Below are 72,089 nucleotides of genomic sequence, written 5' to 3' on the forward strand. Positions count from 1 at the left end.
ATTAAGTTTCAGCGGTTGCTTTCAACTTGTAACATGTATATCTCATGGATATTGTCAACATAGAGTAATATAATAAGTGCAATAAGCAAGTATGTAGGAATCAATGCACAGTTCACACAAGTGTTTGCTTCTTGAGGTGGAGAGAAATAGGTGAACTGACTCAACATTGAAAGTAAAAGAATGGTCCTCCATAGAGGAAAAGCATCGATTGCTATATTTGTGCTAGAGCTTTGATTTTGAAAACATGAAACAATTTTGTCAACGGTAGTAATAAAGCATATGTATCATGTAAATTATATCTTACAAGTTGCAAGCCTCATGCATAGTGTACTAATAGTGCCCGCACCTTGTCCTAATTAGCTTGGACTACCGGATCATCACAATGCACATGTTTTGACCAAGTGTCACAAAGGGGTACCTCTATGCCGCCTGTACAAAGGTCTAAGGAGAAAGCTCGCATTTGGATTTCTCGCTATTGATTATTCTTCAACTTAGACATCCATACCGGGACAACATAGACAACAGATAATGGACTCCTCTTTTATGCATAAGCATGTAACAACAATTAATAATTTTCTCATTTGAGATTGAGGATATATGTCCAAAACTGAAACTTCCACCATGGATCATGGCTTTAGTTAGCGGCCCAATGTTCTTCTCTAACAATATGCATGCTTAACCATAGGGTGGTAGATCTCTCTTACTTCAGACAAGACGGACATGCATAGCAACTCACATGAAATTCAACAATGAATAGTTGATGGCGTCCCCAGTGAACATGGTTATCGCACAACAAGCAACTTATTAAGAGATAAAGTGCATAATTACATATTCAATACCACAATAGTTTTAAGCTATTTGTCCCATGAGCTATATATTGCAAAGGTGAATGATGGAATTTTAAAGGTAGCACTCAAGCAATTTACTTTGGAATGGCGGAAAATACCATGTAGTAGGTAGGTATAGTGGACACAAATGGCATAGTGGTTGGCTCAAGTATTTTGGATGCATGAGAAGTATTCCCTCTCGATACAAGGTTTAGGCTAGCAAGGCTTATTTGAAACAAACACAAGGATGAACCGGTGCAGCAAAACTCACATAAAAGACATATTGAAAACATTATAAGACTCTACACCGTCTTCCTTGTTATTCAAACTCAATACTAGAAATTATCTAGACCTTAGAGAAACCAAATATGCAAACCAAATTTTAGCATGCTCTATGTATTTCTTCATTAATGGGTGCAAAGTATATGATGCAAGAGCTTAATCATGAGCACAACAATTGCCAAGTATCACATTACCCAAGACATTAATAGCAATTACTACATGTATCATTTTCCAATTCCAACCATATAACAATTTAACGAAGAAGAAACTTCGCCATGAATACTATGAGTAGAAACCAAGGACATATTTGTCCATATGCTACAGCGGAGCGTGTCTCTCTCCCATAAAGTGAATGCTAGGATCCATTTTATTCAAACAAAACAAAAAACAAAAACAAACCGACGCTCCAAGAAAAGCACATAAGATGTGATGGAATAAAAATATAGTTTCAGGGGAGGAACCTGATAATGTTGTCGATGAAGAAGGGGATGCCTTGGGCATCCCCAAGCTTAGACGCTTGAGTCTTCTTAATATATGCAGGGGTGAACCACCGGGCATCCCCAAGCTTAGAGCTTTCACTCTCCTTGATCATGTTGCATCATACTCCTCTCTTGATCCTTGAAAACTTCCTCCACACCAAACTCGAAACAACTCATTAGAGGGTTAGTGCACAATAAAAATTAACATATTCAGAGGTGACACAATCATTCTTAACACTTCTGGACATTGCATAATGCTACTGGACATTAATGGATCAAAGAAATTCATCCAACATAGCAAAAGAGGCAATGCGAAATAAAAGGCAGAATCTGTCAAAACAGAACAGTTCGTATTGACGAATTTTAAAATGGCACCAGACTTGCTCAAATGAAAATGCCCAAATTGAATGAAAGTTGCGTACATATCTGAGGATCATGCACGTAAATTGGCTTAATTTTCTGAGCTACCTACAGGGAGGTGGACCCAGATTCGTGACAGCAAAGAAATCTGGAACTGCGCAGTAATCCAAATCTAGTACTTACTTTTCTATCAACGGCTTTACTTGGCACAACAAAACACAAAACTAAGATAAGGAGAGGTTGCTACAGTAGTAAACAACTTCCAAGACACAAAATAAAAACAAAGTACTGTAGGTAAAAACATGGGTTGTCTCCCATAAGCGCTTTTCTTTAACGCCTTTCAGCTAGGCGCAGAAAGTGTATATCAAGTATTATCAAAGGGTGGTGCATCGTTATTATGAGCTCCCCCATCCGCAGTGGTACTAAGGGCTTTGTCAATTTTAGGCCTATAATAATACTTCTTTGTTTTAGGCACTTTAGAGACATACATAAACTTTTGCTCCTTACCCACATAAGCTTTCTCCTTATATTTAAGAGAAGAAAATGTTGAACCCAAGGTTCCCATAGCCTTTTCAAGTTCATCAATCCTATTGATTTGATCATCATGGACATCACAAGTTCCTAGGACACTAATTCTTTCATCAACTCCTCCTAAGGATTTATCAAGTTCATCAGTTTTATCAAGTAACATTTCCAATTTAGCTTCAATACTTGGAAAAATTTTCTCTATGGTTTCCAATTTTTTCATAACATCTTCAAGAGAGATTTCAGTTTTAACTTTATCAACAGGGGGTATTCCAAATAAACTCTCAATAATGCAACTAGCTTCTAATGCAGGAGTACTTAGGAAGTCACCTTTTGCGAGACTATCAAGAACATATCTATTCCAGCTAGAGATACCAACATAAAAAATCCTGAGTAAAATAATGGTGGAGTGTTTCTTAGTGCATCTATTATGGGCATCACTAATTCTATACCAAGCATCTCTCAAACATTCTCCCCCTCGTTGCTTAAACGTACGAACTTCAACTTCAGGATTACTCATTTTAGTAGTAGTAAATAAAGCAAACTAGATAAAGTAAATGCAAGTAACTAATTTTTTGTGTTTTTGATATAGCAAACAAGATAGCAAATAAAGTAAAACTAGCAACTAATTTTTTTTGTATTTTGATTTAGTGCAGCAAACAAAGTAGTAAATAAAACTAAGCAAGACAAAAACAAAGTAAAGAGATTGAGAAGTGGAGACTCCCCTTGCAGCGTGTCTTGATCTCCCCGGCAACGGCGCCAGAAATCTAGCTTGATGGCGTGTAACTCACATGTTCGTTGGGAACCCCAAGAGGAAGGTATGATGAGCACAGCAGCAAGTTTTCCCTCAGAAAGAAACCAAGGTTTATCGAACCAGGAGGAGCCAAGAAGCACGTTGAAGGTTGATGGCGGCGGGATGTAGTGCGGCGCAACACCAGGGATTCCGGTGCCAACGTGGAACCTGCACAACACAACCAAAGTACTTTGTCCCAACGAAACAGTGAGGTTGTCAATCTCACCGGCTTGCTGTAACAAAGGATTAACCGTATTGTGTGGAAGATGATTGTTTGCAGAAAACAAGAGAACAAAGATGGCAAAGAGATTGAATTTCAAGAAAGAGAATTGGACCGGGGTCCACAGTTCACTCGAGGTGTCTCTCCCATAAGATAAACAAGATGTTGGGTGAACAAATTACAGTTGGGCAATTGACAAATAAAGAGAGCATGACCATGCACATACATATCATGATGAGTATAGTGAGATTTAATTGGGCATTACGACAAAGTACATAGACCGCCATCCAGCATGCATCTATGCCTAAAAAGTCCACCTTCAGGTTATCATCCGAACCCCTTCCAGTATTAAGTTGCAAAGCAACAGACAATTGCATTAAGTATGGTGCGTAATGTAATCAACAACTACATCCTTAGACATAGCATCAATGTTTTATCCCTAGTGGCAACAGCACAACACAACCTTAGAACTTTCTCGTCATCGTCCTGTGTCAATGCAGGCATGAACCCACTATCGAGCATAAATACTCCCTCTTGGAGTTACAAGCATCTACTTGGCCAGAGCATCTACTAGTAACGGAGAGCATGCAAGATCATAAACAACACATAGATATAACTTTGATAATCAACATAACAAGTATTCTCTATTCATCGGATCCCAACAAACGCAACATATAGAATTACAGATAGATGATCTTGATCATGTTAGGCAGCTCACAAGATCCGACAATGATAGCACAATGGGGAGAAGACAACCATCTAGCTACTGCTATGGACCCATAGTCCAGGGGTAGACTACTCACACATCACACCGAAGGCGACCATGGCGGCGTAGAGTCCTCCGGGAGATGATTCCCCTCTCCGGCAGGGTGCCGGAGGCGATCTCCTGGATCCCCCGAGATGGGATCGGCATTGGCGGCGTCTCTGGAAGGTTTTCCGTATCGTGGCTCTCGGTACTGGGGGTTTCGTCATGGAGGCTTTAAGTAGGCGGAATGGCAAGTCAGGAGGGGGCACAGGGGCCCCACACCATAGGCCAGCGCGGCCAGGGGGTGGGCCGCGCCGCCCTAGGGTTTGGGCACCCTGTGGCCCCACTTCGTTTCGTCTTCGGACTTCTGGAAGCTTCGTGGAAAAATAGGCCCCTGGGCGTTGATTTCGTCCAATTCCGAGAATATTTCTTTACTAGGATTTCTGAAACCAAAAACAGCAGAAAAACAAAGAATCGGCACTTCGGCATCTTGTTAATAGGTTAGTTCCAGAAAATGCACGAATATGACATAAAGTGTGCATAAAACATGTAGATAACATCAATAATGTGGCATGGAACATAAGAAATTATCGATACGTCGGAGACGTATCACCGCTCTTCAGATCGGCCAAGTATTTGGAGCAATTGCGCTTCCAGTGCCCCTTCCCCTGGCAGTAATAGCACACAGTCTCTGGCTTAGGACCAGCCTTACGCTTCTCAGGAGGCGCCGCAACTTTCTTGCCGCCCTTCTTGAAGTTTCCCTTGTTAGGCTTGCCCTGTTTCTTGAAACTGATGGTCTTGTTGACCATCAACACTTGGTTCTCCTTCTGTATCTCTACTTCAGCAGACTTCAGCATGGAAAGAGTTCAGGTAAATCTTTGTTCATGTTCTGCATGTTGTAGTTCATCACGAAGTTCTTGTAACTTGGTGGCAGTGATTGAAGGACACGATAAATACCCAGCTGGTTAGGGATCATCATCCCCAAGTCACTGAGCTTCTTCGCGTGTCCGGACATCGCGAACACGTGCTCACTAACGGAGCTGCCCTCTTCCATCATATAACTAAAGAACTGTTTCGAGGCCTCATAGCTCTCCACGGCCGCATGAGTTTCAAAGATAATCTTGAGCTCACGCATCATCTCACAAGGGTCGTGGTGCTCAAAATGCTTTTGGAGCCCTGCCTCTAGGCTGCACAAGATGGCACACTGAACTTCGGAGTACCGAGTTGCCCGAGTCTCGTAAACATTCTTTACGTCCTCGGATACTGCAGGAGGTGGTGGGGGACCTAGCGGTGCATCGAGCACATATTGTAGGCTTCCACCAGTGAGGAAAATCCTCACATGACGGAACCAGTCAGTGAAGTTGCTACCATTGCTCTTAAGCTTTTCTTTCTCTAGGAACTGGTTAAAATTGATGGAGGGGGGCGCCATGATCTACAACATATTTGCAAAGAGTTTAGACTAAGTTTATGATAAAATGAGTTCAATTTTAATTCTTAAATTAACTACGTGAATTCCCACTCAAAACAACATCCCTCGCATTGTCTTAGTGATTACACGAACCAAATCCACTACACCAAGTCTGATCTTCACGAGAAAAGATGTAGCTTCAAAGGCGAACACTCAAAGTGTTCATCATATCATTCATATGACTCATGCTCTACCTTTCGGTATCCCGTGTTCCGAGACCATGTCTGTACATGCTAGGCTCGTCAAGGCAACCTTAGTATCCGCATGTGCAAAACTGGCTTGCACCCGTTGTATGCACATGTAGAGTCTATCACACCCGATCATCACGAGATGCTTCGAAACGACAAGTCTTAGCAACGGTGCATACTGAGGATGAACACTTTATTATCTTGATATTTAGTGAGAGGGATCATCTAATGCTACCGTCGCGATCTAAGCAAAATAAGATGCATAAAAGGATTAACATCACATGCAATTCATAATGTGTGATATGATATGGCCTTTCTTCTTGTGCTTTTGATCTCCATCTCCAAAGCACGGACATGATCTCCATCATCACCAGCATGGCGTCAAGGTCAGTGGCGCCACTTCATGGTTGTCCATCACTTATAGCTACTATAACAACTACTTGAAATAAAGCTATTACGTGATGAATAGACACGCAGGTCTTTAACAAGAATTAAAGACAACCATTAGGCTCCTGCCAGTTACCATAATACAACAATGAAGATCTCATACATCAAATATAATCATCATCACATTATGGCCATATCACATCACCAAACCCTGCAAAAACAAGTTAGACGCCTCTAATTTGGTTTGCATATTTTACGTGGTTTAGGGTTTTCGAGTAAGATCCAATCTACCTACGAACATGAACCACAACGGTGATACTAGTGTTGACAATAGAAGTGCAAATTGTAATCTTCACTATGGTGGGAGAGACAGACACCCGCAAAGCCACTTATGCAATACAAGTTGCATGTCAAGCGTGGAGCAAGTCTCATGAGACGCGGTCATGTAAAGTTAGCCCGGGCCGCTTCATCCCACCATCCCGCAAGATGCAAAGTACACAAACTAAAGCAACAAAAGCATCACCGCCCACAAAACCATTGTGTTCTACTCGTGCAACAGATCTATGCATAGTCATGGCTCTGATACCACTGATGGGGTTCGTTGCATAGAAAACAAAAAAATTCCTACCGCAAAGATGAATAAATCCAAGATCTAATCTATGGAACACCCAAGATCTAATCTACAAGATCGAAGCAACGAGATGGAGATGAGACTAACCCTCGAAGATTCCAAAGCTTACGAGATTAATCTCGTTGTTGGTGTAGACGATCGTCCCCGGTGCTGCAATCCGGCAGCACTTCCGTACTCGGTCACGCATACGGTGTCGATGAAGCCCTTCCTCTCCCCATTCCAGCGGGCAGCGGAGGTGTGGTAGATCTCCTCCAAGTTCCAGCAGCACGACAGCGTGGTGGTGGTGGTGGAGGAAGAAAAGCTGCAGGGCTTCGCCTAAGCCAGAGCAGCGTATGGTGGAGGAGAGAGGCGGCTAGAGGAGGGGACAATGATGGGATGGGTGGCCGGCCACGCCCTCCCGTCTTTATATAGGGGGCCAGGTCGGTGGGGTGGCCCCCTTTCCCATCTAGGGTTAGGGGGGCGGCGGCCAAGTGGGGGGGAGAGAGATTTCCTCCCCCCCAAGTTGATCCCCCTAGGAAAACCCTAGGGGTTGGCCGGCTGGGCCTTGAGGGGCATGTGCCCCTGGTCCATTAGGCTAGGGAGCACCCCCTCGGCCCATGCTAGGCTTCCTAGGGTCGTGGGTCCACTGGTGGGACCCCCGGAACCTTCTAGAACCTTCCCGGTCATCCACCGGAAAAATCCCGAACTTTTCTGAAACCTAGAAATCAACTTCCCTTATATGAATCTTATTCTCCGGACTATTCCGGACCTCCTCGTGACGTCATGGATCCCATCCGAGACTCCGAACAAACTTCGTCTCCACCATATTCAAATCTACTTATGCGACATCGAACCTTAAGCGTGTCACCCTACGGTTCGTGAACTATGCAGACATGGTCGAGACTCCTCTCCGAGCAATAACCAATAGCGGGATCTGGAGATCCATAATGGCTCCCACATATTCAACGATGACTTAGTGATCGATTGAACCATTTACATACGATGTCGATTCCCTTTGTCTCGCGATATTTTACTTGTCCGAGGTTCGATCATCGGTATCTCCATACCTTGTTCAACCTCGTTACCGACAAGTACTCTTTACTCGTACCGTGATATGTCATATCTTATGATCCAATCATATGCTTGCAAGCTAATCAGACGACATTCCACCGAGAGGGCCCAGAGTATATATATCCGTCATTAGGATGGACAAATCCCACTATTGATCCATATGCCTCAACTCACACTTTCCAAATACTTAATCCCATCTTTATAACCACCCATTTACGCAATGGCGTTTGATGTAATCAAAGTACCCTTCCGGTGTAAGTGATTTACATGATCTCATGGTCGAAGGACTAAGGCAACTATGTATCGAAAGCTTATAGAAAATTGAACTTAATGACTTGATCTTATGCTACGCTCATTTGGGTGTGTGTCCATTATATCATTCCACCAATGACATAACCTTGTTATTAATAACATCCAATGTTCATGATCACGAAACCATGATCATCCATTAATCAACAAGCTAGTTATACAAGAGGCTTACTAGGGACTCCTTGTTGTTTACATAACACACATGTATCAATGTTTCGGTTAATACAATTATAGCATGGTATGCAAACATTTATCATAAACACAAAGATATTGTAATAACCACTTTATTATTGCCTCTTGGGCATATCTCCAACAAAAAGAACATTCAGTGGAGGCATGCTTTAGTCTCTACCCGAAGTATCTTCGGCTAGACACTCGGGGGCTATTGACGTCGGCATTACCCTTCGAGTAACTGTTATTGCCCTATCATGTACATCCCAACTGGAGGCCCATGAAGATACCCGATGGCAAGGTGGGCCACTACGACGGTGCCGAAGAAGATTCCTTGAAGAACAAGACGAAGAGGAACCGAACAAGGAAAGTTTAGAGCTAGGGTCTTATGTAACCTAGTCGTACCCGGACAGATCTCTTGAGACCTGGCCCCCTATATAAGGTCCAGGAGAGGGGCTGCCGGGGGACACAATCAATCTTAGCAACTTTAGCCACCATAAGTCTAGAGCTAGGTCCATGTAGCACTTAGCCTCTCGACGAGATCACAGCCGAAACCTTCGGCACCCCATTGTAACCCGATATTTTCATAATCAAGATCAGACAGGTAGGACGTAAGGGTTTTACCTCATCGAGGGACCCGAACCTGGGTAAATCGCTCTCCCCGCTTGTCTGTTAACCAATGTCTCGTGTCAGCCTACATGATTCCATCAACCCTAAGCCCCAATCGGAGGGCATTGCCGAGGAGTACCCTCGACAGGCCGGTTTGGCTTTCTCCAAGCCCGGGTCACTCTTCACATATGACTACTCCAAGGACTACTCCACGTAAAATGATGTCGGGTCTTCCTTCATGGCAAGAACGACTCAAGATGATGACTCCAATGATTCTCCCTCCTCTACGATCGTTGGCTCTTGTCTAATGGCAAGAGAAACCAAGGTAATGGAATCTCCACCTTCTCTATCTAGTGTTCTTGATGATGAAACTGAAAATCAAGAAGAATTAGTTGTGCTTAAGGAACTTTACAAAGTTAGATGCACCCTTCGTGGTGAAGCTCTTGTCAAATTTGATTTCTTGATGGACTCCCTCAAAGAAAAGGATGAGTCCATTGAGGAATTAGAATATCATTTGAATGATAAAGAACGGAGATTCAATCTCCTAAGACAAGAGCTAAAAAACAAAAGGTGCATATCTCAAGGCCTTAAGCAAAAAATTGAAACCTTTGAACATGATAAAGTTAAGGACCTAGAAACTATTGAAAGGGCTCAATTATTAGCCCAAGAGCTCGATGCTTCAAAGAAGGAGCTTGAAGTTGCTCATGCTTCGGTCACTAGGGATCTTGACCACCTTGAAAGAGCTAACAATCTTGTCAAGGATGAGCTCAAGAAACTTGGAGAGAACCATGACATACTTCAAGAAACCTACAAGAAGGCTCTTGGATCAATGAATGATCCCATTGTTGTTGAAAAGATTGCTAGTTCCTCCACCTCCTTTACTAGTGAGCATGCTAAGCTTGTTGCGGAACATGTTCGTTTACAAATACATATCTTGAATCTTTGGTGACCAAATATGGTCTCAACTATCATCCTAATGAATCGGCTTGTGAGCAAGCAACTATTCTTGAGGAAAATGCTAGGTTGACAAAGGAACTACCCAAGTTCACCACCGCCAAGAATAAGATGGGATTGGATGACCTCTTGAGTAAGCAAAGGTCAAACAATCAAAAGCATGGACTTGGGTATATTCCCAGGACCAACAAGAAGAACTTCTACAAGAAGGAGAAGCCCGCTCAAGAGAAGAACAAGAAGGTCACTAGTGTTGGCAAAGCCTCAAAGGGCAAAGCCGCTAGTGGTGACCGCACGGGACCTAACAATCACTATGAACTATTTGTTGATTACTATGGTGATGTTTACGCTAACTATGTTGGCCCTCGTAATGGCTATGCTTATAGAGGGTACTAAATTTGGGTACCAAAAGATATTGTTGCCATTGCAAAGGAACCCATTAATCAATGGGTTCCTAAATCCTCTACTTGATTTTGTAGGGGTATTCCTCTGGTGGTCCAAAATGGGTGTTTGATAGTGGATGCACCAATCATATGACCGGAGGAAGAGGTGTGCTTGATCAATTCATTGAGGATATCAACAAGAAGTCAAGCATCACCTTTGGTGATAACTCAAAGGGAAAGGTACTTGGGTACAGCAAGGTGGCAATCTCTAAGGACTTGTGCCTTGAGACGGTCATGCTTGTTGAATCCCTTGGCTATAACTTGCTTTCTATATATCATCTCGCGGATGCCGGTTACAATTCATATTTTACTAAGTATTGTGTGAAAGTCTTTAGGAGTGACAATCTAAAGTTGGTCCTTGTTGGACATGTGGAGAACAACCTTTACGTGGTTGACCTCTCGAAAGAGAGCCCCTCTCCCTCCACATGTCTAATGGCGGCCAAACATGACGAAGGTTGGTTGTGGCATCGCCGCCTTGGTCATGTCAATATGAGAAATCTTAAACAACTCCTAAAGGGTGAACACATTGTTGGACTAACCGGCATTTCTTTTGAGAAAGATCGTGTATGCAGTGCATGTGTAGCCGAAAAACAACTCAAGAAGAGACATCCTATCAAGAGCATCGTCACCACATCTAGGCCTTTGGAGCTCCTTCATTTGGATCTCTTTGGGCCATCACATTATGATACTCTTGGTGGAAGCAAGTATGGACTTGTCATTGTCGATGATTACTCAAGATACTCTTGGGTCTTTCTCCTCAAGTCTAAGGATGAGACCCATAGAGAGTTCATCACCTTTGCCAAGAAGGCTCAAAGGATGTATGAATCTGAGATCAAGGCAATAAGGACCGACAATGGCACCGAGTTCAAGAACTACACTATGCAAGAGTTTGTTGATGATGAGGGTATCAAGCATGAGTTTTCAGCTCCGTACACCCCTCAACAAAATGGTGTTGTTGAAAGGAAGAACCAGACTATCATTGAGATGGCAAGAACCATGTTGAGTGAATTCAACTCACCCCACAACTTTTGGGGAGAAGCCATCTCTACAGCCGTCCACTACTCCAACCGGCTCTTCCTCCGCCCCCTCCACAACAAAACTCCATACGAGCTTCTCACAGGTAACAAGCCTAATGTCATGTACATTCGTGTCTTTGGATGCAAATGTCTTGTTAAGAACAATAAAGGGAAGCTTGGTAAATTTGAAACTAGAACCATAGAGGGCATATTTGTTGGATATGCGGAGAACTCTCGCGCCTATAGATCCTACAACAAGTCCACTGGGACTATTGAAGTATCCTGTGACGTGGTGTTCTTGGAGGATAATGGCTCCCAAGTGGAGCAAGTTGTTCCATGTGTTGCAGGTAATGATGATGATCCATCTAGTGCAACCAAGCTTATGGGCATTGGACACATCCGGCCCATAGAAGTTCATAATGATGATCAAGATGATGGAATAGAAGTATCAAGTTCAGCCCAAGTAGAGCCTAGCTCAACTCAAGCTGAGCCATCAAGTGCAACTCAAGATTTATCCTCTACTCAAGATGAGCCACATTCCGAAGAACAAGAAGAAAGCCCTCAACCCACTGAGCAAGACCATGATGATGACCAACAAACATCCTCAACTCATGTTCAAGCTCAAGTTGTCCCTCGTGATCAAGTATTAGCAAGAGATGAATTCATTGATCATGAAGGAACCATTCAGAAGATCAAGGCTGCTACAAGGGCAAGTGACATGAAAGTAGATCAAGTCCTTGGTAGCATCTCAAAAAGAGTGGTAACTCATAGACACCATGCATTACTTATCACTTATTATCAACATCATGCTTTTGTGTCTAGTTTTGAGCCACTCAAGGTACATGAAGTCTTGGTTTATCCGGATTGGGTAATTGCCATGCAAGAAGAATTGGAGTGTTTCACTCGTAATGAAGTATGGTCTCTAGTTGAGAGACCCAAGGATCATCGCATCAATGTTATTGGTACCAAATGGGTATTCAAGAACAAGCAAGATGAGAATGGCATTGTCATTAGAAATAAAGCAAGGTTAGTGGCGCAAGGGTTTGCCCAAATAGAAGGTATGGATTTTGAGGATACCTTTGCGCCGGTAGCCCGTCTTGAAGCTATTCGTCTTTTGCTTGCATTTGCATCTTTCCACAATTTCAAACTATATCAAATGGATGTGAAAAGTGCATTTTTGAATGGCCCCCTAAAAGGAACTGCATATGTAGCTCAACCCCCGGGTTTCGAAGACCCACGCTGACCCAACCACGTGTATTTACTCCATAAGGCACTCTACGGTCTCAAGCAAGCTCCACGTGCTTGGTATGAGTTCCTTAGGGATTTCTTACTACATGATGGGTTTTGCATGGGTACGGTCGATTCCACCCTTTTCACCAAACGGGTTAAAGGGGGTGGCTTATTTATAAGTCAAATATATGTTGATGATATTATATTTGGTGGAACTAACCCCAATCATAACAAAGCTTTTGAGCTATTGATGACTAGGAAATTTGAGATGTCCATGATGGGAGAGTTGAAGTTCTTCCTAGGCTTCCAAGTGAAGCAACTTGCAAAAGGCACCTTCATCTCCCAAGAAAAGTATGTGAAGGACATGCTCAAGAAGTTCAACATGACCAATGCAAGCCCAATGAAGACACCCATGCCCGTAAAGGGGCAACTTTGCTCATGTGATGGTGAGAAGGATGTGGCTATACCGTTCCATGATAGAATCCTTGCTCTACCTTTGTGCCTCTAGGCCGGATATCATGCTAAGTGTAGGGATGTGTGCTCGTTTTCAATCTGCTCCTAAGGAAAGCCATTTGATGGCAGTCAAACGGATTCTAAGATACCTTGTTCTTACTCCTACTCTCGGGCTGTGGTATCCAAAGGGGTCAACCATTGAACTCATTGGCTATTCGGATTCCGATTGGGCCGGTGATAAGGTTGACCGAAAGTCTACCTCCGGGGCTTGCCAATTTATTGGCCGGTCATTGGTGAGTTGGTCATCCAAGAAACAAAACTCCACCGCTGAAGCCGAATATATATCCGCGACATCTTGTTGCACTCAGTTGTTATGGATGAAGCAAACCTTGAAAGACTATGGTATGTCTCTTGGTACGGTGCCTCTTCTATGTGACAACAAAAGTGCAATAAAGATCGCCAATAACCCGGTTCAACATTGTCGCACCAAACACATTGACATTCGCCATCACTTCCTACGTGGCCATGTTGCCAATGGAGACATTGCTCTCACTCATGTGGGGACAACATACCAATTGGCAGATATTTTCACTAAGTCTTTGGATGAAGCCCGGTTTGTAAACTTGAGAGGAGAACTTGGTATTCTTGATCCTAAAAACTTAGATTGAATAACTTCTTGCACTATATTCTTGCATTTATCTAGCTATCTAGCTTAGAGGCACAACACATATGGGGATAGTCATCTTACCATATCTTGGTATGATGCATACCTATGTGTGCAACATAAATAGACCCAATGTCATTATATGGACCCAAGCATGTCTCTTCGAGGTCTCATGACATTTGCGCTTTCACATAGGGGGAGTAATCCCCCGCCCCTCATTAAGCCTCAGTTACAAATTGATTCGGCTATACACGGCTAAATGATCTTATTGCAAAAACTTTCTCAAAAATGAATTATGACTCTTGATATACTTCGAATAATACCCATTGTTGCTATTTATATCTTGTTTGGATTTCACTCCAATGGGTATGCCTAGAAAATCTTGTGTTTCCTACCCCATGTCTATGCTCATCTCGTCATACATCTATCTATCTATATGTACATGTCATCTTCTGAACATACACACACAAATACACAAAGAATAGGGGCAAAACGAGGCAAAACAAGACAAAATGTGGCAAAAACAGCCTGGCCGGTCTATGGCCCGGTTGGACCGGCCTCTGCGCCGGGTCACTCGGTCACTGGGCCGATCGACCGGGCTGTGCGCCGGTCGCGCGGCTGGTTAAGTGGGGAGGAGGTTACCCTTGGGGGTCTTCTTCCTCACTTCCCCACTCCACCATAAACACCATGGCCGTCGCCTCCATCATCCCCACCTCTTCCTAGGGCCTTCCCACCACTAGAATCCTCTTAAACTTCACCAAATCATAGATCGGGACTCTTGCATCATCTCCACCAAGGGATTTGGTCCCTCTCTTGCTACATTTGGAGATCTTGAGGATTTGGCTCTCAAGCCCCCCCTAGGTGTTCTCTTTGTTCCCTTGAGCAAGGAGGACCATGTCTTCTGGTAAATTCCTCTCCCTTTCCCTCTATCTCTAGTCCTCCTCACCCATTGCATATTCTTGAGGAAAAGTTGAGAAAAATTTAGGGTTAGGGTTTGTAAGTCCTCGTGCCATTAGAGTGTCTCACACCACTATGCACATGTTCCACTCTACTGCTATAGTATATGTTCAAGTTTATGAGTTTTTGTATGATTTTATGGTTGAATTTCTGGGCAAATCTCACAAATCGACAGCACCTGGCCCTAGGCCCGGTCAACTGGCTGCTCAACCGGCTGGTCCGGCGCGTGGCCCGATCGACCGGATGGGAAACCGGCCCGCCCGGTCTCTCGTCCGGTTGGACCGGACCGTACGCCGGGTGGCCCAGTTCTTCGCACAACTCCGTCAAAACACTTGAATATATGCTATGCTCTTTGGCCTCCCTATTTCCTGATGACATGTACACTTACCCCACTGCTATCCTCGCTCTATTTTCTGATTCACAGGTGGTTTGAGTGGTGATGACCGTGGCACTGTTGCCAAAAGAGGAAGGCCTACGAGGCCTCCAGGATGCCATTCTAGCGGTCGCGTGCCTTCTAGAGCACCTCAAACTACTGGTCTAGGCAGCTCAACTGGGGGAAGAAGCAAGTCAGTTGCCAAAAGGAAGAAAGATAAACAAGCAACACAGGATGATGACCTTATTGAGAGACTGCCAACTTACAATGTTGGCACAGTACATGTTGGTGCCTGGAGAAGACTTCGAGAGGAGAACCCCTATCGATTCGAGGAACCCACTTACACCCATGAAGATAAATTTCTCTGGACCAACACCCAGCAGTTGTTGTGTGATGATTACTATAACACTCAAGAGTGCATGAAGAATGGTACTATTGTGATGCCCAAGGCCATCAACAAGGATGCTCTTACAATGCATCAAGCCACCAAATATCGCTTTGTGGTTGATACCTTGCAAAGGATGGGCTTGTTTGATCTCATGTGCTTGACGCCTGATGATGGGTGCTATTGTCCAATCCTTGTGAGGCAATTTCACTGCACTGTGTTTTTCCATGATGACCCAGCTCGCACTATGACTTGGATGACAGGACAAGAAAAATATACTTGCAACTATCTTGATTTCTGTGAAGCCATGGGGTTTGCTGGTGGTCGTGCTCATGGTTTCAAGATATACTCTCAGAACAAGTTCACTCATGGGGACATCTCCTTCTGTTATCCTCCGGAACCCACAACTGGTCCTCCCACTATCTCTGGCAGCTATTCTGTGAGACTCTCGTCAGCAGGTCCGGAGATTCAAGTGAATGTAGTGCATACCATCTGAACTTGATGTACTACTGCCGTCCTGAAAACCAGAAGACTATTGATGGTTGTGATCTCCTCTACTGTGAACTGAGGCGCTCTGTTCGAGAAAGGATGACTCCAAATTATGCTCAGTACATTCAGCTGCTCATCAATAAGGTTGTGCCAGCACCTTACAATAAGAATGATCAAAGGGTCAAGATGGAACCCTTCAAGATGCCTTCACAAGGAGATAAACCGGAAATCCCATTCATGATGCCTTCTGAGCGCCGGTCCAAGGAAAAGCATGACCCTGCTAGCTCCAGCTACTCTAGGCGCCCCAAGCGTGGTGCCTCACGGTTCTTCACCAGCTTGTGGCAAATGTGCAAAAATACCAATGATGTTGCACATCAAAGCCTTGCCTTGAACCAGGAAACTCGAAGGCGCCAGAATGAGTTCATGGCTGCCAGAAACACTCATGTTACTCCTCCTGGACCTGAGATGGAGTCTGTGCATGCACCTTCTTGGGAGATGCCTCCTATTACTGATGAGATGCTTCAGAACTTTGATCTCTCCATGTACGCTCACGGTGGTCTCCCTCCTCGATATGCTCATGACCCTGAGACTTCTGGATATAGAAACAATGATGAAGAAGACAAGGAACAGTACAATGAAAATGATGATGATGAGGGTAATGATGATGATGATGGTAATGGCAGCTATCCAGCCGCGGGGATAGAGTTCTATTGATGCGAGCGTTAGCATCCCTCCTCTTTTCTTCGCCTTTTTGGTGTTCCGATGCCAAAGGGGGAGAAAAGAGTAGAGTCTAGGAACACGGGGTCCTTGGTTGCACAAGCCATGCTTGACATTTTTATTTGCTTCTTATTTGACTTGTGCTTATTTGCTTGCTTTTTCATTCCAAGAACCATTTGCTACTTTAAATAATTCGTGTATGGACATGTACTTATATGCTTAATCTCTATGTTAGGATGATTATGTGTTATGATTCACATATCCATACCATGCTTGTTTCCTAAAGATATTGGGGGAGCTTCTCATATTCCACAAATGGTGCACTTTGCATTCAAACGCAAATTCTCCAAGTGCACACATTATGGGGGAGCTATCTCAATTTCTCATATGGAATCAAGGTTTAAAGCTTATCATAATATCTATATGTGACTCTAGCTCGGTTTGTCATCGTATACCAAAAAGGGGGAAATTGTAAGGGTATTTTACCCTTATCCATTATTTTGGTAACTATGACACCGTGCTAGAGTATTTGGTCTGATACATGTCTACAAGATGATTCCCATGTATTAGCCAAAGAGGTATAATGGTATATCAATGGAACAAGAAGGCAATGGGAGACCCCCCACTTCGATGAAAAATCAACAAGGGAGTTTCAGCACCTGGCTGGCCAGTGGCCCGGTCAAACCGGCCCTGGCACCGGCCAGCCCGGCGCAGACCGGCCCGAGGACCGGTGCCAACCGGGCGATGTCCAGTAAGCTCGGAGAGGTCGTCCGGTCAGGGTCCGGTCGCCGACCCGGTTTGGACCGGTCGGTTCGGTCCCAGGCCCGGTCGGACCGGGTGGAGGACCGGGCGCCCCGGCGCCAACCGACCCCCATGCTTGAGCCAGCCGGGGGATGTCCAGTATGTCCCAGAACTCGTCCGGTCATGGTCCGGCCCCCACTCCGGTTTGGGCCGGCTGGCCCGGTCCCTGGCCCGGTCTGACCAGGCCCTGCGCCGGACGGCCCGGCCCCAGATCCGGTTGACTAGGTGCCTCGAGGAAAACGCTGATGTGGCAAGTCATCAACGGCCATATTTCAAGTGACACTATATATACCCCTTCTCCTACCTCTGAAAGGGTAGGCACGACACTACAAGCTGTTCTTGAGCTCTCTCTCTCTCATACTCCATTATTAGAAACACCAAAAGCCTCAGATCTCCCTCCTCCTCCACCCAAACTCAAATCCCTCCAGGGAAATGATAGAGGAGGTCCCGATCTACCTTTCTACCAAGCCAAATCTCATTCCCCCTTGTATTCATCAAGAAGCTTGCTCTCTAGGGTTCCTTGGAAACCCTAGGTGGGCAAGAGTGGTCCGGAAGCATCCGGGCTGTGGATTTGCTCCTGACAAGATTGTGAAGGTTTGGAGGCTACCTCAAACTCTACCACAAGTGAGTGAGCTATTCCTTCGTGGGATAGGCTCCGGAGAATAGGGTGAGCCTTTGTGGCGTGGGGAATCCTTCGTGGGACCTCCACCCCTCCAAACGTGACGTACCTTCTTGCAAAGGAAGGGAACACATGAATAAACCCTCGTCTCCGCGTGCTATCGGTTATCTCTAACCGAACTCCTTACTTGTGATATAACTGCCTGTGAGAGCCTTCGTGTTGAGTTACTTGTATCCTCATATAGGTTGCTTCACCTAGTTTGCATTAGGCTCATCTTTATATTCCGCAAAGCCTAATATTGCAAAGAAAGAATTAAAATCTGTAGAAACCTATTCACCCCCCCTCTAGGTTTACCATCTCTGAACTTTCAAAAACACTCAACTATGAAAAATCATCAAGTGAACCAGAAAATGCCTCTATGGGAGTTTTTTTTTATCAGGAATGGAAGATGACCAGTTTATCAAGTAATAGACGGTGGAGGCTGTTTCATCCCAAAAAGTCTGCCCATACCAGCATTGGACAGCATGCAGTGAGCCTTGGAAATGATGGTTATGTTCATCCTTTCAGCCACACCATTCTGTTGATGAGTGTATGGGATGGTGTGGTGCCTCACAATGCCTTCGTCGCCGCAATTATCATTATAAGCACTAGAACAAAATTCCATGCCATTGTTAGTGTGAAGCAATTTAACCTTCTTCTCAATTTGCTTCCCTACCATAACTTTCCACTTTCTAAAAGCATCAAACTCATCAGACTTATGTTTCAGAAAGAAAAGCCACACTTTTCTAGAGTAATCATCAATGCTAGTAAGCATCTAATTAGCGTCACCATGAGAAGTCTTGCAGGAAGGTCCCCACACATTGGCATGAACATAATCTAATATCTCTTTAGCTATATGAATGGAAGCATTGAATTTAGTTGTCTTGTGCTTACAAAAAGTGCAATGCTCATAACTTCAACTTACTAAAACTGCATCCATCTAGCAAGTCTCTCATGTCCAATGCTGCCATGCCATATTCACTCATGTATCCAAGACGCACAACAGCAACAACAGCAACAGCAACAGCAACACCAACACCAACAACAACAACAACAGCAACAGCAACACCAACACCAACACCAACAGCAACAACAACAACAACAACACAACAATACCATGCAAAGTGTTATCTCTAAGAATTCATATCACTTATCATGTTAATGAGAGAACATTTTGATACCTTTAGAAGTCTGTGACCATTAGCCTATTTGTACTCGTCAAAATAAAGGGTACCAAAATCTTGTTCATGGTTGGTATGTGTTGTGTAGATCAACGTGTGTGTGTGATGCTATCATGTGTCCTGATCTGAATAGAACTAATGCCAACAATATGACAAGGGTGTCACCCCCCCCCCCCACACACACACACGTACAAAATCTCCAGTCTGCACAGACTCATACGAACATAACCGATCTTTGTTACAACAAATAAGAAAATAACATGTAGTGTCAAGTATCCATTCATCATCACGATAAACACATACAACAAAAACATGGAGGCATTCACCATCATAATTATCACTAGAAACAACAACAACCTTACCATCACCATCAGATTTATTTTTGCTTGGTAAGTATCGTTTCTTTTCTCCTTGTCCTGCACTTCTCCAATAATCATCAATGTTGTGATTTGTTTTCTTACAATACCTGCATAATTTGTCTTTACCCTTCGACTTTGAGCAATCTCTCCCGGCCTTTCTCTTGTCTCTATTGTTGTTGTTGGTGTTTCTTTGCTCAGGCATGCCTCGGACCTGGAGTGCTTATACCTTAGATGACGACCCCTCTACCTGCACCATAGTTTTCATCTTTTCCCTTTTTTGGATGACACCATAAACTTTGGCAAGAGCTAGTTCATCACGGCTCAATGATATGGTGTGTTAGAAATTCGTATAGAAACTAGGCAATAAGACTAGCACTTGAAGAGCAAGATCTTCATCTTCATACCTTATCTCCATGGACGACAAGTCAGAAATGATCCCCCAAAAGATTGTTTGGTGATTCATCATCGATGCACCTTCTTGCAGCTTGTGCGAGAACAACTTCATCTTCACGTGCATTTTGCTGGTTAGATTCTTTGAGATGCAGATCAATTCCAGTTTCAACCACAAGGACTTTTCTCGAACAACACTTTCTACAAAACTGACAGGTGGTTTCGTTAGATACTCCTTAATCTCGTCAAATATTCACCCCCCTCTAGGTTTACATCTCTGAACTTTCAAAAACACTCAACTATGAAAAATCATCAAGTGAACCAGAAAATGCCTCTATGGGAGTTTTTTTTTTATCAGGAATGGAAGATGACCAGTTTATCAAGTAATAGGCGGTGGAGGCTGTTTCATCCCAAAAAGTCTGCCCATACCAGCATTGGACAGCATGCAGTGAGCCTTGGAAATGATGGTTATGTTCATCCTTTCAGCCACACCATTCTGTTGATGAGTGTATGGGATGGTGTGGTGCCTCACAATGCCTTCGTCGCCGCAATTATCATTATAAGCACTAGAACAAAATTCCATGCCATTGTTAGTGTGAAGCAATTTAACCTTCTTCTCAATTTGCTTCCCTACCATAACTTTCCACTTTCTAAAAGCATCAAACTCATCAGACTTATGTTTCAGAAAGAAAAGCCACACTTTTCTAGAGTAATCATCAATGCTAGTAAGCATGTAATTAGCGTCACCATGAGAAGTCTTGCAGGAAGGTCCCCACACATTGGCATGAACATAATCTAATATCTCTTTAGCTATATGAATGGAAGCATTGAATTTAGTTGTCTTGTGCTTACAAAAAGTGCAATGCTCATAACTTCAACTTACTAAAACTGCATCCATCTAGCAAGTCTCTCATGTCCAATGCTGCCATGCCATATTCACTCATGTATCCAAGACGCACAACAGCAACAACAGCAACAGCAACAACAACAGCAACACCAACACCAACACCAACACCAACACCAACAGCAACAACAACAACAACAACAACACCAACACCAACACCAACACCAACAGCAACAACAACAACAACAACAACACAACAATACCATGCAAAGTGTTATCTCTAAGAATTCATATCACTTATCATGTTAATGAGAGAACATTTTGATACCTTTAGAAGTCTGTGACCATTAGCCTATTTGTACCCGTCAAAATAAAGGGTACCAAAATCTTGTTCATGGTTGGTATGTGTTTCAGCGCAGTCAACGTGTGTGTGTGATGCTATCATGTGTCCTGATCTGAATAGAACTAATGCCAACAATATGACAAGGGTGTCACCCCCCCCCACACACACACACACGTACAAAATCTCCAGTCTGCACAGACTCATATGAACAGAACCGATCTTTGTTACAACAAATAAGAAAATAACATGTAGTGTCAAGTATCCATTCATCATCACGATAAACACATACAACAAAAACATGGAGGCATTCACCATCATAATTATCACTAGAAACAACAACAACCTTACCATCACCATCAGATTTATTTTTACTTGGTAAGTATCGTTTCTTTTCTCCTTGTCCTGCACTTCTCCAATAATCATCAATGTTGTGATTTGTTTTCTTACAATACCTGCATAATTTGTCTTTACCCTTCGACTTTGAGCAATCTCTCCCGGCCTTTCTCTTGTCTCTATTGTTGTTGTTGGTGTTTCTTTGCTCAGGCATGCCTCGGACCTGGAGTGCTTATACCTTAGATGACGACCCCTCTACCTGCACCATAGTTTTCATCTTTTCCCTTTTTTGGCTGACCCCATAAACTTTGGCAAGAGCTAGTTCATCACGGCTCAATGATATGGTGTGTTAGAAATTCGTATAGAAACTAGGCAATAAGACTAGCACTTGAAGAGCAAGATCTTCATCTTCATACCTTATCTCCATGGACGACAAGTCAGAAATGATCCCCCAAAAGATTGTTTGGTGATTCATCATCGATGCACCTTCTTGCAGCTTGTGCGAGAACAACTTCATCTTCACGTGTATTTTACTGGTTAGATTCTTTGAGATGCAGATCAATTCCAGTTTCAACCACAAGAACTTTTCTCGAACAACACTTTCTGCAAAATATTATTCAATAAATGTAGTTGAATCAAAGACAAAGTTTTACGGTCCTTTCTCTTTTTCTCATCAGTCCATGTCTTTGCATCAAACTTGCCGAATCATTCGAGCACTTCATCCAGATCAGAAGTTTGGGTGAGAATGTCCCTTATCTTCACTTGCCATAGGAAAAACCTTGTGGTGTAGTCTAGTTGTGGTAGATCGGACTTGAAGAAAGACATGTCGTAAACCCTAGATTGAAAACACGGGTTGTGATACCACTTGTGATAAATGCGACAAACAAATAACAAGGAACGAACAAGAATACACGCATGTGTCACAAGATTTTAACGTGAAAAAACCTCTCCAACAAATAGAGGAAAAAAATCACATGCACCAACCAGGGAAATTTCACTATATCTATATGTGGTGTGTTCAACAAACGTCGTGGGTTATCTTATGAAGCAATTAACTTTATGAGCAATTATATGGCACAAAGATACTAGTACATAATACTTGCCATCTGCGTCTTTTTTGGCAGATTTAAAAGCATACTTCAAGCCTAGGCGATGATGCACATGATCGTTGGGTAATGCTCCATTGTGGATCTCAGCGCGGCATCGATCATGTTTGTACTTGGTACTTTGCATATGATCAATAAAAAAAAGAAATGGGAGAAGATATTGCCGTAGCCAGGAAATGAGTATTGTGTCGTGGACGGACGGAGGCAGTACGTAGAGGTACGTACATGTAGCTGTACCAGAAGAAGAATCGAGCGTACAGCTACGATAGCACACAGCAGCCCCTGCCCCGCCATTTAAAGGGCCTAGAAATGCACCGCAAGCATCCGATCCATGGCCGATAGCACATCTACTGCGGTGCAGTGTTCCAATTGAAGAGAGCCCATCCCATCCGTTGAAATAACAGGGCGCCCTTATCGATCATTCATGCCCATTTACTTTGATGCTTCAATTTGGAGGCGATCGAGCCACACTGTTTGCCCCATAAATTCCCCATTCATGGCCTCGTTGAACAGAACATTGATGGGCACCATTCAAGTTTCGGTAGAGGCGATCGAGAGCCTGATTTCATCATATAGCCTGATTTTATTACTAGCCTGCCAAGTTTCGGAAGAGTACTAATTAACCACAGGCCATAGGGCTCCAAAGTCACTTGATCGTCTCTGTCTCTTTTCGTACTCTTCCCTTCCCTTCCACTAAGCAGAGCAGCTTCTGCTAATAAGTAGTCGAGCCTAAAGTACCACGGATCTGTGCCTCTGTCATGCCACCACCATCTATCGAATCTATAAAACAGAAGCATGAATGCGTGCAATAAACAACCGTGGCACTCCAAGAGAGAGAGAGTCTGTGTAGGAGTAGCGTGCATTTAAGAAAACCAATTGACCTCCCTCTCTCCGTATGTCATTTCCCCTATAAATACTTGCAAACCTCTTCTTCTTCCCCCACCACATCAGCACAAAGGAAGCATCCTCACTTTTCGAGCTTGTAAATCATCACAGGGAAATTCAAAGACAACGTACGGTAAAACCTTCTCTCTAGTCTCTCTTAATCTACCTATAGCTCGAGCGAACCAGCTTCAAGAAGGGCGTGGCTGACTCTGTTCTCTTATGCTGATCATGGATATGCAGGTACCTGACCGACAGCGACCGCCAGGAAGAAGATGAGCCGAGCCAACGGCGGGAGGGGGGCACGGCGCCTGGACCTGAAGCTGAACCTGTCTCTGCCGGCGCGCGGCGACTCGTCATCAGCGTCGAGGAGGATTCTGGCGGCGCCGGCGGACGAGGAGTCGTCGCCGAGCTCGTGCGTGTCGTCGGAGAGCGAGCAGCACGGCGGTGGCGGCGCTTTGCAGTGGTCGGACAGTCCCGAGGCGACGTCCATGGTGCTGGCGGCCTGCCCGCGCTGCTTCATCTACGTCATGCTCGCGGAGGCCGACCCGCGGTGCCCCAAGTGCCGCAGCCCCGTCATCCTCGACTTCCTGCACGGCGGCAGCGGCAGCGGCAACGGCAACGGTAACGAGGACGATGAGAGCAACAATCGCAACCGCCGTGGCAGGAGGAATAGGAAGGAATGAATGATGGACGCAAAGAAGAGCCGGGCGTGATCGGTTGCTCGCGAATGGGCAACCACGCAGCACAGCAGCAAGAAGATTTCAAGATCACCAGGGAGAACAAGTGGAGCGATCACAAGATGATCCTAGGCCGGTCCCAGCAGTTTGATCTCAGTTTTTAGTAGCGACTCGCAGTGTTAAGTAGTAATTCCTGTGCTTCGTTCTCCAGTGTAACCATGATATGTCAGTGCAACGTTTTCACATCACGGATACACTGGAGAAAATACCGCATAATATCATCTCCCATGGCATGCATAGCTAGTACGACGTCTTTGCTTTCTCTGTACCTTATTCTCCTCTTGTTGTTCTTGGGTCGTCTTCTTCCAAGACAACCAGAAAAGTGAACAAGTAATACAGGGGAGAGGACAGTGGATGGATGGGTACTTGCGAGCGTTCACTAATTAACACCGATCATGACGAGACTTGAGATTAGACTAAAATATGCACTGACTGTTTAATAATGATCTGAAGCAGTAGGGGGAGAAGAAGAAGATGGCGCCATGACGCAGCGCAATGAATAGCAATTAAAACCCCTCCGTCACTCCTTGGCCTTAACATTAGGTCTGATCTGAATACGTGCGCCGCGACGCGGTGGCCTTAATGGTGCTGCTGCCTTGGTCAACTTTGGCACGACGGTGGATACATTAGATAGTACTACTGTCCACGACGGCGGAAGCCGAGCTCACGCGTGCAACCACCGGGCGTCAGAACGCGCCACCGCAACTTGCAGCCGGAATGAGAATCCCCTAGCCGGGGACTCTCGTCGGTGCAAAGGGGAAGCGAAAATCGCGGCGTCAGAAACCTGCGTTTCAATATCTACCAAACACGATGTGATTGCGTCACTTTGCTAACAATTACCGTTACCGGCAACAGCGTTTACATATACCCCTATGGAACACAACATGATCAGAGAAACCACATAGAGGAATCAGCAAGATATACGACGATTACCAGATCGTTCGCAACAGAGGACCAGAATGACAGGGTGACTGCACGGTGTGCAAAAAAACACCAATTTGGGTGTTGCAGAGTTGAGCCTCTGCAGAGGTAAAACAAAAAACCAAAACGCAGTAAAACCATGAGTAGAACACTGAACAGATTCAGAGCAAAGGGCTGAATTCATAGAAACAACAAGCCACGAGATTGTTGTTCAAAAAAAAAAAACAAGCCACGAGATTGAATAATTTCACCCAGGCATAACATTGAAAGTGCAACTTCATAATACTGTACTAGTTGAGTAGTCCTACAAGACTAGAACCACAAAAGTAACAGCTTACATGTCTGTTCACCACCCAAGTACACGCACACACACTGGAACAAACCCTTGTTACCATTGCAACTCAAAAGGGGACATGAGATGGAAAGTGCATACCTGAATGCCCAGTAATCACTGTGTGACATGATGGAAGCTCAAGGCGATGCATAGCGTTAGCATACATCATATTTTGGTAGTACCCAGCAACTATGCCATGATATGTTTTTTACCTAACATAAGCCTACGATGGAACCACCTCTTTACTTTCTACTTCTACCCTACCCAGTAACATCCATGGATCACCAAGATTCAAAATAAAGGAGAGCCGGATGATACTATAGCATAACTGGGGCACCAACCTAGTCATCCTCAAAATGCATATTCGCGAGTTTTGGGTAACAGATGGGCTGCAACCCTTAGTGGCGCTCCCACCAGCCACTGCTGCTTCTGACATACTGATCGACGATACCAAACTCTTTGTTCTGCTCAAGCCGTTTACCATAGTTCTCCGTGGAAATCGGACCTTTCTTGCACCGCCGGTAGTAAATAATTTCCCATGGCCACAGGCGCGCGGCACCAAAGTAGTTCTCCACAGTTTGATTCGACAAGACTACCTCACGTGCTTCCACTCTATAATGCTTTAGAGCTGAGACAACTTCACTAGTTGTTAGCTTCAAGGAAATGATCCTCCCCTTTTTCACCACATGCTCCATGTTTGACTTCACTGGTAAAGTGTCCACAGGGTTGGTTGTCTCACCTAGCAATGCATCGCCAACAATATCATCAACCATGTCCTTGTGCAAGTTGGTCTCTGCATGACCTGAGACCTTAACATCCACACCAGGTACAGGCACATCTCCATTGCTTTGGGCATCCAACTTGGATGAAACAACTGGAACCTCACAGTTTAATCTTGACCCTTCAGCTTCTTGCTTGCAATCATCCATATGTCTGAGTTCAGATCTTGCCTTGATATCTAAATCGCTCTCCAGAGGAGAGTTCACCAGAACACCACTGTCTTTATTCCCTGCAGCAGGCGGAGAGTCGCATTTTGGTGAAACAGAAACTGATAACGGACCATGATGGCTGAAATTTGATCTCGGCCCCTGTTTTAAACCTCCAGGCTGAGTTGGCTGAGATGATTTAGAACTAGAATGTGCAGAATGAGATGGGGATTGTGCTCTTGAACGAGGACTGGGAGATCTAGATCTTGAGTACGAGGAATTCCTTTCAGAAGAGAGAGATGGCTCACGAGATCTTTTCAACTTGCTTCCATTATGCGCTTCCTTGGGGGCTTCTGCCATGTTTTCACTCTGAGGTATATGTGTTCTGTCCAATCTAGGCACATCACTCAACTTGGGCGCTCTCCCAGTCCTATCAGAAAATGGTTTCCTGAAATCTTGAACTCTATGATGTGCTCGAGTCATTGGGTCGACATGAGATTCTGGTCGTCTCGTTGAGGGATACCTGAATTTTCTTAGCCTCAGCTCCTCTCTTTCTCTCAAACTGAATCCATCTCCCAGTGTTTTGTAGCAGGTTGGAAAAGCTCTTGATTTACCATGGTTCTGGTCAAAGCGCTCAGCAGGGTGCTTTTGCCACTTCTCAGAATTCCGTCTGTGATCTGCTTTAACAATCTTTTTCTTCTCTTCTCGCTTTCTGTAGCCATGATAAGGTTCAAAACGGTCAAAATCATCATCATCCCCACCATGATTTCCTATTCCAGTCTCGCCCCATCTATCATGTTGAATTGCATTAGCACCACTAGTACCTCCATCATCCATCTTCATCTCAACTGGATCTTCACCATTAGTTTCTCTAGCATCACTAGTACCTCCATCATCCATCTTCATCTCAACTGGATCTTCACCAATACTTTCTCCAGCTTCCTTCATGCCCTCAGCAATTTCATCAGAATCCTTTTCTACTATATCATCAGGGTTATGGCTCTTATCATGACTCATATGGTTATTCTTCTCTTCTACTCCATCGACAGGGTTAAGACTAATACCATGACTTGTAGAGTCATTCTTCTGATCTGCAGGCTCCCTTAACCTCAAATTATCCACACCATCTCTGGACGCCCTTCCATTAGATGACCCAATCTGTCTTGAACTCCTCCTGAAACTGCGAGAATGATTGGGCTGATGTTTTGACCAATTAACAGTTATGCGTCTTCCACAAACAAATGCCCTATGCAGTTGCCGCAAGGCTCGAGCTGCGTCACCACTAGAATCAAACACTGCAAATCCATATCTATCTTTCATCCTCCTCACAGTGCAGGGTCCAAACTTCTGGAAAACATGTTGAAGATCTTGTTCATGCACAGCTGAAGAAAGCCCTCCAATATGCAATGACATCTGCAATAAGAATTATATGATTCCATAAGAAATATACTGTCACAATTGCGTAAAAAGAGATGAATAAAGCAAGAACCAAGCATTAATAAATGCATAATGAATTTTCAAGGTGATAAAGTACAAGTGTACAATCTCAACCTGGATGTATTCCAAACACTGCAATCAACATTTCCATGACACTGGTCAAATTCGAAGTTTACTTGTAGTAAATTTAAAGATTTAGTATTGTCAACTGGATTTTTGTCAAGGAATCGGAGCTAACGCGGACACTTCTGCTTGCAAAACTGCCCTCTTATTGCGATCATTTCAATCATTAAAATTAACCACTAGAAAAATTCAGAATTGAATGGCAGAAATAAGCTTGAGAAAAAGCATGCAACTAAATCTGATAAAAGCATACATCATCAAGAACCATTTCATGTTCAAGTCTAGCCCTTAAGAAGCTGACTATGAAAATTCTGAGGACACTGAAAAGACATAAGAAGGCTCTAATGGGGAAGAAAAGAAACAAGCTTGACACTGCGTTCAAGCTGAGCTGTACTCACATTTCCTCAGTACCCCTTACTGCATCCAGATACCTAAGTATGTGACGGCAGTCCACAAACAGAAACTGCAAAGCAAAGCTGGCCCTAACATCAAATACTAGCTCTTTTTATAGAAATAATTCATTGTTCGAATTGAACCTCACAAAATGAAACAGCAGTTATTTAATGTATATATAAGATCAAGATAGGTGCACCTAAAAGTACTAACTAAACACCATCCTTACATTGATGTTTCCACTGAAGAGGTCAAGAAACACTACAACAGATTTCCATGTATCACTTGGAACATCACCCGAACTGGATAGTGTCTCAGCTCTGAACAAATCACTAGTAAATGACCACAACGCTGCAGCAGTACAACTGGCGCAAAACATACAAGAGAAGAAAAAAAAACGAAGAAGTGCGGGAACACAAACTGTGCAACCGTGCATACTTACTGTTCTAACCACAATCACGCAGGTGAATACTCAAAGAGACAGGTTAATATCTACTAATTCGGAAGGCAGCTGCTAAGAGATTGCAAATTTACCTTGAGGTGGATGAACCAGAGGATTCAGCAAAGCCTTCAACCTGGTAAGATATACTCTGGTCCAAGTTACGACCTGCTTCAGAAATCACTTTCAGGGCCTAGCAGACAGGGCAAGAAAGGGCGCAAATGCAAGAAATCAAGTTCTAATCAACCGAAATCGCTTGTAATTTGCAAAGAAAGCGCCTCCAAGAAACATGGGAGGGTCGCTGAAATTGTGGAAAGCCAAGAATCGAAAAACAAAACTAGGGTTCTAGCCGTACCTACCTAGGGTTTAATCCAGCATGCGAAACGAGCGAGGATGGGAAGGAAAAAAGAATCTCACAGCTGGAAGGCAGAGAGAAATGGAACCCCGCAGCGACGCCGTCAAATCAGGCCCCCAAAAAAATCCTGCAAAAAAGCGCGCCTTGCGCCGCGTCCGGATCAAGAAGAAGCAGGGAAGATCGAGAATTGAGTTCTCGAAAAGAATACAAGGGGGTAGGTGAGGAGTGCGGGCGCAAACCTAGATCTTGAAAGCTGGACCTTTGGACTGAGGTCGGGGATGAGAGGCGACAGCCGATCGCTTCCGCTTCGCTCGGACTCCTCCAGTCTCCACTCTCCACAAGTCGCAGCCAGAGGAAGAGACTGCTGCAGTAGCAGTTTGGGCTAGCCTGAGGTTTAGGGCTAGCGGCTGAGCAATGTAGGCCCATAGTCCTTGCTGACGGCGGCCCGCAAATTGGCCCGAAAATTACAGAGCGGGCCGACATAAGTACTACACGTCTTTGTCTTCAAAAAAAAAGTTGTACACGTGTACACGCAGGGCTGTCCATACCAATCTTGTCCCAGCGGCCAGCTCCGAGCAAGTGAGCACCGTCCACCTGTAAAATGGTGATGGAGCAAGAGAATCCAGCGCCACCATATATCGCCACCAGTGGCCAGTAGCCAGTAGGAGCCAGTCGGCGAGCAGCTGCTGTAGGAAACGAAACGAAACCCACTTGGATCTTGCGAAGCAGAGCTAGCAACCAGCAATGGCGATGCGGCCATCCTGGGCTCGCATTCTCGTGGCCGCGGCCGCCATCGCCGCCGTGGTGGCGCCGGGCGGCGTGGACGCGACCCCGGAGACGACGTGCAGGGCGGCGGCGGAGGCCGACCGGCGCGTGGACTACGGCTTCTGCGTGTCCAAGCTGAGCCAGCACCACGACAGCCCCGACGCCGACACGTGGGGCCTGGCCAAGGTGGCCGCCGACGTGGGCGTCCTCGTCGCCAGCAACGGCCTCTACGACATCAAGGCCATGCTCGCCGGCAAGGCGCCGGTCCCGGCGGCCGGTGGCAAGCAGGCGGCGCGCGGCCCGCTGGAGCGGTGCGAGGCGCTGTACGACCGGATGGGGTCCGCGTTCGCGGAGGCCTACGACGGCATCGACCGGCGCGACTACGCGGCCGGGAAGGAGAAGGCGCTGGAGGCGGCGTCGCTCGCGCGCCGGTGCGGCGACGCCTTCGCCCGCGCCGGCGTCGTCCCGTCGCCGCTGGCGAAGCAGGGCGCCGACTCCGTCCAGATGGCGATCATCTGCACGGCCGTCACCAGCCTCATCAAGTGATGCCTGCCAATTAGTGTCGCTTGCCGGATCGTCGACCGTGATCCGACGTTGTAAACGAGCTTTGTGTGTGTGTCCCTGTAGCCGCATCGAGGCCGTTGAGGCGTTGATGATGTTTCTTCGGCGCTGTATCGATCGATTAGAAGGAAATAAAAGTGCGTGACTTCATCCTGTTTACAGATTCATTACTACTATACTGGCATCTCGATGCGTTTTGATTCTTCGCCATCGGGTGCGGCGTCTGTGCCGGCAAGCCGCACTCGCCGGCGTCGGCGTCGGCAACGGCAACGAGATATTTGCAACGTTGCTAGCCGGCAATGCGTGATGCCGCACACGATGCTCGGCTTCTACGGAGTGCAGCAGCATCACTGCGCAGAGACCTCCCACAGTCTCACTTCTGTGCAGTCCGCTAGATTTTTCGATTTCTGGCTGCCACGGGGTAAGAATTACAGTACGGATCGTAAAACTCGGAACAGTGTATTTGCAGAAGGAGGTAGCGCTGTCACTGTCCCTGTCGGACGCGTGGCGCGAAGCCACATTGCAGGGGCTACTGGCATGTGGTGGTGCCAAATCTGTCGATAAGTGGTCACCGGCACCCACAATGTTGTCATTGACAAATTTCACGCAATGGTGAATTTAGTTTGAAATATAGCAAGAGCTTCACAAATCACAACATAGTGGTTCCAACTATTTATAAGGTGAGTATCGTCCGGGTCTCGCCACCATGCTAAAACAACATAGAAAGCTAATATGAAATTACCTTCACAGCGTAGGAAACTAGTTCTAAATACCACAAGTTAAATTTAGCAACGGAGCATCTACTTACTCTGGTTTCCTATTTTTCTGGTTTTGAAACTACACTATAATGTATGGAACTAGTTCCAAAAGCCAAAAAGTATATAGAACTACTTTTGGCTACACACCGTGGGTGTTAGAGCATCTCCACTCGTCTCCCCGACGAGGCCCCCGGCGAGCGTTTTTTCCATCCGGACGGCATTCGCACTCGGCCGCGGCCCTCTGCTCTCGTTTTTGTCCGGATTTGGGCCTAAATTCATCCGGCGATCCCACGCCATCCCCGGCCCCCGGGAGCGCTCGGGAGTCCGGACGAAAGGAAAGCGCGGAAACACCGAGGAAACTTCCCGCGTCTCGGTGGCCCCAACTTGTCGGCGAGAGAAACCGATCGTCGTCCTCATCGCATCGTCTTCCGCGCGCCGTCGTAAAGCCTCGCCGCCGGTCCGCATTCGCCGGCCACGCGGCGAGTTAATGTCGCCGTCTTCCGCGCACGCATCGTCTTCCGCGCGCACTAAAGGCCGCCGCCGGCCGCCCGCCGCGACGCGTCGCATTCCACGCGTCATTAATCACCCGCGCGCCCGCGCCTATATACGCCGGTCCGCCGCCGCGAGGCGCACCCCCGTGCTCCACTCTTCCTCTACTCTCCCGATGGCGTTCTACGACGACGACGGCGCAGCCCAACAACGGCTTCCCGCCGGTCGCTCCACGCGTGGAGGGGGCACCTCCTCCACTGTGCGGGGTACCCTCGCCCGCCGGACACGAGGCCTCCCGGCGGCGGGTGGCGGCTTAGTGCCGGCGGCGTACCAATCCCGCCGCCGCCTCGGGGCCACGCCTCGACGTCGCCATCGAGGAGGCACGGATGACCTTGACGGACGAGGAACGCGCCGAGCCACGTCACCACCCCGACAACTACACGGCGTGGAACTCGTACTTCTGCGGCGTGGGAGCGGAGCTCGCCTCCTACGACGGCCCGCCGCCTCCGCTCCGCGCGCAACAACGCCGCGGGCCGCCGACGTTGGTGGAGCGCGCCGAAAGGACGCCGGCGAACGTCCTCGCGCACATCGAGGGCGGAAACTACCCGGTGCTCACGATGCCCCTCCATCGAGGGCATCGGCGAGCCGCCGCCGGGAAACGTCTCGGCAGCCACGGCGCATGGCTGCCGCCAGTTCGTCGTCTTCCGGATCGGCGCCGAGGTCATCCTTCGCGCCGGTGAAGAGGAGGAGGCGCACGCCGCCTTCGACGCCGGTGCGCGTCAAGAAAGAGCCGCCGTCTCCGCCGCCGACCAGAGGGCGCAGCAGCGGCGCCTCGTCATCCGCGACCAACCCTCCCAGCCAGGGCGGAAGAGGAAGGCGCCGAAAAGGAGGACACCGCGGCCGCCGCCGCAAACAAAGCTCGCCGAGGAGGAGGCGAGCGCGCGGAGGACGCCACCGTGGCGGAGGCTATCGCCGTGTCGCTCAACGACCTGGTGCCCGCCGACAACGCCTCCCCGAGGACGCCGCCTTCCGTGGTCCGTGCAAGACTGGGAGCGCGAGGAGGAGGAGCAGCAGCGGCGGCCGCTGGACCTGGCCGCCGCACGCCGACTCGCCGTCCGCGCCTCCCGCGCCGCTCCAACCGCCGCCGACGCACGCCGCGCGCTACCGCCGTCCTCGCGACGCCTCCATCCGGCGTCGTTGTCCCCGTCGTCGACCTTGAGTCCTCGGACGACGAATGGTACAAGCCATCCCCGGGGTGGGGAGACGCCGGCCAGGGCAGCAGCCGCCAGGCCGCGCCGCCGAGGGCGCCGAAGGTCGAGGACGACGGCTCCGACGACGGCGGCGACGACTACACGGTGTTCTACCGCCGTTTGGGCATGTAGAGCGCCGTGTTTTAGAATTAGCATTTGAATATCGGCCTCTATGTATGAACTCCCCCCGTTTTAGTCTAAATATCATTAAATTTAGTCTATATTCGCCGAATTTAGCCGAAGTTTATCAAGTTTCCGTTTTTCAAACTCGCACCGTTGTCTTCGCCTGGGCACGCGGCTGGGAAACTAGTCCTCCCCACGCCAAATCTTCCTCCAATCCGGACGAAAATTTCGCCGGATTTGGGCGTGGGGAGGGCCAACGAGTGGAGATGCTCTTAGTATCTTCACTCGTTCTTGAAAGGATTCAAAATGTAAAATAGGGACACCTGAGAGATAAAACATCCCCAAGCTAACCCTAGTTTATAGCGAGGCAACCCGGGGTGTCGTCTAACACCACGTCCAACGAAAACAAGCCACGTGTTCCACGAGACCATAAAAAAACTAAAATGGAGGCTATGACTGGGTCCATAACCTATAATAAAAAATCGATGGTGTCCCCCAATACGAGCATACGCTGGATCTTGTATGGGATTTCGAGTGGAGATGCTCTTAACGAGGTTGTTGAATCCAATTCTTATTGCGTGGAAATATATCTTAAAATATTTTAAATTATGTACTATATTTGTTCATAATAAGTTGGCCTCGTCTAAATTCGGATGTATCTAGGCGCTTTTTAGTGTATAGATACATTAGAATTTGGATAAACCTTCGACCTTTTTCTTATTGACAGAGGAAGTAATAAAATTTCGTATGCATATCTAGACATTCTATTTTCGTACATAAGTTCTCAGGAAAAAAGTTTTTTTTGTCCCATGCTAAAAAATAAGAATTGATGCTCTAACAATTCACCTGACATTCTTTTTGTGTATTTTACATGGGCACATAAATCTTATCTTTTATAGAAACTTGTGTACGAACGTAAAATGATCGGATGTACAAGCAATATGTTAATTCAGTTTTTTAACATTTTTTATTAAAATGTTTTTTATGTAGTTTCAATAATCATTTCATATGCATATATGAACCAAAACACCACCTCCCCATTTAAAAAACTTTTAAAAAATGTAATTAGTGCATCTCTAGCAAATCATAGATAAACCTATACCGGAGAACGCAAATGTGTACATTAAAACCATGGTGGAACAATGTTTTAAATTTATACTAGTAAATTTTATGATACATGTTTTCAGATATGTTCTGTACCATGCACATAGATTAACAATGATAGATAAAATAATTCTTGGAGCAGTCTAGGAAGTTTTCAAATATCTTCAAATAATTTGACATATATTGGGCAGAAGGATCAAAATTTTACTTTTGCTAAGAGCATCTCCAGTCGCGTCCCCCAAAGCGTACCCCAAAGGGATTTGGGGCGCGCCGGACAGAAAATGTGTTCCAGTCACGTCCCCCAAAGCCCATTTTTGTCCGGCGCGCCCCGATACGGTGTCTGGCGCCCCGAGGCCGTCCCCGTCCCACAGGGGACGCACCGGGGACGCCGAACACTGAAAGTATAGAGATGGTAAACCTAGAGGGGGGGTGAATAGGTTTCTACAAATTTTAATTTTTTCTTTGCAATATTAGGCTTTGCGGAATATAAAGATGAGCCTAATGCAAACTAGGTGAAGCAACCTATATGAGGATACAACTAACTCGAGCACGAAGGCTCTCACAAAAGTGCTTAAATCACAAGTAAGGAGTTCGGTTAGAGATAACCGATAGCACGCGGAGACGATGATGTATTCCCGTGTTCCCTTGCTTTGCAACAAGGTACGTCACGTTTGGAGGAGTGGAGGTCCCACGAAGGATTCCCCGCGCCACGAAGGCTCACCCTATTCTCCGGAGCCTATCCCACGAAGGAATAGCTCACTCACTTGTGGTAGACTTTGAGGTAGCCTCCAAACCTTCACAATCTTGCCCGGAGCAAATCCACAGCCCGGATGCTTCCGGACTCCTCTTGCCTACCTAGGGTTTCCAAGAAACCCTAGGAAGCAAGCTTCTCAATGAATACAAGGGGGAATGAGATTTGGCTTGGTAGAACGGTAGATCGGGTCCTCCTCTAATGATTCCCCGGAGGGATTTGAGTTTGGGTGGAGGAGGAGGGAGATCTGAGGCTTTTGGTGTTTCTAGCAATGGAGTAAGAGAGAGAGGGCTCAAGAACAGCTTGTAGTGTAGTGCCTAACTGTCTAGAGGTAGGAGAAGGGCTATTTATAGTGTTCTTCGAAATATGGCCGTTGCCACTTGCCACCTCAGCTTTTCCTCGACAAACCCGGGTCGATCGGGCCACAGACCGACAGCCCTGGTGGTGAGGCCTGGCCTCGATCGGGGCTGGACCGGACGCCTTTTGCTGGTCCCGGAGCTCCTCCGCTGGCGGCGGTTGGCGCCGGCTGCCGCCGGTGGACCGGACGGAGCACCGGACCCGCCGGCCGAGAGCCTTGCTGACCGGCGCAAACCGGATCTGCCGGCTCCTCCTTTGGAGCCCGGCTGCCGCCCGGCTGACCGGCCACCACGCCGACAAAGTCGGTTGTCCCTGCTTGGACCGGGCAGGTGACCGGATTTCTCCTGTAACCCCTTTTTGATTGTTGTTGAAATGGGGGGTCACCTTTAGCCTTCTTGTTCCTTTGATACACCATTTACGCCTCATTGCCTAATACCTGAGATTGTACTTATAAACATATTAGGCCAAATACTTTAGCACGGTGTCATCGTTACCAAAATAATGGATAAGGGTGAAATACCCTTACAATCTCCCCCTTTTTGGTATACGATGACAAACCGAGCTAGAGTCACAAATAGATATTATGATAAGCTCTAAACCTTGATTCCATATAAGATATTACGAAAGCTCCCCCATAATGTGTGCACTTGCAGAATTTGCGTTTGAATGCAAAGTACACCATTTGTGAACCATGAGAAGCTCCCCTAATATCTTTAGGAAACAAGCATGGTATGGAGATGTGCATATCAAGATATATAAGCATAGCACACATAATCATCCTAACATAGAGTAGCACACATAATAGTCGTCCATACACATCCATACACGAATTATTGGAAATAGCAAATGGTTCTTGAAAAACTCAAAGTAAACAAGCACAAGCCATATAAAATCCAAATAAAGCAACTCCCATGGCTTGTGACATCAAAGAACCCCGTGGTCTAGACTCTACTCTCTTCTCCCCCTTTGGCATCGGAACACCAAAAATGCGAAGAAAAGAGGAGAGATGCTATCGCACCCATCAGTAGTGCCCAAAACCAAGCGAGGAGGAGCTCTCGCGTGCGTCATCATCACCCGCATTATCATCACCCGCATCATCATCAGCATCATCATCAGCATCACCAGCAGTAGGAGTGGAAGCACGAGCAGGCCTAGTAGGAAGAGCGCCATGAGCGTACACGGAGAAGTCGAAGTTCTGGAGCATCTCATCGGTAAGAAGAGGCATCTCCTACTGAGGTGCTATCACAGGCTCCATCTCAGGTCCAGGAGGAGGAACAGGGTGGTTCCTTGAGGCCATGAATTCATTCTGGCGCCTCCGTGTCTCCTGGGTCATAGTAAGGGTCTGATGGGCAACATCATTGTTGTTCTTGCACATTTGGAACATGCATGTGAAGAATCGAGCGGCCCCATGCTGGGAGCGCCGAGAGTGACTGGAGCTAGCATCATGATCATGGTGTGCCTTGGAGCGGTGCTCAGTGGTGGTCGTCATGGAGGGAACGTCTGAACGAGTGGCCTCCTGAATGGGGAACCTGAATGGATCCATGATGACTTTCTCACCAATAGCGTTCCGAGGAGCGGGAACAATGTAGTTGATGAGCCGCTGAACATACTGGGCGTAGTTAGGAGTCATGCGATCCATAATTGCTCTCTTCAGCTCACAGTAGATAAGATCACAGCCATCAATCTTCCTCACCCTGTCAGGATGGCAATAGTACATCAAGTTGAGGTGATAGTTCCGGACTTCACTGTGGTCTCCAGACTTGCTGATGAGGTTCTCACGGAACAGCTTGGCAAGTACCAAATAGGAGTAGTACATCCCAGAGATAGTGGGAGGTCCAGGCGTAGGGTTCGCAGGATAGCAGAAAGAGATGTCACCCCTAGTAAGCCTGGACCGTGAATGAATCTTGTACCCTGGATTACTGTCATCACCACAACCCATGGCTGCACGGAACTGAGAGTAGGAGCATGAGTACTTTGTCTTGCCGGTCATCCAGGTGAGGGTGCGGTCTTCATCATCATGGAAGAAGACAGTGCAGTGAAACTGACGGACAAGGAGGGGACAAAAGGTAGGATCATCTTGGGTATCATCAGGCTTGAGGCACACAAGGTCATACAATCCTAGACCCCTCAAGGTTTGAACCACAAAACGATACTTTGTGGCTTCATGCAAGGCAAGTTCGTCAGGATTGATGGCCTTGGGTGATACAATGTTACCATGCTTCATATACTCATGAGAATCATAGAAACCCTCCCAGAGGGCTGCTTGTGTGTTGGTCCAGAATGCCTTGTCCGCACGAGTGTAAGTTGGCTTCTCAAAGCGATACGGATTCACTGTCCTCCATTCCTGCCACTCAAGACGGTTTGCAGCCCCAACATTGATGGTTGGTACTACCTCATCATCCTCTTGGACAACATTCTTATCCTTGTGCTTGGTAGCAACAGACTTGGTTCTACCCCGAGCTGAGCTGCCAGTGTCAGTACCTTGATGAGCTTGAGGGGGTGCACGGCTACTAGAACGGCGGGGAGGATCAGCCGTCCTACCTCGCTTGGCAACATTGCCACGTGGTGGCTCACCACTCCAACTTCCTGTGAATGAGAAAATATAGCAAGGATAGCAGTGGGGTAAGTGTACATGTCATCAATAAGAGGGAATCCAAAAAGCATAGCATATATCCAAGTGTAGTGATGAGATTGTGCGAAAACTGGGCAACCCGGCGCACAGGCCGGTCAAACCGGGCAGCAGACCGGACGATCCGGTTTGCGACCGGTTGACCGGGCCACACGCCGGGCCGGCCGGTTGAGCGGCCGGTCGACCGGGCTGGTGACCGGGTCTATCGATTTGTGATGTTGTGCCCAGATTTCTACCACAAATTCATGCAAAAACTCGAAAAACTTGAGTACATGCTATAGCAATAGAGTGGAGAATGTGCTTTGTGTTGAGAGACACTCTAAAGGCATGAGGACTTACAAACCCTAAACCTAGCCCTAAGATTTCCTCAAATTTTGGCAAGAACTTGCAATGTGTGAGGAGGACTAGAACTTAGGGAGGGAAGGAGAGTACATTACCCGAAGACATTGTCCTCCTTGATCAAGGGAACAAGAAGAACACAAGGTAGGGCTTGAAAACCAAGAACTCCAAAAATTCCCAAGCTAGTTGGAGAGGGACCAAATCCTTCGGTGGAGATGTTCCAATGGCCCCGATCTATGGTGTGGTGAAGTTTGGGGAAGTTCTTGTGGTGGGAAGTGCCTAGATCTTGGTGGAGGTGTTGAGGGCGCCGGCCATGGAGGTTGGGGATTGGGGAACAATGGGGAAGATGACCCCAAGGGGTATCTCTTCCCAATATATAGTAGGCTGCACGACCGGTCAGGTATCCGGTCAGACTGGTGATCGCTGACCCGGCCTGCACCCCGGTTACCGCCCGGTCCACCGGACCATCCGGTCAGGGACCCGGTCCGACCGGGCCAGGGACCGGCCAGCCTAGAATTGTCTAATTTTGCCTCGTTTTTGCCCCTATGCTGTGTGTAAATGTGTGTGAGTGCTCAAATGATGACATGTACATATAGATAGATAGATGATGATGAGATGAGCATAGACATGGGGTTGGAAACACAAAGTTCTCTAGGCATACCCATTGGAGAGAAAATCCAAACAAAATGTGAATAGCAACAATGGGCATGATTTGAAGTGTATATCAAGAATCATAAGTTATTTTGGAAATGATGCTCGCACTAAGATCATTGGGCCTTATATAGTCAAATCAATTTGTAATGAAGGCTCAATGAGGGGCGGGGGAGTACTCCTCCTATGTGAAAGCGCAAATGTCATGTGACCGCGAAGAGACATGCTTGGGTCCATATAATGACATTGGGTCTATTTATGTTGCACACATAGGTATGCATCATACCAAGACATGGTAAGATGACTATCCCCATATGTGCTATGCCTCTAAGCTAGATAGCAAGATAAATGCAAGAATATAGTGCAAGAAGTTAATCAATCCAAGTTTTTAGGATCAAGAATACCAAGTTCTCCTCTCAAGTTAACAAAGCGGGCTTCATCCAAAGGCTTAGTGAAAATATCCGCCAATTGGTAGGTTGTTCCCACATGAGTGAGATCAATATCCTTATTGGCAACATGATCACGTAGGAAGTGATGGCGAATGTCAATATGTTTGGTGCGACAATGTTGAACCGGGTTGTTGGCGATCTTTATTGCACTTTCATTGTCACAAAGAAGAGGCACCGTACCAAGAGACACACCATAGTCTTTCAAGGTTTGCTTCATCCATAACAATTGAGTGCAACAAGATGCCGCGGATATGTATTCGGCTTCGGCGGTGGATAGGGCGGTGGAGTTTTGTTTCTTGGATGACAAACTCACCAATGACCGGCCAATAAATTGGCAAGCCCCGGAGGTAGACTTCCGATCAACCTTATCACCGGCCCAATCGGAATCCGAATAGCCAATGAGTTCAAAGGTTGACCCCTTTGGATACCATAGCCCGAGAGTAGGAGTGAGAACAAGGTATCTTTGTATCCGTTTGACCGCCACTAAATGGCTCTCCTTGGGAGTGGATTGAAAACGAGCACACATCCCTACACTTAGCATGATATCCGGCCTAGAGGCACAAAGGTAGAGCAAGGATCCTATCATGGAGCGGTATACCTTTATGTCCACATCCTTCTCACCGTCACATGAACCAAGTTGCCCCTTTACGGCATGGGTGTCTTCATTGGACTTGCATTGGTCATGTTGAATTTCTTGAGCATGTCCTTCACATACTTTTCTTGAGAGATGAAGGTGCCTTTTGCAAGTTGCCTCACTTGGAAGCCTAGAAAGAACTTCAACTCTCCCATCATGGACATCTCAAATTTCCTAGTCATCAATAGCTCAAAAGCTTTGTTATGATTGGGGTTAGTTCCACCAAAAATAATATCATCAACATATATTTGACATATAAAGAGGCCACCCCCTTTAACCCGCTTGGTGAAAAGGGTGGAATCGACCGTACCCATGCAAAACCCATCATGTAGTAAGAAATCCCTAAGGAACTCATACCAAGCACGTGGAGCTTGCTTGAGACCGTAGAGTGCCTTATGGAGTAAATACACGTGGTTGGGTCGGCATGGGTCTTCGAAACCCGGGGGTTGAGCCACATATGCGGTTTCTTTTAGGGGACCATTCAAAAATGCACTTTTCACATCCATTTGATATAATTTGAAATTGTGGAAAGATGCAAATGCAAGCAAAAGACGAATAGCTTCAAGACGGGCTACCGGCGCAAAGGTATCCTCAAAATACATACCTTCTATTTGGGCAAACCCTTGCGCCACTAACCTTGCTTTGTTTCGTATAACAATGCCATTCTCATCTTGCTTGTTCTTGAATACCCATTTGGTCCCAATGACATTGATGTGATGATCCTTGGGTCTCTCAACTAGAGACCATACTTCATTACGAGTGAAACACTCCAATTCTTCTTGCATGGCAATTACCCAATCCGGATCGACCAAGGCTTCATGTACCTTAAGTGGTTCAAAACTAGACACAAAAGCATGATGTTGACAATAAGTGATAAGTAATGCATCGTGTCTACGAGTTACCACTCCTCTTGAGATGCTACCAAGGACTTGATCCACTTTCATGTCACTTGCCCTTGTAGCGGCCTTGATCTTCCGAACGGTTCCTTCATGATCAATGAATTCATCTCTTGCTAGTACTTGATCATGAGGGACCACTTGAGCTTTATCATGAGTTGAGGATGTTTCTTGATCGTCATCATGATCTTGCTCCATGGAATGAGGATCTTCTTCTTGTTCTTCGGATTGAGACTCATCTTGAGTAGAGGATGGTTCTTGAGTTGCACTTGATGGTTCGGCTTGAGTTGAGCTAGGCTCCACTTGTGGCGTGCTTGAGACATCTACTCCATCATCTTGATCATCATTATGAACTTCCATGGGCCGGATGTGTCCAATGCCCATATGCTTGATGGCACTAGATGGATCATCATCATTACCTGCAACACATGGAACAACTTGCTCCACTTGGGAGCCATTATCCTCCAAGAACACCACGTCACAAGATACTTCAATAGTCCCGGAGGACCGGTTGTAGTATCTATAGGCGTGAGAGTTCTCCGCATATCCAACAAATATACCCTCTATGGTTCTAGTTTCAAATTTACCGAGCTTTCCTTTGTTGTTTGATACGTCTCCGACGTATCGATAATTTCTTATGTTCCATGCCACATTATTGATGTTATCTACATGTTTTATGCACACTTTATGTCATATTCGTGCATTTTCTGGAACTAACCTATTAACAAGATGCCGAAGTGCCGCTTGTCAAGTCATTGCTTTTTGGTTTCAGAAATCCTAGTAAGGAAATATTCTCGGAATTGGACGAAATCAAAGCCTGGGGGCCTATTTTCTCACGAAGCTTCCGTAAGTCCGAAGGAGAGACGAAGAGGGGCCACGGAGGGCCACACCATAGGCGGCGCTGGCCCCCCCCTTGGCCGCGCCGGCCTGTAGTGTGGGGCCCCGTGCCGCCTCTTGACCTGCCCTTCCGCCTATAAAAAGTCACCGTGACGAAACCCCCGCATCGAGAGCCACGATACGGAAAACCTTCCAGAGACGCCGCCGCCGATCCCATCTCGGGGGATCCAGGAGATCGCCTCCGGCACCCTGCCGGAGAGGGGATTCATCTCCCGGAGGACTCTACGCCGCCATGGTCGCCTCCGGAGTGATGTGTGAGTAGTCTACCCCTGGACTATGGGTCCATAGCAGTAGCTAGATGGTTGTCTTCTCCCCATTGTGCTTCATTGTCGGATCTTGTGAGCTGCCTAACATGATCAAGATCATCTATCTGTAATTCTATATGTTGCATTTGTTGGGATCCGATGAATAGAGAATACTTGTTATGTTGATTATCAAAGTTATGTCTATGTGTTGTTTATGATCTTGCATGCTCTCCGTTATTAGTAGATGCTCTGGCCAAGTTGATGCTAGTAACTCCAAGAGGGAGTATTTATGCTCGATAGTGGGTTCATGTCTCTGTGAATCTGGAGGAGTGACAAGAAGCACTAAGGTTACGGATGTGCTGTTGCCACTAGGGATAAAACATTGGTGCTATGTTCAAGGATGTAGTCACTGATTACATTACGCGCAATACTTAATGCAATTGTCTGTTGTTAGCAACTTAATACAGGAGGGGGTTCGGATGATAACCTGAAGGTGGACTTTTTAGGCATAGATGCAGTTGGATGACGGTCTATGTACTTTGTCGTAATGCCCAATTAAATCTCACTATATGTAATATCCCAGGTAATGGGGTTACAAAATTAGAGGAAACAGATGTGTGCATTGCATTCATGCATAGAAAATCTGGGGAATTTTCGCGCTTTAAAGTAAAACAAATACAAAGAATCGAAGTTTCACTTGACCTTGGTGGAATTGAAGTAGCTCATCAAGTCAAGCGCTATAAACCTCAATGTGACTTAGTTAAAACTTTGTTTTGGGTATAGATAATTTGATCTAAGGGGTTAGATCAAATGGAACTAATAATCAACACAACAACACTTTACTCAATGATCAACTACCTGATCTTATTAAATATCACAACATGATATTCCTAGCCACAACATGGGAACACCAATTCAATTGCAAACCAAGTAACAATAAAATGGAGAAACCATTCTTCACTTATCTTTTCCATGTCTTAAACTAATCCATGATCCTACCATGAACCTCATGGTATTCATTTTACTCTAATCTTGGAAGCAAGACAAGGAGTTCCAACTAAGAAATATATATTCTTCTCTATTACATATTATTATATAAACCTAGAGTGGTGAGAGTTCTATGTTAATCCTTAGAGAAGCAATGACAAGCTTTGAGCTAAACCTTGGATATACATCCAGGTATTCAAATCATCATCTCTAAGAGAAACCCTAGGATATTATCCCAGACAATTCCTAGAGAGATAAACCATTTATATTTAACATAGACATTGATGATCACATCAATCACTATAGAGCCTAACCTCAGCTTAATATTGAAGTCCTTCCCAAATGAGAGAGACCATTCATACTAATCATAGCTTTACTTATTTAAGAATAAGTGACAACCATTGAACTAAAGCATTAGGAGTTAAACCATATCATTTGGGAGTGGTGAGATAGCCAATGCCAAATGGAGTAAGATCATATCTATGAAATGATGAAGTAAAGTAGCAACTAATCCAACTAAGCATCTAGGTGGAGACTTAACCCTTACTATCTATTGAGATATTATGAGTACACCATAAACCCTAGAATAACCATTCCTTTATAAGAGAGCCTAAGCTATGGTGTTACACTCAAGTTAGTTGAGGCAATACTTGGAATTGAGGGAGAGAACTACTCATACATATTGATGATTAAATCATCATTCAGTGAGAGAACTCTAAGAGAATGTCTCAGGCATTTTCCCGGGATATAAACTATAGAGGCCACTATAATAGCCATCCTAGAAAGTAAAATAGAAGTGCTATACCTTAATTGATCAAGACAATGTTTGATCATGGAAGTGAGAAAACCATTTAATGAGAGATCCCTTAGGACGCCAAACCTTGATCATTATAAATTGAGTGATGATCATAAACCCTAAGAACTGGAGGTAGAGGTATTAAGAGCAAGTTGATCATGTCTAATCCATGATCAGACACTTGAGGTATGTGAGAAGAAGTTGAATCCTAATAGGATAAGTAGACATCCTTCACCACATGAAATCATAGGGAGGTAACTAGTAATCAACCATAGAATTATATTCCAACCTTTACTTGTGAACCACTTGGTGATCATAAGTAGAATCCTACCATACCCATACTTCAGAAATCAAACAACCTAAGAAAACTTTAGAGTTAAACTCTATACTTTATATGGTGAGAAACCATATATCCATATAACCAAAATTAACTATAAAAATAACTATAACCAATGTAGTTACTTTAATGATAAATTGGAAATGATGATAGAAGTAATTGGTAGAAGATAAAACCAATTCTCAAATCTTTAGTAATTAGAGAAGCACATAAGATATGAAGCAACTAACCATATTACCTTGGTTAGGGGAGATTAAACCCTAGCACATGCAATATGGTGTCATCTCATCTCTACAACCTAGAATTAAACCTCAACCCTAGTTTAGATATCACTATGGTGATCATAATATAAATCAGGCTATAATTGAGATTCCAAACCAAATGCCATTAGGTAAATAACATTAGAACCCTAGTATTGCACATTAACCAAGTCTTATGCTTCAATTCTTGAACATAAGAAAAACCTTGTGCTACATTCCACCATTAGAACCATATGTGTAGTAATCAATCATTTATCCTTGTAACCAAGATCAACCATGATGAAACAATACCTACCTTAGATACTTTCAATGATAATTATAGTGTTAACTTACAAGGGGGATTGTAATGGAAATCATAAAACCCTAATAGCATTAATGCTCACATAAAATCATATGTGAACAACCAAATTCTCAATTAGAAACCAACTCCTAACCTCTGAAATACTTTGAGTTGCAATTATCAACTCTTATAAATCCTAACAGAATTAATTCACTTAAAAAGGAAGTTAAAAAATATGAGAATATGAACTCATACATATTTTGCTATTTTGAATAAACATGCAAGTATGAAATATAATCAAATACACAATATTTGTTTCAAATAAAGAATGGAGCAATAGTCATTGCACTATATCTTAATTCAGTAAACATAACAAGAAACCTGCAAATAAAATTTGAATTCAAGTCTGAATTCAAAATAGAAAATTCAAAACAGAAATACAAAACAGAAAAAGAAAACAGAAAAGAAAATTAAGAAAAAAAAGGAGGCTTACCTCTCGGGCCACCCCAGTCCAACAAAAGCCCGCAGAGCAGCCCAACACCATCACCACTTCGCAGCCCAACACCAGCCCGTGTACCGTTTCGTGCGGATAAGGGCGAGGAGAGCGTCGTCTCCTTCTTCGCCACCGTCGACGCACAGGAGGATGCCACGGCGACGAGCAACTCCACGTCCCGGCCGCCATTCTGGACTACGCGACCGACGACGACCCGCCTCAACCCTATAAATATTCGGCCGTAGCCTCCCTCGCTCCTGTTCCTCGATTTTCCCCAATTCATCAAACCCTAGCACACCGGACTCCGACTATCGCCGCCGGTGGGGACCTTCCCTGGTCTCGCCGTGACCACCGTTGGAACCGCCGTGCTCGACAAGCCCACCGTGCGGGGGAATCGCCTCCAGAAGCTCCCGCAGCCGTAGAGCCGACGTTCCCTTCCGACGGTATCTCACAGAAATTCGAGCAATGGCGCCGCCACCGTCGACAATCGGCGCCGTCGAGCCATCAGTGAGCATCGCGGTGAGCTTATGCTTCTCCGGAGCCCCTTAATTTACTCTAGCATCCACCGTAGCGCGCCCTCATCGCTCACCGCCGTGCACCGCCGCAGTAAGAGCTCGCCGGAGCTACTCCGACGACCGTTCCGAGGGGGCGCCGCCACTTTATGGCTCAGCGCGTCGCCCTGGGTCGAGCCAACCCACGCGCGCATCCGCGGGACTAGCCCAACGCCGACGCTCACCGCCACTGCCGCCGGTGAGAGCCTTGGTTGCCACGTCGTGCCACCGTGGCTGATGACGTGGTCTAGCCCCACCAGTCAGTGACTGTGTGGGTAAACCAACCGAGTAACTTTAGTCATTCTAGATTTTAATTTCAAATCCATTAATTACTGCAACTTCAAATAAATGTAGAAAATTCATAAAAGCTCAGAAAAATGCAAATAAGATATCAAAATTCTTATAAAAGAAAAATCTATCCAATAAAAATATAAAATGAAATTTATATTTTTAACTAGAAATTCATTATTTAATACTTATTAAATAAGCCTTTTCTTTAATTCTAAATTGAATTAAAATTCAATAAATAGTAAAACCTTCTAAAACAAATAAAAACCAGTAGAAAAAAATAAAGAAAACATTAAAGCTATTTTTCTTTATTTGTTATTTTGTTAAATCTTTATTAGTGGAAATTTAAACCCTAATTAATAATTACCTTAATTATAAATTATTTAAAAATAATAAAATGCCAAATTCAATATTATTTTTATTCCAAAGTTAGTAATAACTTCAACTTTAATAATGAAGTTATTAATCCAAGAAGTATAGGATAATTAGGACAACCCTAGATCCATTATAAATAAAGTTATAACCTCATCATTTCATGTGATTCCTAAAACCCTAATATCATTAGGAACCCTAGTTCCATTATTACTTGTGAACCCTAAATAGCTTCCAAACCTAAACCCAAGTTCACATGTGATCATATTACTTCAATAATAGTCATATAACCATAGTAGCAACTAAATATTTGCTATAACCACATCAAATGTAGAACTCTATCACTAGTAGCTTAGCATTCCATGTGTTCACCTTAATCAAATCTAGTACTTATCCAACCTAGATAATCAAAGTAGAATTAACCAAGGGTAAACCCTAGATCCTATTTCCAAAACCACCATCCTTAATTATCCATGCTTAACATCACATTATTGTGATGAATACTAAATAGCAATCATACCTAATGTCTTGCATTACCTACCATACTCCACTAAACTCCACTAGTGTGAGATACTTATGAACCATCTTATTTTGGAACCAACCATTCTCTACTTAGAGATCCAATGGTTAATACAAGACAACCTCAACCTTAATTGTAATACTTCTTATTATTTAAGAGGTATGTTCTTCAAAAGTTATTCTTTTGAAGAAAATAAGGAATCATCATCAATCCTGCCCAATAAGACCTATAGACAATAGCCATCTAACACCAGTAAGGTAGCATCAACCTTGATAGCATCCATGTGTAATTAATTTCTTAGGATGCCTAGACATAACTCCACCTACTATTGATGAATCCAACTCTGTTGTGATCCATCTAATACTTACTCCAGAAACTAGATGAAACCATAGTCAACCATAGAACCCCACCAATCTAATTATCATACTTGTTCTTTATTCAAGAACATGTTCTTCAAAAGTTATTCTTTTGAAGTATATAATAATCAATCATTAACCATGACATATAGTGCTAAAACCAACCACTATTTATTACATGTTAGGATTACACCAAATCTTATTGTTGTGTGTTATTAATGCTATTGTTATGCTATATTGCAACACCCGTTTATGATACCAAGTAATCACACCTGAATAAGAACCTTGTTTGTGAATCACTCTAAAAGTGCAACACACCCTGAACCAATCATTACAACTCACTGATCCTAAATCATCGGGGTTAGGTCACGCTTAGAGCGATTGCATCTCATACTTATGCATTATTGCATCCTTGCCAATCTTTTAAACATCGTCCCAGGACGATGATACTATTTCAGAATTTGGAGTTATCGCGTATCGAAGACCTTGCCTGCATAATCTTGCAGTCAAGAAAGGCAAGTTCATCACTTGCTCATGCCATTTGAGTATTTCTATCAAATTACTTGCAAAGTACTATGTTTATCACTATTGCATAAAAAACCAAAACCACTACTTTCATAACTATGAATATGACTAAGTGGTGGGCAATGGAACCATGGATTGTGTGGATATGGTGGAGGTTCCATTGCACGGGTTTATATCCATCTAGGATTAAACAACAAATGTCGCCAGTGATTCTTGTGCCGTAATATCCGTGTTAACCATAAGATCTGGAGTGGGACGGAGTAGTCAAAAGTGTTTCCACCTCTCGTACATCAACGGATGCGCTTACCGTAGACACTTGACCCAGGTTGGGCAAGCGGTGGGGTGGGGATCCCATTCTAATTCCCCACGGTAAGTGGTCTATGATGGGTTGCAGCTACCGGCGAAGGAGTTTGGTTAACGAGTCCCAAACTGTTGTCGTGGTCGGGGTCCATCCTTAATTGGTATAAGAGGACCGACGAGGACCCAGGGTCGGGGTATGCAACAAAGGGTGGGTGTGCGAGGTAGCGGAGGAACATGATTGGCTAGACCTTATACCGGGCCTCACACCATAGGAAGTGTGGACGGGGAATATGCCCGGTTGGCACCAAGGTTAAGATCTCTTATGGGTAAAGCAACACACCTCTGCAGAGTGTAAAGAATCGTGACCTGTCACTCCCTGTTCCGGGATATGGAACTGCGAACGCGGCCGGAAAGGAGCTCCATGAAGTTCTAGTAAACCGGTGAAGGCTGACGGACATAGTTCTTCTGAATAAAAGCAACCTCTTGAAGAAATGATTATGAAAACCTGCATTGGTATTAGACTTTCTGGTCTAATGCTGTAGCTAGTGCATTAAACACCTCTTTCCTATAATGAACTTGTTGAGTACGCTTGTACTCATCCCACTCTTAAATCCCCTGCTTAGATATGGAGGCATCAAAGGAGGATCTACGGTGCAACTAAAAGGCTGAGGAGTCAACAACTACTTCAACAGGCAGGACCCTGTCAGAGGAGTCAGATACCACATCCAACAAGGAGAAAACCTAGTTTAGCCCTAGAAGGGAACTAGCTTCCTAAACCTAGCTCCTACTTAGCTAGAATCTATTCTTAGCCTCTATAGCTAGTCAAATACTCTACAAATAGAGTTCGTGATAGGATTAGACTACGAGTCGTTCTTCTGGAGTTTATTTGCAGATTTACCTCATTGTAAAATAGGAGGCTGTGATGATCTTATGTAACAGAGTCAATGTTGTAATTCTATAGACATGCCTTGGACCCGCATATGTTTCTGTTGTACCACTCTGAGCGATATAATACTAGTGGAACGGTGTTTCATTGGTGTTATATCAGACTTGCATACTACACCATGCAGTGGTATGCCGGGTCACCATAGTTGGTATCAGAGCAAATGCTTTGACCTAGGATTAAAACCCTTTAAATGAGACCTATAGGATTGGTAGTGTCTATAGGGAGTTGTCTTAGTTAAACCAAATACTTTTTATGACTTGAGATGGATATTCAATTGAGAATAATCCTGACACACTTGAGTCAACATTTCTTATCTAGCTTATTAAGATAAAATAAAGTTAGTTAGATAATCCTAAACATGTAGTACATTAATAAGTCCTTAAAACAATAGATGAGTAGATCACAATTGGTATACAATACATGGTAGTCCAAAGAGAGGATAGAACCATAAGGAAGATATCCTATTGGAAGATGTGTACCAACACCTGTCATTAATAAATAAAAGCTATTCAGACCTGTAATAGGAACGATATCAAGTGATGAAGATAATGAAGATATCCTAATAGAAGATGTAGACCCAGATAAGTAATGAGTAAGTAAAATTATTTAAACATTTGAAACAAATGATAGTAATTAATAACTATGGGTTATATTAGATAGTATAGACCATGATGCGTCAATCATGGGAGGTAAGAAAGAGACAGGAATAATATATGTCTACTTACATGGTAGAGACAGAAATCATATATGATTCCCCTGAGAATCGTTATATGATGGACTAGAACATCATAAATACTTAGGAGGAGTTTGATAAGAAGTTAGACGCGAAACAATAGAGCAAGATTTGTGTTCCAAAACTATGGGAAGTGTGCCAAGCACATCATAACCATAGTCTTAGGATAGAAACACTTGGAAATATAGGAGCTAAGCTCTAATAGTTAGGAGTTTAGAGGAGCTATACTAGAAGCTGGAGATAGCATGTGAAGTAGTCCTCAATAAAATGGAAGCTAAGTTAGAAGTTCCAAAGAAAATTAGGTTAACCTTAACTATCCTAGACCACTTTGTTTCAAGTTTATCTCATTGCAAATGTGCACTTAAGGTAAAGGTTGAGACAAATAGTAGAGTCCCCTATATTCGTGCTAAGTATCACGATATAAACCTATCTTATGTGGTGTTATATACTACACATCAGAGCCTGATGTTTAGAGATGTCTTACTCAATTAATATATTCAGGCTTATGATGGTGTGTATTATATGCACAAAGCTGAATCTTCTTGAATTTTATTGGATTTTCATTGTTTGACTAGATCCATACATGAAGTTTGATGTTGATATGCAAATGCATGTTGCAATATCAAGTCTTTACTTGGTGCTATAGATCTAGAGGGTAATGGTAAACGTGTGAGGAAGTGACGAACTCTGAAGATCATAAAGACAAGATGAAGGTTCTTCAGAATTATGAAGCAAAGTTGTGGGAAGTAAGCACAATAATTTTGAAGCAAGTACTCATATATAATCATGCTTAACCTCATGAGAGGAGTACTTTAGTACGGAGAAGCATGAAGGTGAGAAATATGATGATTACGGAGAAGTAGAAGCAGATCCATAGTCCATATGGAAGAGGGAATGCATGGGAAATCACTTCGGATACTATATTCATAGTGTCAGCTAGTGATTTTCTTGCAAAATAAACCCTGAATGAAGGAAGATGATATACGAAACTATAGTAGATATAAGAAGAGCATAGTTGATATCAGAAGACCACAATTGGTATAGTATCAATACTGCGAGATAAAGTAGAAGATGTCTCGTCCAGTTGACCAGAACCTATAATAGAATCCATTTTTTTTTAGATATCAAATAGCCACAGTTGGTATAATAACTACAGCTGGTATCAGATGGTATTACAAATAGTCCATGATTTAATTATTTGTAACAAAAGTTTGTGAACAAATAAAAATCTTGTCAGCCAAATAGCTAGATCTATAATCATTTAGTCGAAGGATTCACATTGGATGTCCACAATTGAGTGGATACACCACAAACATTCTTCGCGAGACCTTAGAATAAGTACAAACCATAAGCTACACCTAGACCAATATTCTAACCATAAGTTCTATGGTTGGAAGAAAAAGGAGTTAAAGACCATAAGAAAACTCTAAGGGGTAGAGTAAAGATTGAGTTGGGTATACAATAACTCAATACTTTAAGCTTGATAGAAGCAGAATGTCTGAACTGAGAGGAAGTTCAATCTTATTTTCATAAGATTATTGAACACTACTTTCAGAAGGATGTCAGATCAGAAGCCGAGGTCTATACCTCGAGGAAGTAAGAAGTGAACTTTAACTTGAGAAAGTGAGTAGTATTTACTCAGAAGTACGAAAGCTCAAGAAAGTCAAGCATAAAGAAGTTGGATGAAGAAAAGACCATAGACCAAATACTACTCAAGGAGGCCAAAGACTGAAGTAGATGACATACCGAAACTAAAGTCTAGTAGAATGATTCCTTTCATGGAACCTAAAGAACACAAAATAGTTATAGGTATCAACTATAAACCATGATTGGATGGACTAAATGAGTCTAATCCATTCTTAGAGGAATAAACCACCATGATCAACTCCATAGTAAGTACCTTACCAAGTACCATTATTGCAGTTTTGGTAGTAAGGGAAAAACAAAGACCTGTTTTATCAAATAGGAGAATGTTATCCAATTAGTCCTTAATTTAGACTGTCAGGACAAGAAGAAGTCCCAATCATTGAATATACAATGAGAGAGGAAACAAGCTTATAGAGTTGAAATAAATCAAATAATTAAAGTTAGAAGCCATGGCTCAGAGACAGGTATTATTAGATTCCAGAGTAAAATCATAGAACTGGAGTAAGAAACTAATGCTCAAAGGCAAACCCAAATGGATTCCAGGAAGAATCTAGATATGGATATATTCCATTATATCCAGGGAGATCACCAAAGAGTTTGGGAAAGGATGTAGTCTGCACAAGTCAGATCCACACTCCGAAACGTGAGAGATATCAAACTTCGAGGACGAAGTTTTGTTTAAGGGGTAGAGACTGTAATATCCCAGGTAATGGGGTTACAAAATTAGAGGAAATAGATGTGTGCATTGCATTCATGCATAGAAAATCTGGGGAATTTTCGCGCTTTAAAGTAAAACAGTCACAGTAACTGAAGTTTCACTTGACCTTGGTGGAATTGAAGTAGCTCATCAAGTCAAGCGCTATAAACCTCAATGTGACTTAGTTAAAACTTTGTTTTGGGTATAGATAATTTGATCTAAGGGGTTAGATCAAATGGAACTAATAATCAACACAACAACACTTTACTCAATGATCAACTACCTGATCTTATTAAATATCACAACATGATATTCCTAGCCACAACATGGGAACACCAATTCAATTGCAAACCAAGTAACAATAAAATGGAGAAACCATTCTTCACTTATCTTTTCCATGTCTTAAACTAATCCATGATCCTACCATGAACCTCATGGTATTCATTTTACTCTAATCTTGGAAGCAAGACAAGGAGTTCCAACTAAGAAATATATATTCTTCTCTATTACATATTATTATATAAACCTAGAGTGGTGAGAGTTCTATGTTAATCCTTAGAGAAGCAATGACAAGCTTTGAGCTAAACCTTGGATATACATCCAGGTATTCAAATCATCATCTCTAAGAGAAACCCTAGGATATTATCCCAGACAATTCCTAGAGAGATAAACCATTTATATTTAACATAGACATTGATGATCACATCAATCACTATAGAGCCTAACCTCTGCTTAATATTGAAGTCCTTCCCAAATGAGAGAGACCATTCATACTAATCATAGCTTTACTTATTTAAGAATAAGTGACAACCATTGAACTAAAGCATTAGGAGTTAAACCATATCATTTGGGAGTGGTGAGATAGCCAATGCCAAATGGAGTAAGATCATATCTATGAAATGATGAAGTAAAGTAGCAACTAATCCAACTAAGCATCTAGGTGGAGACTTAACCCTTACTATCTATTGAGATATTATGAGTACACCATAAACCCTAGAATAACCATTCCTTTATAAGAGAGCCTAAGCTATGGTGTTACACTCAAGTTAGTTGAGGCAATACTTGGAATTGAGGGAGAGAACTACTCATACATATTGATGATTAAATCATCATTCAGTGAGAGAACTCTAAGAGAATGTCTCAGGCATTTTCCCGGGATATAAACTATAGAGGCCACTATAATAGCCATCCTAGAAAGTAAAATAGAAGTGCTATACCTTAATTGATCAAGACAATGTTTGATCATGGAAGTGAGAAAACCATTTAATGAGAGATCCCTTAGGAAGCCAAACCTTGATCATTATAAATTGAGTGATGATCATAAACCCTAAGAACTGGAGGTAGAGGTATTAAGAGCAAGTTGATCATGTCTAATCCATGATCAGACACTTGAGGTATGTGAGAAGAAGTTGAATCCTAATAGGATAAGTAGACATCCTTCACCACATGAAATCATAGGGAGGTAACTAGTAATCAACCATAGAATTATATTCCAACCTTTACTTGTGAACCACTTGGTGATCATAAGTAGAATCCTACCATACCCATACTTCAGAAATCAAACAACCTAAGAAAACTTTAGAGTTAAACTCTATACTTTATATGGTGAGAAACCATATATCCATATAACCAAAATTAACTATAAAAATAACTATAACCAATGTAGTTACTTTAATGATAAATTGGAAATGATGATAGAAGTAATTGGTAGAAGATAAAACCAATTCTCAAATCTTTAGTAATTAGAGAAGCACATAAGATATGAAGCAACTAACCATATTACCTTGGTTAGGGGAGATTAAACCCTAGCACATGCAATATGGTGTCATCTCATCTCTACAACCTAGAATTAAACCTCAACCCTAGTTTAGATATCACTATGGTGATCATAATATAAATCAGGCTATAATTGAGATTCCAAACCAAATGCCATTAGGTAAATAACATTAGAACCCTAGTATTGCACATTAACCAAGTCTTATGCTTCAATTCTTGAACATAAGAAAAACCTTGTGCTACATTCCACCATTAGAACCATATGTGTAGTAATCAATCATTTATCCTTGTAACCAAGATCAACCATGATGAAACAATACCTACCTTAGATACTTTCAATGATAATTATAGTGTTAACTTACAAGGGGGATTGTAATGGAAATCATAAAACCCTAATAGCATTAATGCTCACATAAAATCATATGTGAACAACCAACTTCTCAATTAGAAACCAACTCCTAACCTCTGAAATACTTTGAGTTGCAATTATCAACTCTTATAAATCCTAACAGAATTAATTCACCAGAAAAAGGAAGTTAAAAAATATGAGAATATGAACTCATACATATTTTGCTATTTTGAATAAACATGCAAGTATGAAATATAATCAAATACACAATATTTGTTTCAAATAAAGAATGGAGCAATAGTCATTGCACTATATCTTAATTCAGTAAACATAACAAGAAACCTGCAAATAAAATTTGAATTCAAGTCTGAATTCAAAATAGAAAATTCAAAACAGAAATACAAAACAGAAAAAGAAAACAGAAAAGAAAATTAAGAAAAAAAAGGAGGCTTACCTCTCGGGCCACCCCAGTCCAACAAAAGCCCGCAGAGCAGCCCAACACCATCACCACTTCGCAGCCCAACACCAGCCCGTGTACCGTTTCGTGCGGATAAGGGCGAGGAGAGCGTCGTCTCCTTCTTCGCCACCGTCGACGCACAGGAGGATGCCACGGCGACGAGCAACTCCACGTCCCGGCCGCCATTCTGGACTACGCGACCGACGACGACCCGCCTCAACCCTATAAATATTCGGCCGTAGCCTCCCTCGCTCCTGTTCCTCGATTTTCCCCAATTCATCAAACCCTAGCACACCGGACTCCGACTATCGCCGCCGGTGGGGACCTTCCCTGGTCTCGCCGTGACCACCGTTGGAACCGCCATGCTCGACAAGCCCACCGTGCGGGGGGAATCGCTCCAGGAAGCTCCCAGTAGCCGTAGAGCCGACGTTCCCTTCCGACGGTATCTCACAGAAATTCGAGCAATGGCGCCGCCACCGTCGACAATCGGCGCCGTCGAGCCATCAGTGAGCATCGCGGTGAGCTTTTGCTTCTCCGGAGCCCCTTAATTTACTCTAGCATCCACCGTAGCGCGCCCGCATCGCTCACCGCCGTGCACCGCCGCAGTAAGAGCTCGCCGGAGCTACTCCGACGACCGTTCCGAGGGGGCGCCGCCACTTTATGGCTCAGCGCGTCGCCCTGGGTCGAGCCAACCCACGCGCGCATCCGCGGGACTAGCCCAACGCCGACGCTCACCGCCACTGCCGCCGGTGAGAGCCTTGGTTGCCACGTCGTGCCACCGTGGCTGATGACGTGGTCTAGCCCCACCAGTCAGTGACTGTGTGGGTAAACCAACCGAGTAACTTTAGTCATTCTAGATTTTAATTTCAAATCCATTAATTACTGCAACTTCAAATAAATGTAGAAAATTCATAAAAGCTCAGAAAAATGCAAATAAGATATCAAAATTCTTATAAAAGAAAAATCTATCCAATAAAAATATAAAATGAAATTTATATTTTTAACTAGAAATTCATTATTTAATACTTATTAAATAAGCCTTTTCTTTAATTCTAAATTGAATTAAAATTCAATAAATAGTAAAACCTTCTAAAACAAATAAAAACCAGTAGAAAAAAATAAACAAAACATTAAAGCTATTTTTCTTTATTTGTTATTTTGTTAAATCTTTATTAGTGGAAATTTAAACCCTAATTAATAATTACCTTAATTATAAATTATTTAAAAATAATAAAATACCAAATTCAATATTATTTTTATTCCAAAGTTAGTAATAACTTCAACTTTAATAATGAAGTTATTAATCCAAGAAGTATAGGATAATTAGGACAACCCTAGATCCATTATAAATAAAGTTATAACCTCATCATTTCATGTGATCCCTAAAACCCTAATATCATTAGGAACCCTAGTTCCATTATTACTTGTGAACCCTAAATAGCTTCCAAACCTAAACCCAAGTTCACATGTGATCATATTACTTCAATAATAGTCATATAACCATAGTAGCAACTAAATATTTGCTATAACCACATCAAATGTAGAACTCTATCACTAGTAGCTTAGCATTCCATGTGTTCACCTTAATCAAATCTAGTACTTATCCAACCTAGATAATCAAAGTAGAATTAACCAAGGGTAAACCCTAGATCCTATTTCCAAAACCACCATCCTTAATTATCCATGCTTAACATCACATTATTGTGATGAATACTAAATAGCAATCATACCTAATGTCTTGCATTACCTACCATACTCCACTAAACTCCACTAGTGTGAGATACTTATGAACCATCTTATTTTGGAACCAACCATTCTCTACTTAGAGATCCAATGGTTAATACAAGACAACCTCAACCTTAATTGTAATACTTCTTATTATTTAAGAGGTATGTTCTTCAAAAGTTATTCTTTTGAAGAAAATAAGGAATCATCATCAATCCTGCCCAATAAGACCTATAGACAATAGCCATCTAACACCAGTAAGGTAGCATCAACCTTGATAGCATCCATGTGTAATTAATTTCTTAGGATGCCTAGACATAACTCCACCTACTATTGATGAATCCAACTCTGTTGTGATCCATCTAATACTTACTCCAGAAACTAGATGAAACCATAGTCAACCATAGAACCCCACCAATCTAATTATCATACTTGTTCTTTATTCAAGAACATGTTCTTCAAAAGTTATTCTTTTGAAGTATATAATAATCAATCATTAACCATGACATATAGTGCTAAAACCAACCACTATTTATTACATGTTAGGATTACACAAAATCTTATTGTTGTGTGTTATTAATGCTATTGTTATGCTATATTGCAACACCTGTTTATGATACCAAGTAATCACACCTGAATAAGAACCTTGTTTGTGAATCACTCTAAAAGTGCAACACACCCTGAACCAATCATTACAACTCACTGATCCTAAATCATCGGGGTTAGGTCACGCTTAGAGCGATTGCATCTCATACTTATGCATTATTGCATCCTTGCCAATCTTTTAAACATCGTCCTTACCGGACGATGATACTATTTCAGAATTTGGAGTTATCGCGTATTGAAGACCTTGCCTGCATAATCTTGCAGTCAAGAAAGGCAAGTTCATCACTTGCTAATGCCATTTGAGTATTTCTATCAAATTACTTGCAAAGTACTATGTTTATCACTATTGCATAAAAAACCAAAACCACTACTTTCATAACTATGAATATGACTAAGTGGTGGGCAATGGAACCATGGATTGTGTGGATATGGTGGAGGTTCCATTGCACGGGTTTATATCCATCTAGGATTAAACAACAAATGTCGCCAGTGATTCTTGTGCCGTAATATCCGTGTTAACCATAAGATCTGGAGTGGGACGGAGTAGTCAAAAGTGTTTCCACCTCTCGTACATCAACGGATGCGCTTACCGTAGACACTTGACCCAGGTTGGGCAAGCGGTGGGGTGGGGATCCCATTCTAATTCCCCACGGTAAGTGGTCTATGATGGGTTGCAGCTACCGGCGAAGGAGTTTGGTTAACGAGTCCCAAACTGTTGTCGTGGTCGGGGTCCATCCTTAATTGGTATAAGAGGACCGACGAGGACCCAGGGTCGGGGTATGCAACAAAGGGTGGGTGTGCGAGGTAGCGGAGGAACATGATTGGCTAGACCTTATACCGGGCCTCACACCATAGGAAGTGTGGACGGGGAATATGCCCGGTTGGCACCAAGGTTAAGATCTCTTATGGGTAAAGCAACACACCTCTGCAGAGTGTAAAGAATCGTGACCTGTCACTCCCTGTTCCGGGATATGGAACTGCGAACGCGGCCGGAAAGGAGCTCCATGAAGTTCTAGTAAGCCGGTGAAGGCTGACGGACATAGTTCTTCTGAATAAAAGCAACCTCTTGAAGAAATGATTATGAAAACCTGCATTGGTATGAGACTTTCTGGTCTAATGCTGTAGCTAGTGCATTAAACACCTCTTTCCTATAATGAACTTGTTGAGTACGCTTGTACTCATCCCACTCTTAAATCCCCTGCTTAGATATGGAGGCATCAAAGGAGGATCTACGGTGCAACTCGAAGGCCGAGGAGTCAACAACTACTTCAACAGGCAGGACCCTGTCAGAGGAGTCAGATACCACATCCAACAAGGAGAAAACCTAGTTTAGCCCTAGAAGGGAACTAGCTTCCTAAACCTAGCTCCTACTTAGCTAGAATCTATTCTTAGCCTCTATAGCTAGTCAAATACTCTACAAATAGAGTTCGTGATAGGATTAGACTACGAGTCGTTCTTCTGGAGTTTATTTGCAGATTTACCTCATTGTAAAATAGGAGGCTGTGATGATCTTATGTAACAGAGTCAATGTTGTAATTCTATAGACATGCCTTGGACCCGCATATGTTTCTGTTGTACCACTCTGAGCGATATAATACTAGTGGAACGGTGTTTCATTGGTGTTATATCAGACTTGCATACTACACCATGCAGTGGTATGCCGGGTCACCATACTATACTCATCATAATATGTATGTGCATGGTCATGCCCTCTTTATTTGTCAATTGCCCAACTGTAATTTGTTCACCCAACATGCTGTTTATCTTATGGGAGAGACACCTCTAGTGAACTGTGGACCCCGGTCCAATTCTCTTTACTGAAATACAATCTACTGCACAACTTGTTCTACTGTTCTTCGCAAACAATCATCTTCCACACAATACGGTTAACTCTTTGTTACAGCAAGCCGGTGAGATTGACAACCTCACTGTTTCGTTGGGGCAAAGTACTTTGGTTGTGTTGTGCAGGTTCCACGTTGGCGCCGGAATCCCTGGTGTTGCGCCGCACTACATCCCGCCGCCATCAACCTTCAACGTGCTTCTTGGCTCCTCCTGGTTCGATAAACCTTGGTTTCTTTCTGAGGGAAAACTTGCTGCTGTGCGCATCATACCTTCCTCTTGGGGTTGCCCAACGAACGTGTGAAATACACGCCATCAAGCTAAATTTCTGGCGCCGTTGCCGGGGAGATCAAGACACGCTGCAAGGGGAGTCTCCACTTCTCAATCTCTTTACTTTGTTTTTGTCTTGCTTAGTTTTATTTACTACTTTGTTTGCTGCACTAAATCAAAATACAAAAAAATTAGTTGCTAGTTTTACTTTATTTGCTATCTTGTTTGCTATATCTAAAACACAAAAAAATTAGTTTACTTGCATTTACTTTATCTAGTTTGCTTTATTTACTGTTGCTAAAATGGCCAACGCTGAAAATACTAAGTTGTGTGACTTCACAACCACAAATAATAATGATTTCTTATGCACACCTATTGCTCCACCTGCTACTACAGCAGAATTCTTTGAAATTAAACCTGCTTTCTTGAATCTTGTTATGCGAGAGCAATTTTCAGTGTTAGTTCTCGATGATGCTGCTGCCCATCTTAATAATTTTGTTGAATTATGTGAAATGCAAAAATATAAAGATGTAGATGGTGATATTATTAAACTAAAATTGTTCCCTTTCTCATTAAGAGGAAGAGCTAAAGATTGGTTGCTATCTCTGCCTAAGAATAGTATTGATTCATGGACTAAATGCAAGGATGCTTTTATTGGTAGATATTATCCCCCTGCTAAAATTATATCTTTGAGGAGTAGCATAATGAATTTTAAACAATTAGATACTGAACATGTTGCTCAAGCTTGGGAAAGAATGAAATCTCTGGTTAAAAATTGCCCAACCCATGGACTGACTACTTGGATGATCATCCAAACCTTCTATGCAGGACTAAATTTTTCTTCGCGGAATTTATTGGATTCAGCTGCTGGAGGTACCTTTATGTCCATCACTCTTGGTGAAGCAACAAAGCTTCTTGATAATATGATGATCAACTACTCTGAATGGCACACGGAAAGGGCTCCACAAGGTAAGAAGGTAAATTCTGTCGAAGAAACCTCTTCCTTGAGTGATAAGATTGATGCTATTATGTCTATGCTTGTGAATGATAGGACTAATATTGATCCTAATAATGTTCCGTTAGCTTCATTGGTTGCACAAGAAGAACATGTTGATGTAAACTTCATTAAAAATAATAATTTCAACAACAATGCTTACCGGAACAATTCTAGTAACAACTATAGGCCATATCCTTATAATAATGGCAACGACTATAGTAATTCTTATGGTAATTCTTACAACAATAATAGGAATTCACCCCCTGGACTTGAAGCCATGCTTAAAGAATTTATTAGTACACAAACTGTTTTTAACAAATCTGTTGAAGAAAAGCTTGGGAAAATTGATATACTTGCTTCTAAAGTCGATAGTCTTGCTGCTGATGTTGATCTTTTGAAATCAAAAGTTTTGCCTAATGAGAATCATCATAATAAAATTACTACTACAGCAAATTCCATTCAAGTTAGAATTAATGAGAATATAAGATTAATGGCTGAACTGCGTGCTAGGTGGGATAGAGAAGAAAATGAAAAACTAGCTAAAGAAAAGAATATAGCTAAAGTTTGGACTATTACCACCACTAGTAATGCTAATGCTACACATGTTGCTGCACCTCCTACTCATACTAATAAAAGAATTGGTGTTAGCAATGTTTCCACTTCTAATGCAAAGCGCGAAAAACTGCCTGAAACTGCTAAAATCATTTAAATCGCTCGTGATAAAGCTGCTGAAATTTTTTCCAACATTGGGGATGATGATCCCATTGCTTTAGATTATAATGGTTTGAATTTTGATGATTGCCACATCTCTGAAGTTATAAAGTTCTTGCAAAAACTTGCTAAAAGTCCTAATGCTAGTGCTATAAATTTGGCTTTTACACATCATATTACAAATGCTCTTATAAAAGCTAGAGAAGAGAAACTAGAGCGTGAAGCCTCTATTCCTAAAAAGTTAGAGGATGGTTGGGAGCCCATCATTAAGATGAAGATTAAAGATTTTGATTGTAATGCTTTATGTGATCTTGGTGCAAGTATTTCTGTTATGCCTAAGAAAATTTATAATATGCTTGACTTGCCACCGCTGAAAAATTGTTATTTGGATGTTAATCTTGCTGATCATTCTACAAAGAAACCTTTGGGGAAAGTTGATAATGTTCGCATTACCGTTAACAATAACCTTGTTCCCGTTGATTTTGTTGTCTTGGATATTGAATGCAATGCATCTTGTCCCATTATATTGGGAAGACCTTTTCTTCGAACTGTTGGTGCTGTTATTGATATGAAGGAAGGTAATATAAAATATCAATTTCCTCTCAAGAAAGGTATGGAACACTTCCCTAGAAAGAGAATGAAGGTACCTTTTGACTCTATTATGAGAACAAATTATGATGTTGACACTTCGTCTCTTGATAATACTTGATACACACTTTCAGCGCCTAGCTGAAAGGCGTTAAAGAAAAGCGCTTATGGGAGACAACCCATGTTTTTACCTACAGTACTTTGTTTTTATTTTGTGTCTTGGAAGTTGTTTACTACTGTAGCAACCTCTCCTTATCTTAGTTTTGTGTTTTGTTGTGCCAAGTTAAGCCGTTGATAGAAAAGTAAGTACTAGATTTGGATTACTGCACAGTTCCAGATTTCTTTGCTGTCACGAATCTGGGTTCACCTCCCTGTAGGTAGCTCAGAAAATTAAGCCAATTTACGTGCATGATCCTCAGATATGTACGCAACTTTCATTCAATTTGAGCATTTTCATTTGAGCAAGTCTGGTACCATTTTAAAATTCGTCAATACGAACTGTTCTGTTTTGACAGATTCTGCCTTTTATTTCGCATTGCCTCTTTCGCTATGTTGGATGAATTTCTTTGATCCACTAATGTCCAGTAGCATTATGCAATGTCCAGAAGTGTTAAGAATGATTGTGTCACCTCTGAATATGTCAATTTATATTGTGCACTAACCCTCTAATGAGTTGTTTCGAGTTTGGTGTGGAGGAAGTTTTCAAGGATCAAGAGAGGAGTATGATGCAACATGATCAAGGAGAGTGAAAGCTCTAAGCTTGAGGATGCACCCGGTGGTTCACCCCTGCATATATCAAGAAGACTCAAGCGTCTAAGCTTGGGGATGCCCAAGGCATCCCCTTCTTCATCGACAACATTATCAGGTTCCTCCCCTGAAACTATATTTTTATTCCGTCACATCTTATGTGTTTTGCTTGGAGCGTCGGTTTGTTTTTGTTTTTGTTTTGTTTGAATAAAATGGATCCTAGCATTCACTTTATGGGAGAGAGACACGCTCCGCTGTAGCATATGGACAAGTATGTCCTTGGTTTCTACTCATAGTATTCATGGCGAAGTTTCTCCTTCGTTAAATTGTTATATGGTTGGAATTGGAAAATGATACATGTAGTAATTGCTATAAATGTCTTGGGTAATGTGATACTTGGCAATTGTTGTGCTCATGATTAAGCTCTTGCATCATATGCTTTGCACCCATTAATGAAGAAATACATAGAGCATGCTAAAATTTGGTTTGCATATTTGGTTTCTCTAAGGTCTAGATAATTTCTAGTATTGAGTTTGAACAACAAGGAAGACGGTGTAGAGTCTTATAATGTTTTCAATATGTCTTTTATGTGAGTTTTGCTGCACCGGTTCATCCTTGTGTTTGTTTCAAATAAGCCTTGCTAGCCTAAACCTTGTATCGAGAGGGAATACTTCTCATGCATCCAAAATACTTGAGCCAACCACTATGCCATTTGTGTCCACCATACCTACCTATACTACATGGTATTTTTCCGCCATTCCAAAGTAAATTGCTTGAGTGCTACCTTTAAAAATTCCATCATTCACCTTTGCAATATATAGCTCATGGGACAAATAGCTTAAAAACTATTGTGGTATTGAATATGTAATTATGCACTTTATCTCTTATTAAGTTGCTTGTTGTGCGATAACCATGTTCACTGGGGACGCCATCAACTTTTCATTGTTGAATTTCATGTGAGTTGCTATGCATGTCCGTCTTGTCTGAAGTAAGAGAGATCTACCACCATATGGTTAAGCATGCATATGTTAGAGAAGAACATTGGGCCGCTAACTAAAGCCATGCTCCATGGTGGAAGTTTCAGTTTTGGACAACAATCCTCAAATCTCAAATGAGAAAATTATTAATTGTTGTTATATGCTTATGCATAAAAGAGGAGTCCATTATCTGTTGTCTATGTTGTCCCGGTATGGATGTCTAAGTTGAAGAATAATCAATAGCGAGAAATCCAATGCGAGCTTTCTCCTTAGACCTTTGTACAGGCGGCATAGAGGTACCCCTTTGTGACACTTGGTAAAAACAATGCATTGTGATGACCCGGTAGTCCAAGCTAATTAGGACAAGGTGCGGGCACTATTAGTACACTATGCATGAGGCTTGCAACTTATAAGATATAATTTACATGATGCATATGCTTTATTACTACCGTTGACAAAATTGTTTCATGTTTTCAAAATCAAAGCTCTAGCACAAATATAGCAATCGATGCTTTTCCTCTATGGAGGACCATTCTTTTACTTTCAATGTTGAGTCAGTTCACCTATTTCTCTCCACCTCAAGAAGCAAACACTTGTGTGAACTGTGCATTGATTCCTACATACTTGCTTATTGCACTTATTATATTACTCTATGTTGACAATATCCATGAGATATACATGTTACAAGTTGAAAGCAACCGCTGAAACTTAATCTTCTTTTGTGTTGCTTCAATATCTCTACTTTGAATTATTGCTTTATGAGTTAACTCTTATGCAAGACTTATTGATGCTTGTCTTGAAGTGCTATTCATGAAAAGTCTTTGCTATATGATTCACTTGTTTACTCATGTCATATACATTGTTTCGATCGCTGCATTCACTACATATGCTTTACAAATAGTATGATCAAGATTATGATGGCATGTCACTCCAGAAATTATACGTGTTATCGTTTTACTGCTCGGGACGAGCAGAACTAAGCTTGGGGATGCTGATACGTCTCCGACGTATCGATAATTTCTTATGTTCCATGCCACATTATTGATGTTATCTACATGTTTTATGCACACTTTATGTCATATTCGTGCATTTTCTGGAACTAACCTATTAACAAGATGCCGAAGTGCCGATTCTTTGTTTCTGCTGTTTTTGGTTTCAGAAATCCTAGTAAGGAAATATTCTCGGAATTGGACGAAATCAAAGCCCAGGGGCCTATTTTCTCACGAAGCTTCCAGAAGTCCGAAGGAGAGACGAAGAGGGGCCACACCATAGGGCGGCGCGGCCCCCCCTTGGCCGCGCCGGCCTGTAGTGTGGGGCCCCCGTGCCGCCTCTTGACCTGCCCTTCCGCCTATAAAAAGTCTCCGTGACGAAACCCCCAGTACCGAGAGCCACGATACGGAAAACCTTCCCGAGAGACGCCGCCGCCGCCGATCCCATCTCGGGGGATCCAGGAGATCGCCTCCGGCACCCTGCCGGGAGAGGGGATTCATCTCCCGGAGGACTCTACGCCGCCATGGTCGCCTCCGGAGTGATGTGTGAGTAGTCTACCCCTGGACTATGGGTCCATAGCAGTAGCTAGATGGTTGTCTTCTCCCCATTGTGCTTCATTGTCGGATCTTGTGAGCTGCCTAACATGATCAAGATCATCTATCTGTAATTCTATATGTTGCGTTTGTTGGGATCCGATGAATAGAGAATACTTGTTATGTTGATTATCAAAGTTATGTCTATGTGTTGTTTATGATCTTGCATGCTCTCCGTTATTAGTAGATGCTCTGGCCAAGTTGATGCTAGTAACTCCAAGAGGGAGTATTTATGCTCGATAGTGGGTTCATGTCTCTGTGAATCTGGAGGAGTGACAAGAACCACTAAGGTTACGGATGTGCTGTTGCCACTAGGGATAAAACATTGGTGCTATGTTCAAGGATGTAGTCACTGATTACATTACGCGCAATACTTAATGCAATTGTCTGTTGTTAGCAACTTAATGTTTGGAGGGGGTTCGGATGATAACCTGAGGGTGGACTTTTTAGGCATAGATGTGGTTGGATGACGGTCTATGTACTTTGTCGTAATGCCCAATTAAATCTCACTATACTCATCATAATATGTATGTGCATGGTCATGCCCTCTTTATTTGTCAATTTCCCAAGCGTAATTTGTTCACCCAACATGCTGTTTATCTTATGGGAGAGACACCTCTAGTGAGCTGTGGACCCCGGTCCAATTCTCTTTCTTGAAATACAATCTCTGCAATCTTGTTCTCTTGTTTTCTGCAAACAATCATCTTCCACACAATACGGTTAACTCTTTGTTACAGCAAGCCGGTGAGATTGACAACCTCACTGTTTCGTTGGGGCAAAGTACTTTGGTTGTGTTGTGCGGGTTCCACGTTGGCGCCGGAATCCCTGGTGTTGCGCCGCACTACATCCCGCCGCCATCAACCTTCAACGTGCTTCTTGGCTCCTCCTGGTTCGATAAACCTTGGTTTCTTTACGAGGGAAAACTTGCTGCTGTGCGCATCATACCTTCCTCTTGGGGTTGCCCAACGAACGTGTGAAATACACGCCATCAAGCTAAATTTCTGGCGCCGTTGCCGGGTGAGATCAAGACACGCTGCAAGGGAGTCTCCACTTCTCAATCTCTTTACTTTGTTTTTGTCTTGCTTAGTTTTATTTACTACTTTGTTTGCTGCACTAAATCAAAATACAAAAAAATTAGTTGCTAGTTTTACTTTATTTGCTATCTTGTTTGCTATATCTAAAACACAAAAAAATTAGTTTACTTGCATTTACTTTATCTAGTTTGCTTTATTTACTGTTGCTAAAATGGCCAACGCTGAAAATACTAAGTTGTGTGACTTCACAACCACAAATAATAATGATTTCTTATGCACACCTATTGCTCCACCTGCTACTACAGCAGAATTCTTTGAAATTAAACCTGCTTTACTGAATCTTGTTATGCGAGAGCAATGTTCTCGTGTTAGTTCGATGATGCTTCTGCCAATCTTAATAATTTTGTTGAATTATGTGAAATGCAAAAATATAAAGATGTAGATGGTGATATTATTAAACTAAAATTGTTCCCTTTCTCATTAAGAGGAAGAGCTAAAGATTGGTTGCTATCTCTGCCTAAGAATAGTATTGATTCATGGACTAAATGCAAGGATGCTTTTATTGGTAGATATTATCCCCCTGCTAAAATTATATCTTTGAGGAGTAGCATAATGAATTTTAAACAATTAGATACTGAACATGTTGCTCAAGCTTGGGAAAGAATGAAATCTCTGGTTAAAAATTGCCCAACCCATGGACTGACTACTTGGATGATCATCCAAACCTTCTATGCAGGACTAAATTTTTCTTCGCGGAATTTATTGGATTCAGCTGCTGGAGGTACCTTGATGCGTGTGGTTGGCACGTCCGTTGGGAACCCCAAGAGGAAGGTGTGATGCGCACAGCGGCAAGTTTCCCTCAGTAAGAAACCAAGGTTTAATCGGACCAGTAGGAGTCAAGAAGCACGTTGAAGGTTGATGGCGGCGGGATGTAGTGCGGCGCAACACCAGGGATTCCGGCGCCAACGTGGAACCTGCACAACACAACCAAAGTACTTTGCCCCAACGAAACAGTGAGGTTGTCAATCTCACCGGCTTGCTGTAACAAAGAGTTAACCGTATTGTGTGGAAGATGATTGTTTGCAGAAAACAGTAGAACAAGTATTGCAGTAGATTGTATTTCAGTAAAGAGAATTGGACCGGGGTCCACAGTTCACTAGAGGTGTCTCTCCCATAAGACGAACAGCATGTTGGGTGAACAAATTACAGTTGGGCAATTGACAAATAAAGAGAGCATGACCATGCACATACATATCATGATGAGTATTGTGAGATTTAATTGGGCATTACGACAAAGTACATAGACCGTCATCCAACTGCATCTATGCCTAAAAAGTCCACCTTCAGGTTATCATCCGAACCCCCTCCAGTATTAAGTTGCTAACAACAAACAATTGCATTAAGTATGGTGCGTAATGTAACTAGTGACTACATCCTTGAACATAGCACTAATGTTTTATCCCTAGTGGCAACAGCACAACACAACCTTAGAACTTTCATCACACTGTCCCGGTGTCAATGCAGGCATGAACCCACTATCGAGCATAAGTACTCCCTCTTGGAGTTACAAGCATCTACTTGGCCAGAGCATCTACTAGTAACGGAGAGCATGCAAGATCATAAACAACACATAGCATAACTTTGATAATCAACATAACAAGTATTCTCTATTCATCGGATCCCAACAAACGCAACATATAGAATTACAGATAGATGATCTTGATCATGTTAGGCAGCTCACAAGATCCGACAATGATAGCACAATGGGGAGAAGACAACCATCTAGCTACTGCTATGGACCCATAGTCCAGGGGTAGACTACTCACACATCACACCGGAGGCGACCATGGCGGCGTAGAGTCCTCCGGGAGATGATTCCCCTCTCCGGCAGGTGCCGGAGGCGATCTCTGGATCCCCGAGATGGGATCGGCGGCGGCGGCGTCTCTGGAAGGTTTTCCGTATCGTGGCTCTCGGTACTGGGGGTTTCGTCACGGAGACTTTTTATAGGCGGAAGGGCAGGTCAAGAGGCGGCACGGGGGCCCCACACCACAGGGCCGCGCGGCCAAGGGGGGGGGGGCCACGCCGCCCTAGGGTGTGGCCCCTCCGTGTCCCCTCTTCGTCTCTCCTTCGGACTTCTGGAAGCTTCGTGAGAAAATAGGCCCCTGGGCTTTGATTTCGTCCAATTCCGAGAATATTTCCTTACTAGGATTTCTGGAACCAAAAACAGCAGAAACAAAGAATCGGCACTTCGGCATCTTGTTAATAGGTTAGTTCCAGAAAATGCACGAATATGACATAAAGTGTGCATAAAACATGTAGATAACATCAATAATGTGGCATGGAACATAAGAAATTATCGATACGTCGGAGACGTATCAGCATCCCCAAGCTTAGTTCTGCTCGTCCCGAGCAGGTAAAACGATAACACAGATAATTTCTGGAGTGACATGCCATCATAATCTTGATCATACTATTTGTAAAGCATATGTAGTGAATGCAGCGATCAAAACAATGTATATGACATGAGTAAACAAGTGAATCATATAGCAAAGACTTTTCATGAATAGCACTTCAAGACAAGCATCAATAAGTCTTGCATAAGAGTTAACTCATAAAGCAATAATTCAAAGTAGAGATATTGAAGCAACACAAAAGAAGATTAAGTTTCAGCGGTTGCTTTCAACTTGTAACATGTATATCTCATGGATATTGTCAACATAGAGTAATATAATAAGTGCAATAAGCAAGTATGTAGGAATCAATGCACAGTTCACACAAGTGTTTGCTTCTTGAGGTGGAGAGAAATAGGTGAACTGACTCAACATTGAAAGTAAAAGAATGGTCCTCCATAGAGGAAAAGCATCGATTGCTATATTTGTGCTAGAGCTTTGATTTTGAAAACATGAAACAATTTTGTCAACGGTAGTAATAAAGCATATGCATCATGTAAATTATATCTTATAAGTTGCAAGCCTCATGCATAGTGTACTAATAGTGCCCGCACCTTGTCCTAATTAGCTTGGACTACCGGGTCATCACAATGCATTGTTTTTACCAAGTGTCACAAAGGGGTACCTCTATGCCGCTGTACAAAGGTCTAAGGAGAAAGCTCGCATTGGATTTCTCGCTATTGATTATTCTTCAACTTAGACATCCATACCGGGACAACATAGACAACAGATAATGGACTCCTCTTTTATGCATAAGCATATACCAACAATTAATAATTTTCTCATTTGAGATTTGAGGATTGTTGTCCAAAACTGAAACTTCCACCATGGAGCATGGCTTTAGTTAGCGGCCCAATGTTCTTCTCTAACATATGCATGCTTAACCATATGGTGGTAGATCTCTCTTACTTGAGACAAGACGGACATGCATAGCAACTCACATGAAATTCAACAATGAAAAGTTGATGGCGTCCCCGGTGAACATGGTTATCGCACAACAAGCAACTTAATAAGAGATAAAGTGCATAATTACATATTCAATACCACAATAGTTTTTAAGCTATTTGTCCCATGAGCTATATATTGCAAAGGTGAATGATGGAATTTTAAAGGTAGCACTCAAGCAATTTACTTTGGAATGGCGGAAAATACCATGTAGTAGGTAGGTATGGTGGACACAAATGGCATAGTGGTTGGCTCAAGTATTTTGGATGCATGAGAAGTATTCCCTCTCGATACAAGGTTTAGGCTAGCAAGGCTTATTTGAAACAAACACAAGGATGAACCGGTGCAGCAAAACTCACATAAAAGACATATTGAAAACATTATAAGACTCTACACCGTCTTCCTTGTTGTTCAAACTCAAAACTAGAAATTATCTAGACCTTAGAGAAACCAAATATGCAAACCAAATTTTAGCATGCTCTATGTATTTCTTCATTAATGGGTGCAAAGCATATGATGCAAGAGCTTAATCATGAGCACAACAATTGCCAAGTATCACATTACCCAAGACATTTATAGCAATTACTACATGTATCATTTTCCAATTCCAACCATATAACAATTTAACGAAGGAGAAACTTCGCCATGAATACTATGAGTAGAAACCAAGGACATACTTGTCCATATGCTACAGCGGAGCGTGTCTCTCTCCCATAAAGTGAATGCTAGGATCCATTTTATTCAAACAAAACAAAAAACAAAAACAAACCGACGCTCCAAGAAAAAGCACATAAGATGTGATGGAATAAAAATATAGTTTCAGGGAGGAACCTGATAATGTTGTCGATGAAGAAGGGGATGCCTTGGGCATCCCCAAGCTTAGACGCTTGAGTCTTCTTGATATATGCAGGGGTGAACCACCGGGGCATCCCCAAGCTTAGAGCTTTCACTCTCCTTGATCATGTTGCATCATACTCCTCTCTTGATCCTTGAAAACTTCCTCCACACCAAACTCGAAACAACTCATTAGAGGGTTAGTGCACAATATAAATTGACATATTCAGAGGTGACACAATCATTCTTAACACTTCTGGACATTGCATAATGCTACTGGACATTAATGGATCAAAGAAATTCATCCAACATAGCGAAAGAGGCAATGCGAAATAAAAGGCAGAATCTGTCAAAACAGAACAGTTCGTATTGACAAATTTTAAAATGGCACCAGACTTGCTCAAATGAAAATGCTCAAATTGAATGAAAGTTGCGTACATATCTGAGGATCATGCACGTAAATTGGCTTAATTTTCTGAGCTACCTACAGGGAGGTGGACTCAGATTCGTGACAGCAAAGAAATCTGGAACTGTGCAGTAATCCAAATCTAGTACTTACTTTTCTATCAACGGCTTAACTTGGCACAACAAAACACAAAACTAAGATAAGGAGAGGTTGCTACAGTAGTAAACAACTTCCAAGACACAAAATAAAAAAAAGTACTGTAGGTAAAAACATGGGTTGTCTCCCATAAGCGCTTTTCTTTAACGCCTTTCAGCTAGGCGCAGAAAGTGTGTATCAAGTATTATCAAGAGACGAAGTGTCAACATTACCTTGGGCTTTACCCTTACCTTTCTTATTGTTTTTCTTTCCCTTTGGTTTAGGAAATGTATGAGTTTCCCCCGGTATAGAGGTGAATTTCAGAGTGCCTTCTCCAACATCAATGACTGCTCCCAATAGTTTCAGCAGGGATCTTCCGAGTGTGAGTTTTCCTATTTCAACAACAAGATAATCAATGGATATTGTTCTTCCAAGAATGGTTGTATGCACACCTGCGGCTATTCCTTTAGGAATTATAGTAGAGTTATCAATGAGAGTTATTTCTTCTCCTCCTTCCTCGACTCCCCAAAGTTTCAAATATTTATAAATACTTTCAGGCATAAGGCAAAATTCATACATAATATCACAGTAGGCGTGGAGAGTTCGATCACCGATGACAATTTTAACAGCAGGATCCCACATTGAGAGTTTAGAGTTCACTAAGACTTGTTCAAGACGATTACGAACGTGGCAATAATTATCATTCAAGCGAGATGTACTTATCTCGAGATTATTTAATCTACTATAAATGCTAGTGAGGACTGAATCAAAGTTATTAGCTGAATCATGTGATGCAACCAACTTCTTTATGGCATTAAAAGCTTGATCCCCATTGCAATGAAGGAAATCTCCTCCCACTAAAGTATCCAAAGCATATCTATAGCGAACCATAAGACCAAAATAAAAATTACTGAGGAGCAAACTTAGAGTCATTTGAGGTTCAGTTTTACGATAAGAAGTAAAAATTCTAGACCAAGCATCCTTAAAACTCTCCTCATCCCCTTGTTTAAAAGTGAAGACTAATTCTTCAGGCGAAGAAGTAACAGGTTCAGAGCTAGACATGGTAACAAAAGTAACTAATTTTTTTTGTATTTTAATATAGAGTGCAAGACAATAAAGCAAACTAGATAAAGTAAATGCAAGTAAACTAATTTTTTTGTGTTTTTGATATAGCAAACAAGATAGCAAATAAAGTAAAACTAGCAACTAATTTTTTTGTATTTTGATTTAGTGCAGCAAACAAAGTAGTAAATAAAACTAAGCAAGACAAAAACAAAGTAAAGAGATTGAGAAGTGGAGACTCCCCTTGCAGCGTGTCTTGATCTCCCCTGCAACGGCGCCAGAAATTTGCTTGATGCGTGTGGTTGGCACGTCCGTTGGGAACCCC

At 43.1% G+C, this 72,089-nt stretch overlaps 3 protein-coding genes across 14 annotated transcripts; 2 read left to right on the forward strand and 1 right to left on the reverse strand.

The window, feature by feature from the left end:
- The first annotated feature begins 23,585 nt into the window (after nt 1-23,585).
- Nucleotides 23,586-24,605, forward strand: LOC127334596 (uncharacterized). Of its 2 annotated transcripts, none has more exons than XM_051361095.2 (2): nt 23,586-23,755; nt 23,863-24,605. In XM_051361095.2, exon 2 carries the CDS (start codon nt 23,895-23,897, stop codon nt 24,303-24,305), a length of 411 nt encoding a protein of 136 aa, XP_051217055.1. In that variant the 5' UTR covers nt 23,586-23,755; nt 23,863-23,894; the 3' UTR covers nt 24,306-24,605. The 2 variants fall into 2 exon arrangements, with proteins under 2 accessions (XP_051217055.1, XP_051217057.1); XM_051361097.2 differs by having other exon boundaries at nt 23,586-23,750.
- Nucleotides 24,606-25,517: 912 nt separating this feature from the next.
- LOC127334594 (uncharacterized) lies at nt 25,518-29,666 on the reverse strand. 11 transcript variants are annotated; one of them, XM_051361093.2, is made up of 4 exons: nt 29,527-29,666; nt 29,350-29,414; nt 29,028-29,068; nt 25,518-27,953 (listed from the first exon to the last, which is right to left on the reverse strand). In XM_051361093.2, exon 4 carries the CDS (start codon nt 27,951-27,953, stop codon nt 26,013-26,015), a length of 1,941 nt encoding a protein of 646 aa, XP_051217053.1. In that variant the 5' UTR covers nt 29,028-29,068; nt 29,350-29,414; nt 29,527-29,666; the 3' UTR covers nt 25,518-26,012. The 11 variants fall into 11 exon arrangements, with proteins under 11 accessions (XP_051217053.1, XP_051217048.1, XP_051217047.1 ...); XM_051361088.2 differs by having other exon boundaries at nt 29,028-29,100; XM_051361087.2 differs by having other exon boundaries at nt 29,028-29,100; nt 29,292-29,414.
- Nucleotides 29,667-29,935: 269 nt separating this feature from the next.
- LOC127334593 (pectinesterase inhibitor 8) lies at nt 29,936-30,766 on the forward strand. The gene has a single exon (XM_051361085.2). It carries the CDS (start codon nt 30,032-30,034, stop codon nt 30,596-30,598), a length of 567 nt encoding a protein of 188 aa, XP_051217045.1. The 5' UTR covers nt 29,936-30,031; the 3' UTR covers nt 30,599-30,766.
- Nucleotides 30,767-72,089: the final 41,323 nt, after the last annotated feature.

Source organism: Lolium perenne, chromosome 6, assembly GCF_019359855.2.
Source record: "Lolium perenne isolate Kyuss_39 chromosome 6, Kyuss_2.0, whole genome shotgun sequence".
Taxonomy (NCBI): domain Eukaryota; kingdom Viridiplantae; phylum Streptophyta; class Magnoliopsida; order Poales; family Poaceae; genus Lolium; species Lolium perenne.

What these genes read in the sequence shown, in the direction of transcription:
- LOC127334596 (XM_051361095.2), top strand. Translation starts at nt 23,895, where the DNA reads ATGAGCCGAGCCAACGGCGGGAGGGGGGCACGGCGCCTGGACCTGAAG.
- LOC127334594 (XM_051361086.1), bottom strand. Translation starts at nt 28,872, where the DNA reads ATGTTTTGCGCCAGTTGTACTGCTGCAGCGTTGTGGTCATTTACTAGT. An exon ending in TCTTCAGTGGAAACATCAAT is followed by an intron (nt 27,954 to 28,722) that starts GTAAGGATGGTG and finishes TTCTTATTGCAG; the next exon opens with ATGTCATTGCATATTGGAGG.
- LOC127334593 (XM_051361085.2), top strand. Translation starts at nt 30,032, where the DNA reads ATGGCGATGCGGCCATCCTGGGCTCGCATTCTCGTGGCCGCGGCCGCC.